General features: G+C 43.3%; 2 protein-coding genes across 3 annotated transcripts; both read right to left on the bottom strand.

The window, feature by feature from the left end:
- Positions 1–3211: 3211 nt before the first annotated feature.
- On the bottom strand, positions 3212–23414 carry CD74 (CD74 molecule). 2 transcript variants are annotated; one of them, XM_053300295.1, is made up of 9 exons: positions 23152–23414; positions 17195–17370; positions 15011–15093; positions 13624–13680; positions 11189–11284; positions 10054–10123; positions 6918–7106; positions 5228–5299; positions 3212–4328 (listed from the first exon to the last, which is right to left on the bottom strand). In XM_053300295.1, exons 1-8 carry the CDS (start codon positions 23223–23225, stop codon positions 5229–5231), a joined length of 816 nt encoding a protein of 271 aa, XP_053156270.1. In that variant the 5' UTR covers positions 23226–23414; the 3' UTR covers positions 3212–4328; position 5228. The 2 variants fall into 2 exon arrangements, with proteins under 2 accessions (XP_053156270.1, XP_053156271.1); XM_053300296.1 differs by lacking the exon at positions 6918–7106 and having other exon boundaries at positions 23152–23412.
- Positions 23415–30471: 7057 nt separating this feature from the next.
- RPS14 (ribosomal protein S14) lies at positions 30472–39043 on the bottom strand. Its single transcript, XM_053302797.1, has 5 exons — positions 38887–39043; positions 35531–35681; positions 33381–33542; positions 31226–31302; positions 30472–30584 (listed from the first exon to the last, which is right to left on the bottom strand). The coding sequence occupies exons 2-5, from the start codon at positions 35677–35679 to the stop codon at positions 30517–30519; spliced, it is 456 nt and encodes a 151-aa protein (XP_053158772.1). The 5' UTR covers positions 35680–35681; positions 38887–39043; the 3' UTR covers positions 30472–30516.
- Between the last annotated feature and the right edge of the window lie 22760 nt (positions 39044–61803).

Genomic DNA, 61803 nt, shown 5'->3' with positions numbered 1-61803 from the left:
GTCAAGTCTGGCGGTTGCCAGTATATGTACCACTGTTCTGAAGACATTTATCTCAAAAGACACAGCTGGCGTACCAACAAAGTTGACAGAAAGCACCTCCAGCCCACCGTCTCAGCCTGGGACACCAGGGAGAAGTTTGGATCTGGAAGCACCCCCAAACTGAGTACCTGTTTCTTCTGGGGAAGTGTGACTGCATCCAGATCCGGCAGATCAAAATCATCTCCTGAGTTCCAACTCTGCACAATAAGTAGCTCTGTCTTATCTGGATTCAGTCTGTTTGTTATCCCTCATCCAGCCCATCACTGTCGCCAGGCATAGAAATGTGGCATATATACTGCCCTTGTAAGACAATGTCATTTAGTTTTGAGGGCAGCAAAACATGGTCAGTTGAACATAAGAAGCTGCTTTCTACAGAGTCAGACTTCGTCCATCGAGCACAGTTTTGTCTGCACTGACTCCCCAAAAGAGTGGTTTTCCCAGACCTACTTGGAGATACCAGGGGTTGAACCTGGGACCTGCTGCATCAAAGCATGTGCTCTGCCACTGAGCTATGATCCATCCTATTTGGATGTGTTGCCCCCTCCTCTTGTTAAAGCTCTGAACTGTGGTGAGTCTTGATGATCTTTGCAATTGAATGAGACCTGTACCTGTTATTTAAGAAGAAATGGACCCTTCCTTCTCCTAATTTTAAAACTGATACTTTGCCATGGTATCAATCACAGTACAGATCATTGTGTTTTCCTTCATGCACTACAGTTTATTGGTATTTCAAAACTCCCATAACTAGGAACCTGACCATTGCTTGCACCACTGCCATATGGCTAGGAAAAGTCAACATGATTGTATTGTGGGGAAATCCTAATAGCATTTTGAGGATGGGAACCAAATTATTATTCTTATTGTTATTGCATTTTATATCCCACTCTTACTCCAAAGAGCCCAGAGTGGTGTACTACATACTTAAGTTTCTCCTCACAACAACCCTGTGAAGTAGGTTAGGCTGAGAGAGAAGTGACTGGCCCAGAGTCCCCCAGCAAGTATCATGGCTGAATGGGGATTTGAACTCTAGTCTCCCCAGTCCTAGTCCAGCACTCTAACCACTATACCACACTGGCTCCCTAAATTAGACTTTAGCAAAGAACTGAATTTGCTTAGGACTTGTCCTATAGCATAGCTGGCATAACCCAGCCACCAAGGTTGCTTGGATGGTCAATGAACCACATGTAGTGGTTAGGGGAATAATCTAGAGCAAGCAAGATGATCTCTTACAGATTGCTGTATCCTAAAGACTGGAACACCTTCTATTCCATTCTATGCAATGTGGTGTTCATTGAAAAGATCTCATCTCTGCTGAAGGAAGTCATACAAATGTCATCTTAAAGCTCTTATTCACAACAGTGAACAAACTGCATCTGGATATTTTTTAATTACAGGCTTTGAGCAATAACTGTGAAAAGCACACAGCTCCAGATACTGTTAGTGTGTTCTCTGAGGTCCCAAAGAGTGTACATTGAGACAGCAGAAGATAACTCCTCTTAAGATCAACCCTTTTGAGATTCCCAGGAGATGCTGGATTTTAACTTGATTTAAATGGCTCTTTTGCAAGGCCTCTTACAAAATGCAGGTCACCATGCTGTTGCTCCCACAGATGGGGGATGCTGAGTTTGATTTATCACACTCATCCCAATGGTTGTGTAAGGCAGGAATTTGAAAGGAGACTTGTCAGATCATACCATCCACTGGACTTCATTGGCAACAACCAATGGAAGAAGGATGTTGTTGCAAATCAATGGAGATGATAGCTCATACAAAGGGGAGAAAGATCTCTTGGGAACTGGGACTTCTATTTCAAGAGTTTAATCAAGCAAGCCATCTTGAGCTGTGATCTCCTTTCCTTGTACTCATATTAGAAATATTTAAATCCAGAGAGAAAGAGAGCATCTGAATTGCATGTTTTCTATGCCTTGAGAAACCTATTGTGGACTCTCAAGGGATGTTTGATTGTAATTGTGCACCTAGATTGGTGATGTAAGCCATTCATATTTATGTGGAATTACACTCGGGGTGGGGTGGGGTCATAGGCTTGCTCACAATGTTGCAGATAGGTAAAACAAGCAACTTACTGTAATGATTGTTGAGAATACAAAAAAATATTTCTCTGCTGGCTGTGCTATATTGTGATAAACATGCATGGAAGTTGTCATGTTTTGAGCCCTAGAAGTCTTATATAGCATTGAGGCACCTTTTAAAAATAGTGATTCTCTTTCATTTAGCAGCAGGAGAGTAACTGGCCCTATTCAATCCCAGCACAGCATCCCTCCAGTGGCTGTTGCTGATATCTACATTGTGTTTTTTTAGACTGAAAGTCCTTTTGGGGCTGGCAGCCAACTTCTCCATATTACCTTTTTTCTACTTAAACAGCATTAAGAACTTTTTTTATTGGAAGCAATATATAAAAATAGTAGCAGTAGATTTTGTTCCTTGCACTAGCGAAGGAATCGGCAATCTGCTTCAATCGTAATATCAGCTCAAAAATACAAGTCAAGCTCGTTAATCTTTTAATATTTCAAAAACTATTTAGCAGTGGGCATAGCCAGACAAAAAAAATGCTGGAAAACTACACAAATTTCAGTATGCTGGGGCTCATGAGATACCCAAATACTATGTGGAGGTGTACTTGAAAAACTAAACAGAAGTGCCTGTCTAATTCTCTAGTATGCATTGTAGCATCACTATTACATACATTTTAAAAATTAATGGAGAACTTGACTTTTCCCAGTTACTCTGAAAATAAAGGATATGCAGAGTAAACTGTGTCACTGCTTGGAATATATTCTAGTCTTTCAGAAAGACACTTAAAACGAGAGAAAGAGGAAGAAACCTCCTGCAGCCTTAATACTCAAACTCACCATTAATAGCCATATTATTAAGACATCACATTTAACTCACTTATCACAAGAAGCAAAGTAAGAGCAAATGAATGCAATCCTAACACTTGGTCCGTTCAGTTCCTGATTTCATAGCTGAGCATCACCACTGGAGCCTGTGGAGCACAAACCTACCATATTTATTAGAAACAACCATATGCCCAATAACTGAATGAATGAATTTGTGGTAATGTTTCCTTTAAACAACCGGTAATTTTGCAAAGGATATTCTGGTGTATTGCTGGAGTCAAAGGATCAATCATCCACTTGAATGGACAAAAACGTTTCATTAGTGAATTATTTTTATTTTTCAAAAGTTTAATTAAAGTCATCTTTGTGAGTTTTGTTAATGCACTGGTCATACATTTCAAATACATAATTAGCATGGTATAAACTTAGGTATATGGACATCCAAAGAGTCTATTCTTTCTTTTTGGCAGTAGCGAGAAACAGCACTCTGCTTGTTTGCTTTTTGCTTGTGTGATTAAATACAGATTTCTCTATCATACCTGCTCTGGCTGAAAGAGAACAAGCTTGTTCCTTACCACGGCTAACATCTATAATCCCACTATTCCTGTGTCAGATGCTCCACTGAAGCAGGTCCTAAACTAAAGGGTGTGCACTACCAGCTCCACAAAAGAAAATATACAAGGCATGGCTCTTCTGGACTTACAGCCTTTAGTACCATATATAAACTTTACATGAGATCATACTCTTTCCTTCCATAAGGCATCTTAAATCCATTCATATAAAGATCAATTAATGAAAGGTTCCATAGAAATCTGGGAGCTGTCATGTTTCTCTAATACCCATGTAAGAGCAAGAATAGTCCAATGAGAAAAGGGTGAGACAACTCCAACCTAGAGACACTAAAACTTTTAGAGAAAGTCTTTAGAAACCAATTTTTACATCCTGTATTTTCTATAGTGTATTTCGGGGGGAACAGAACTTACAATACAGAATCAGCTGTATGGTGTCAATCCTATTCAGATTCTTGCAATTAATGTTCTCTTATTCATGAAGCCTGCTCAGCCACAAAAAATATTATGGGCTTTATTCTACAAAAATAATCCCCTCTGCATGAGCTGAATATTAAAGGAAACCTCTACCCTTCCTTACTTAAAGCCTTTCAAACTGGTGCAGTCCAAGTTGGGCAGGGTTACTCTCTGAAAGTATATAACTTGGGCCTGAGCTCAGCAGGCAATGATATTTAATTAACCCACTTTCTCCTCTCCCATGAAGAAGAATGCCTAAGCCTTGGAATTTAGAAGTGGTTGCTGCTAACATAATTCAAGAAATCAATACAGAAGCATGGCATAAAAAAGAGCAAACTGGAGAAGATAAGCTAGGCTTCTTGCACTTATGTGGCTGGTGCTGCCTTCTTCATTTACTTGGCATTTTCTAGAAAGAAAAAAGAAAGAGTGAGTGATACATGCCTAACTGCAGAAGTGTCTCTAGCTAGTGGAAGGACAGGAGTTACCCTGCTATGTTAACTCTGGTGGTGTCCCTTTTAAAGGCTTGCCGCCTTGAATTGTGATTCACCTGCTCTAGCAATGCACCACAGATTACTCCTGTCAAATGTGTCTATTCATATATTGAAACCTCCCTTCACTTGCCCAAATGTCCTCCCTGCCACCCCAGGGCTGTTTCTAAGCAAGCAAACTACACAAACTAGAGTATTCAAAGTTCAGAATAAAGAATGAAATTTAAGCAAGTTTAGTAAAATAAGTCATGTTTCCTTAAATACTATTGAACACATGGGAATGTATCCCGTTAGGTTTTTGCAGCCATAGCCTGACCAATCCTTTCCCCTACACATTCAGTTTTTGATAGTCAGGGAACATCTACATGCCAGCTCTGAAAGATGTGTGGGGCACCTCCAGCCCCTGCTGTCCACATACACCAAGAGCTTCACCCCATGTCAGTCCCCAACCAGTGCCTGCCTATCAAGCATCAGAATCTGCAATGGATCATGTTCTTGTGCTATGAAAAAGGCACCTGCATTTCACAAAATGGCTCATTTGGCCACCTTTCTGCACATTTTGCTAAAAATACATGTGCTGAACTAATAAGCACAGAAAGATTCCATCAAGATGTACACCTAAGTCCTCCTGACCTAATCGGGCTTCTTAGCATATCCCAGGGCAAGGGCTGAGGGATGCCTAATATAGCCACCTTTTTGAGCTAAGCAGGCCCAGGTCTGGTCAGTCAGCGCCTGATGGGTGACTGCCTGGAATCTCCATGAAAGCCACCTTCGGTTCTGTGACAGAAGAAAGCCAGGATATAAAGTAATACATTACCTTAAAGGTTCACTGATGTAAGCTCCACCCCTGAATGTGTCACATGCTCAAAATCAGAATTGTCCACCTTTCCTTCAGAGAGAGAGAGAGAAAACATTTCAGGACTTCCCCTATTTCCACATTGCCTTTTTGAAGGTCCTCCTCATTAGCTTATGCTACTCCATGTTCTGCAGCAATGTTTGTGTGTGTGTGTGTGGGGGGGCTATATCTGCTTTTAATCAAAGCAATAACACTCCCTAGTAATATGTCAGTCTATTATTTTTGGCAGTTGGTTGTTGGGAGAGCAATTTGCAATCTGCCACAAGAACCTATTAAGTTGCATCTTTGGCCCATTCAGCAAAGAGTTGTGTGTTTTGTGGCAGGTAGAAATGTTGATGGGATATAAGGTTTTCTCTTTTGCATAGGTTGTAGCTAAATTGCACCAAAATGTTTTAGATGACAATAGGGTGGATTGGCACAATGATAATGGCAACTAAAGATGCTGGGTTTAAATAATTTTCTAAACTCTAAGGAATCACATAGAATGAATATTATTGATTGTCATGACTGGACACAACAATAACATTTTGACTGAATAATATATAAGCAATTTATTTTAAGCCACCTTGTCTTCTATCTTGCTGTTAATGTCTGGAGAGGTTTTTCCAATGGCAGCACTCCAAAAATTCAAAATATTGAGACAAGGGGCTTCCTTAACTTGTTCACAGTTAAGCTTAGTCATTAAGGAAGCATAACTAGGAAGCATAACTCCAACCACCAAAGCTATTGTTTCACAGCATAATGCCCGAAAGTGCATTGATCCATCCATCCCAGAATATGGAGCCACACTAACATAAGGCATACTGTATATGTACAGAAAACAAAATGAAGTTGTCATCCAATAATTCTGGACATGAATTCTGTACCAAAAAAGTGTCACTTCCACAACCGGGAAACTCAAATTCTGCCACCAAGATATTTTATACAAATTTAGGAAATGAAGCAAAATTGTTCAATTTGCATATGCACAACCACAGAAGAACTTATTATGAATGTTGGGGTCCAATTGGGCAAAGAAAGCTGTAGATATCTTGAGATGCCCTGTGGAGCATGGTTCCTAACCTCAGGGCCAAGAAGTGGTTCTTGGGCATTCCAGCGTTTTCTGCCACTTCCCTCAACTTATCCTTCCTGTAGTTGTACCTTGTGCAACTATAGAGCTGTGGGTATACACAATTGCTAAGAGGGTAGAATAAGCAATGCTTTTTAAGTATCATACCCAGCTTTGGGAGCTATGCGTGCTTCTGATTTTTTTTAATCATCTGTTAGTCATCCTATCCCATTCCTGTATAACTCTCCCTCCTCCTACCTAGTTGTTTGCTAACAGACAATTGAAAATCAGGAGTGTGCACAGTACCTGAAGCTGGATAGGATGCATATCCTACCCTCCTAGCGACTGTGTAAACAGCCCTTATAGCTATGCTGTATAAAAAGAAGAGAACTGCAACAAGTGCATCAGTGGCTGTTACGATGCAGGGCCTTGGGCTGTCTTTAGGCCTCAACAGTGGCATGAGGGGTATGCTCCTGAACAGGCCATTGAGACATTGCTTGCCAACTGCTGATAAACCAGTTCATGCAAGAACGGAAAGGACATCTGTTTGCCTGTTAGCTCAGTTAGTTCCCCTTCGACATGTAGCACACACAAGCTCTTTACCAGTGCAGTTCAGTGGTCCACGGGTTTCGGTGCCCTCAATCATTGTGCCATTTTTGTAGACACACCAGCAATACCCAGTGCTGTGATGGCATTGCTTAGGCAGATAGTCGCCCTTTTCATCACACTGGGGATGGAATCTTCCTAGATAGGCACTCTTAACACTTGCTTCCTTTTGGCACTTGGTTAGCACTTAAAAAAAAAAAATCAAGGAAATTTAGTGTGTATGGTATATTTCTAACCACTACCAGTGGCCTTAATGTAATTGTAAGTAAGCACAAATATAACAGCTTTCTTGCCCAGGCACCATGTAGGAAGCTACATGCAGCATGTAATGAAAGAGTTGATGAGTTCACTATTTATTTAATTATTTAATTTGAATTTATTAGATTAAGCAGAATCCAGTGATGAAGCTGTTCCTGCACTGCAGCACTTTAGGTTGCAAGATAAAACTAGCATGTCAGGGTGAAGGCTATAAGCTAGCTTTGATCATGACATGCTGTGTTCCTGTGTGCAGAGACATAGGACACACACTCCTTCACTAGCAGTGTGGAATGGTGGTACAGCCCAGGAAAAGGTTTTTCCTTTTGGCTTGGTTATATGTATAAACTGGCCCTTAGAAAGAAAGTGGGTTGTTCCATTGTGGCTACAACATGGGAGAGGCAAGGGGTAAAGAGAGAATGCTTTTTGTAACAATATGCCAGTTTAATTAGGACAGCTACTTTATTGGGATGGCTCCCAAGGAACCCATTTAGCCTAATGAGAGCAAATGCTAATGCATACTGCTTAATGGAGGCAGTATTAATATAAATTCCACTAATGGGGATGTGTCCGACCACTGCTGAGTGGCTAATTGGTATGAAATTCTCAGCTTCAGGCTTTTATTTCAGAAGCTGCTGAAATTACAAAAAGAGAGAATCTTCCTTTTTTAAAGCTTATGTTTGTACCCAAATTTGGTACAGAAAAGTTGCTGGCCGTGCTGATGTCCAAGTACAGAATCGCATGTCATTCTAAGTCATTGCTGAGGTTGGAGTGGAAACCTGTTCAGATTCCTAAGATGTTTCAATGTGCATTTATTTTTAGTTTTTTGTTTGCTTTGAAGTGTGCTTTAATTGAAACAACAGGTCTTCCTCATGGGTGCATCACTTGGCTGAGATAATTGCTGTTTTAAATGAATTACTCTTTGCTGATCACTTTGTGTGCATTGCTCAGGGTTTGTGGCCATGTTTGTCTTCCATTGTGCTGTGATGAGTGAAGAGAGGCTGGAAGGCCCGTGTGCAGTCATGGCTCTGCCGAAGGGACCGCAAGTGGATTTGGTTCAAGTTTCTCCCACTTCAAGCACATTTCATTAGCTAAAGTGGTCTATCTTGCCACACACAAAGCAGGCCATTCAGCCTCTTTGCCAAGAAAGACATTTAACTGTTCCTCAATTGCCATTCTATCCAAAAAAACAACCAAGGCAATGTACATTAAAAAAAAACAAAAACCCCTAAAATACACTGTGCACCTGAACTCCATAAATGAGATGGACTCGGGCTGCTCTGAGCAGTGAATTCAATGCCACCACCCAGAAAGCCATGGCCTGGGCAGCTCCACAAATTCTTTTTGTGGTTCAAGCACAAGCCCAAAGCAAGGTCTCCTCAGCAAAGCTCATCAAGGTCGATACAGGAGATGGACAGGAGGAGGTGGACCAACACCACTGGGAGTTAAAAGTGCTTATCTTTGGCTTCATCTTTGGTACCACTCTATGACAACTGTCTTAAGCTTCTGCTTCCTGAAGAAACTAGCAGGGGCCAAACCCCAGGTGGAACAGTTCTTGCAAGCAGGCAGAGAAGGGTCAAGAAGTCATGCAAGAGCTACAGCTAGAGAAGAGAATACAGGCTTGGGCTGGGTGGTCTTAATGCTGAGAGCGACCAGTGTTTTCTCCCAAATATAAGGCTTGTTTGGTGAGTGGAGCAACAGTTCTTGAGGCTTACTGATTTACCAGATTTGCAGGTATAAATGAACTCCAGGGAGGAGAGCTGGGAGACCATTGCCCTTGACTTGCTTGAGGGAAAGACTACACAGTAAGATCATGCACATGACCAGTACAGGGTGGGGGCGGGGGCAGGGGCAGGGTTGAACCTACCTTTGATGAAGGTTTTGTCCAAGCCACGCAGCTTGTAAGCCCACACGATGGGCGCTGCCACGAGCCACACAGCATTCTGGAGACCGGGAAAATGCGTCCCAGCCTCCAGATATCCCACAGTGCACCATACGATGAGGAATTCCCCCTTCAAGACAGGCGCTCTAGGCACCTCTGCTTGTACAGCCTGAGCATACACACGACCTTGGAACTAGAGAAACTCTCAGGCTACAGGGGAGACCGTGCCAGGATCAGCTTCAATCCCGGTGCTTCACACAAGCAGCCCTACCCTGGGTAGGGTGTTTGTGTGAGCAGCCTCATTGTGTTGGATCCAATAAACTGTAAGGAGAGCTCTACTCATGATGCAGGACTTTCCCACCCCTCCTCTACACTGCAGCTCCCACTGGCCCCCAAACAGACTCCTGAGGGTTGGGGAGCCCTTGGGAATGATAAAAGGAACTGCAGCAGGAGGGGAGAGTTGTATGTTGCAAAACCATTTTTGCACAAGCAAAAGTGCCTTCCATTTTCATTAGAGTCCCTTTGGATCCAACCCATCATATTCATGGGCCTGCTACCATAAATAGCAGCACTGTGAGTTATTTCCCATAATATCTAGTTTTCCTTACTCTATATCATAACATCACTACTTTATGCATTTCTTTCCTCTATTCCACATCACTGACTGCTATTGGTGGAGACGTGGAAACATAAAAGATATTACATCACAGGGTGAGTGATACTACACGTAACAAAGAAGAAGAGGAAACTTGACACATGGCTGTCATTTTCAGAGGCAGCTCTGTGTCCTGCATAATATCTAGTTCTTCCCCAATTCATCTATGTGTACCTCGGTCATTAGTGCCCCCTGCAAAGACTTTCAGTCTTTGTTCTCATGCTCTGTTACTCTCCATTTTCTTTTCTGCATTTTCTCATAAGGAAAGAGCCAGTCTTAGTTCAAAGAACTTGCCCAGGTAGCCCTCGGAACTTCCATTCACTCTTACAGTTGTCACGTACCTTTTTCTTCAGGGGCCTCATCTTGGGCCATTTGGAAGAGCAGCCATTTGTGCATCCAGATCTCAAAGGCCTGCAAGTGGTCATATAATGTTAGTAAAAGACATTCTTTTCTCTCTCTCTCTTTTTGTTTTTTGAAAGTAAAGATCCAATAATGATACTGTTTAACACAGGCTTTCAACTATCTAACCATTAAACCACCAGTATGAAGCCTACCATACGTTATGCTGGCAATGTGGACGCCCCTCTGCATGGTAAGTCAATATGAAACGTGGCTCCCATATGGTTCATCTAGTTATTTAACTAAGCCAATGAAAGTGAGGGTTTGCTGCTGGAATTATTAAAATCAAATATTCAGAGTTGTGGTCCTTTCATGGGATATTTCCTTGCTACAAGTTCCTAAATGTCCAGGTATTTAGCAAGTAAAACAGAGATCTATTCAAATCCTACACAAAGCTGTATGGACAACACAACAGCATTCTAAAATTGCATACTGCATTGCATACTGCAACAGATTTGTTTGTTGTGCTCCTTATACCTGCTTGACAATCTATTTCATGGTTCCTACTAGGAGATAAAATAGTCACTGCTCACTTGTTACTGCTCTGAAATGTACTGAAATCTAATAGGGCATCTCCTCTCACTAATCCTAAAAAAATACCTGAGTAACAAGCTTGAAAGAATTGATTATTTTAAAATGCTCTAAGCTTTAGATTTGCTTCATAGCTACTGGGCCCTTAGGACTATAGTTCTCCTTATGCTTGGGATGGAACACTTCCCACTTTACATCATTTCCCTCCTTGACTACGTATTACCTCAATGTCCTCCTAATGGCTTCCCTAAGAGAATGGCATCTCTTTAGCACAAAAGGAAAAGGGATGAGGTGCCTTTCAAAGGGGATTCTAGAGGCTACCAGAGCACATGTGATAGAATAGACATGACAACTGAAAGCAGAATTTACTACAAGGTATGTGTTTGCTGTGAAACAGAGAGAGCTTCCACTACACAAGATATCTCCATTGCATTGCCCATCCATTATGATGAACTGGATGTCCGTGGCTGTTTTCTTTAAGACAGGAGGCAAAACATGAAGCTTCAAAATAGCTAGCCAAATTCTAGGAATGGTGACAGCACTTACCTTCCAGTCCTCATAACCCAGCTGTCTCCTCAATTGATTCATATTTTCCATGAAGCTACCCTTCAGTTCAGGAAACTTTCTGGTAGGGTTTTCCAGCTGCAGGGAGGAACATACCAGTTTTAACAGGGATGCATGAGCCCCTGGTGGCGCAGTGGTAAAACTGCCGCCCTGTAACCAGAAGGTTACAAGTTCGATCCTGACCAGGGCCTCAAGGTTGACTCAGCCTTCCATCCTTCCGAAGTCGGTAAACTGAGTACCCAGAAATGTTGGGGGCAATATGCTAAATCATTGTAAACCGCTTAGAGAGCTCCGGCTATAGAGCGGTATATAAATGTAAGTGCTATTGCTATTGCTATGAGGAGAGTAAGACTGCAGGAAGCCCAGAAAGAGAGCACCTAGCATTGACCAATATTGGTCAAGCAAGACTGCGACTATTCTCAGGGAAAGGACAACTCTGGACTCAACCACATGAGAGAAACAATTTGATATCAGCAATTCAGCCAAATGGAGTGACACAGTGGAGTTATTCACACGATGGCGTGGGCAGGCAGGGGGGAAAGGCAGGGTTCAACCTACCTTCCCCCAGATGATTGTTCCTGATCCTCTTGGCACGCAAGCCATGCACTCACACAATCTGTCCTGCTGGGAGCAGCGCAGAGCAACAGAGACCAGGACTCACTTTCCTGGCCTCCACATACACCACAAGGCACCATACAAGAAGTGCAGTGTCTTGGGGGATTCCCCCATGGAGCCGAGAACACACACGAGCCCAGCAACCAGGTTAAAGGAGCACTTCCTCCCTTAACCTTGGCTGAGAGCCGGGCTGAGGAACAGCGTTAGGATGGGCTGGAGCACCAGGATCCACGTGGATCCTGGAGCTCCATACAAGCAACCTAGCCCAGGCTAGGCTGCTCATGAGAACAGCCTTGGTGAGGGTTTAACTAAATGTGAATATAGGACATTTGTCCATTAGAACTGGGTGGTTCTTACAAAGCAGGGGAGCAATTTAAAGCACAAATGGTGTAGAGGGAAGGGACTGACACACCTGTCTGACACCCATGCTTCTCCCTCTGAATCTATCTTCCCCAGCTGTTTGTCCCACCCCCACGGAGTTTCAAGGCGGGAAGTAACCTGGGCCTGAGGGTGGGGAAATGACAGCTGAGACAAAGTGATATTGAGGTGAAAGCACAGGCAGGGAAAGAGTTCATCTTCCCTTCCCATCTATCCCATCTCTGCTTTAAACTGACCCCTGCCCACCTGCTGTTTTATGGGGATTTGGCACAGTCTGCAATCATTTCAAACACATGGGTTATGCCATTGTAATGTGGTGTTAGAGCCTGACAAAAAAGCAAAACTGCTGCTGCTCAATTGCCTTCTTGCCGTTCCTAATAGTTCAAAATAATTATTCACAGCATGACTACAGTTCTCATTGCCTGAGCTTTCATTATCTAGAATTCCTTATTATCTTGATCCATCTTTGCCATCACAACTCCAAATAAAGGGCACCCCAATTTACCGAAAATTTTGATTGTTGAAGTGTTTAACATGCTCCCCTCCAAGCTCCTTTGGAAGAAATAATTAGTACAATATTGCCTTTCTTGGATGGAGGAGGATTTCCAAAATGTATGTACAAACTGTATACACTTTTTACAGTTAAAAGAAATCTGGACTATGGTCCATGGCTAGGATCCATAGTCCTTGTATGAATATACAGGGGAGAAATAAGAGATGAAGCTAGAACTGTGCTTTGTGGGAGGAGAGCTGATCTTGCGGTAGCAAGCATGTATTGTCCCTTTTGTTAAGCAGGGTCCACCCTGGTTTGCATTTGAATGGGAGACTATGTGTGAGCTCTGTTAGATATTTCCCTTAGGGGATGGGGTTGCTCCAGGAAGAGCAAGTGCCTGCTTGCATGCAGAAGGTTCCAAATCTCCTCCCTGGCATCTCAAAGATAGGGCTGAGAGAGACTCCTGCCTGTAACCTTGGAAGAGCTGCTGCCAGTCTGTGTAGACAATACTGAGCTAGATGGACCAATGGTCTGACTCAGTATAAGGCAGCTTCCTATGTTTCTCTATTTGTTGCTTTTAGTGCAGCAGGCTCCTACCTGCTGAAGAAACAAGCAATAAAAAACAAAGCAAAAGCCATTTACCTCCCTCATCCTTCACATTCCTTCTTTGGACCCCTGCATATATAATGTTTACCCAACCAAAGGTTGCTGGTGGTTATCATCCCTGACAAATAAAAATCCACCAATCAATTATTATGATTCAAAAGCAGCAGAAATTTAACAAGCCTTACGAAGCTTGCCTAGGCAGTGGCAGACAGCAGTCCAATGCTCTCCTTCCACCGGTTTGAATATGGCTTCAAACAGAATACTATCAGCCTAAAGGAGCCTACAATACATTGTTGTAAAACAAGCAAAAGGGGGAAGCTATTACCAGGAGCAGGCGCTTGACCTGGTCTTCAGTGCTATTAGTCAGGCTGGTTTCAGTCTCCTGCAAAAGGGACAACATTGCAGAAATTAAAATCTGAAGAGAGTGTCTGAGAGCTAAAACTGGAATAAAATGGCTAGCAGTTTGTACACTTCAGGACAAGAGCTCCTGCAGGAGAGTTTAGACCCAGTGAGTTTTCAAACACATCCTAATTAGCCCTGAAACAATCCGCAGTCTAATGCACCAATCAAGTGGGAGGTTTGTGGCGACAGCCCCATGGAAAGCTCCTACTCAGTCTTCTACTACCCACATTGAATTTCCACATCTTAAACCTTTTCAGGGTCAGCTCCTAGGGTGGGGTGGTGAGTTTGGGCACTGTCTGGTGCCTTGAGATTGGCAGAGGGCCCATTATTCCCACTTTGATGGAGCATCCATAAGGCCTGGAAACTGTGTGAGAGAATTCTCAGTTTGCACACCCCTCCACTTCCAGGGGATCCACTGAGGTGGCCTTGAATAAAGGTCCCCAAAATCCTAGGGCTGGCACACTGAATCTCTTCTCCATTTGCCCCCTTGCCCATTCCCATACAGTCTTGACAAAGGCTCTCCCCTCTCCTCCATACATTATAGCAGACTAATGGAATGGAACTTCATCCCAAAGGCTCGCCAAATGTCCCTGTACCAGCCAGTGTCTTTTGGCACCACCCTTTGGTTGCTGCCTCTGAGCAACATGAGCAAGGAAGCTTGATCCCATGGCAAAGTGTTCTTGTACACTGCAAGTGACAGAATAGGTGCTGAGAGCAGGGTTAGCCTAATGGGCGGTCTGCTTCATTCATGTCAGGCTGACCTAGATGGAACAACTCACTCTTTGTGCTCTGAAACAGTTGTTTCATGAAGCATCTGTTCACAGGGCTTAATCTGATGCAGGGTTTCTCAAACCCAGAGCCTAAAGTTGCTTTCAAAAGCTGGTTTTGAGGTCTAAGATCTGGGCAATCGTGTCTTAGTGAGAGCTGTTCCAAGAGGCTGACTGAAAAGAAGGAACTTGGAGCATGTTGAGAATGTCCTCTCCTCATCCATAGCTCTCTCCTGCATCCTTGGGGTTACAGAGGGCAAGTTCTGATGAATCAAAAAGTGATGTTTCAAGGCAGATTTTAGCCCTGGCACCTTCCTCTGTACAGATTAAGTAATGGTCATCTTTAAATTGGTGCAATGCTTCATAGTGTTGTGTAATTCATTTAAAAAGTATTGCCTTGGCCAAGGCCAGTTAACAGTCATGAGAAGGAATTTGAACCCCTGTCTCCACAAATCAAAATTGGACAGTCACTGAATCACTTATGCTTGTTGATAAAGGCATGTACAGTACCAAACTGGGTTTCTGGCTTTCTGTCATGTTTACCTCTGGGTTACTGGGCAGTTCCCTCATAAGCATAGGCATAGCATTTGCCATTGTCATCTTCATCTTGCCATTTGACCCGGAATCTGTAGTAGCAAAGAGATATGAAACATGTAGGCAGGTTTCAAAGATGCACCCCTCACACTTGTCACACACAGAAATATGACAACATCTTGTACTTAATGTGGCTGCAATTTAGAAAGCCAGTTGAGGTGCCCCCAAAGATGGTTGTATACCCAATGGAATGTTTGACTGGTTTTCTATTACCATAACTCCCAACAATTGCCCCCAAATACTTCCCCAAAGCTCAGGTGGCTTTTTAAAAACAGGATTATGCAAATTCACTGGAGGAAAGGTCTATTGTGACCACTAGCTGTGATGGTTGCATAGAATCCACATACAGAAGAGGTATGACTGAATGCCAGGTGCTGCTGGGAAAGGTCATTCCCTTCATGCCCTGCTCATGAGTACCTTAAGACATCTGGCTGAACATGACAACAAATAGGACACTGGACTTCTGGCACAGCATGGCAGTTCTTAGATCCTGCTTCTGAAATTTCAGAAGGCCTCTGAAACAAATGTTCTCCTAGATGTGAAAACTTTCACTTCTCTGGGCTCCCAGGATGGTTGCAGAACAAGGATATGTGATTGAAGTCTCCAAAGGTTCCTTTGGAGGGGAGGCACGGTTATGAAAGACTCTGTTGATCTATACCAGGGTTGCCAGCTTATCAATTTGGAACCTTCATTAAAGTGTTCAAAACTCCCAGATTTTGCTCATAACCCTTGTACAAGAAAAACCACATCCCTGCTACTGTCATCCCCTGCTCTTTGTCTCATAGAAGCACTATAAGCCAGGAAGAGAAGAGCTGGTCTTGTGGTAGCAAACATGGCTTATCCCCTTAGCTAAGCAGGGTCCACCCTGGTTGCAAATGAATGGGAGACAATTTGTGAGCACTGTAAGATATTCCCCTTAGGGGATGGAGTTGCTCTGGGAGGAGCATCTAGGTCTAAGTTCCCTCCCTGACAGCTTCTCCAAGATAAGGCTGAGAGAGATTCCTGCCTGCAACCTTGGAGAAGCTGCTGCCAGTCTGTGTAGACCATAGTGAGCGAGATGGACCTATGGTCTGACTCAGTAAATGGCAGCTTCCTATGTTCCTATTTCATCTAAAAAAAAGTGCCTTGAAGAAACATAGCTGACATCAGGGGCGTAACTACTATTAGGCAAGGGGAGGCGGCTGCCTGGGGGGCCCCATGCCTCGAGGGGCCCCCCAGAGGCAAGTCACATGAGGCAAATCACATGACTATATATTGTGAAGAGAGTGTGTGTGTATCAGCGAGGGGCTCATTTTAAAATTTTGTCTCTGGGCCCACTCCACCCTTGTTACGCCCCCGGCTGACATAGTTACTAAAGTCAGTTTGTAAAGGTTGCAAAGTTGTAAAGGTTGTTACAATTGTTAGTAACTCTAATAATTTGAGACTGACAAAAGGAAGTGCTTTTTCACACATGATTAACCTATGTAATTCTCTGCCATGGGACGTGGTGATGATGCTTGAATGGCTTTAAAAGGGACTTAGACAAATTCATGGAGGACAAGCCGATCAATGGCTACTAGTCTTATGTCTATATGCTACCTCCAGGTTCAGAGGCAGGATATCTCTGAATACCAGTTGTAGAGGGGCAGCAGCAGGAGAAAGGGCAAGCCATTATCTCCTGGGAGTGTGTCTTCCCAAGGCATTTGGTGAGCCACTGTGGGAAACAGGGTGCTGCTGGACTACACAGGCAGGCCTTAGGCCTGAACCAGCAAGGCTGTTCTTATTTTCCTTAGCAATTTGCATTAGGCTCCCCAAATTAAAAAACAGAACAGAGCATGCAGAAAACTAGCAGATCAATGTGAGGCCTTTAATCTATGACATGTCTCCATGATGTGCTAGTTTCTAAGTGCAGGAATGTCTGGGGTTTTTTAAAGTTAAAACAAAAACAAAAACCTCCTACAGCCTGAAGTGGTAGAGTCCCAGCTGTCACTGTACCACATTATTATTTATTTATTATAAACATTAAAATAAATTATAAAACATTAGTCTTTTGAATGTGTAGATCATTTCTTAGACTTAGTAATTATGAGTTGGCTTGATTCTCCAAGTCAGGGGGAGATACAAGCAAGTGAAAGAGATGGGGGAGCTACTAACCTTGAGCAAGTTTATTGGTCAGTGATTCCATTCGCAGTTCCTGGGTTTTCTTGGTCAGCTTGGAAATCTGGCTGTTGTGCTGATACACAAAGTAAGTTGTCACTGCTTGGCCAGCAAGAAGCACTGCTGCCAAGATGGAAAAGGCAGTGACAGTAGCTCCGCAGCTGTAAGAACGCCTGCAAGATATAAGCAAAGCATGTTAGTGCCATCCATACAAACTCACTCCCCTTGGCTTCCTCACTTCCTTGGTGTGAGAATGAATTGTCTGCTAGAACAGGTCTGAAAGAATCTGTAGAAGTTTAGTAAATAACTCAGGTATCGTATACCTCCTGCTTGTAAGACAAATTGGATGCTTTGGCCTTTTCTCTTAGACTGTATACCAGAAAACTCAATAGTTCCTCAGATGTTTAGCAGAGGCTCCTCAGTGAGAACATTAATGCTGTAGACAAGCTTCCCTGAAGGCAGGTTGCTCACCACAACTGAGTGTCCCCTTCAAATGCAGAGCTGAGGGAGTGTTGAGTGTGCCCTAGGGTGGATTTGCAGTTTCTCAGGAGGAGTGATGGGGCCCAAAAGCCTGGTCAGCACCCAGCCCCTGCTTACTTGGCAAAGAGGCACCTTTTAACATGGTGGTTCTCTTTATTTAGCAGAGGGAGAGTAACTGGCTCTCTCCACCCCCAGCACAATACCTGCAGTGACTGTTGCTGGTGTCTGTCTTATGTTTCTTTTTAGAATGTGAGCCATGTGTGGGGAGAGGGAGCCATCTTATTTATTTATTATTTCCCTGAGCCATTTTTGGAAGGGCGGTATAGAAATCGAATGAATAAAATAATAAAGAAAGAAAGAACACTCCCCAAATTTCTCTGCAACCTTCAGGGATCCATGAGAGATGTTCAGACATATAATTACACTGTACAATATCACGCAGACATTGGTTCATACATGGGATGTATTTTTCTGCCTAAGTATATAGGTCCCTATTTTGCAATGTAGTATTGGTTCCTCTACAGTTTTTTGTTCTTTTTGGACTCATGCACAGAAAGAAAAGAGATCTCCATCCTGCTTCTGCACTATCAATATGAAAACCACATTCCTAGGGCTCTTGAAGGAAAAGAAAACCATACATTTTGCCATGTTTCTTTTAAGTAATCACAGCATAATTTTTTTACTGTAGTTCAGAGGGTCCCCCCCCCAACTTTCCAGTTTCAAAAAATCATAAGAACATAAGAACAGCCCTGCTGGATCAGGCCCAAGGCCCATCTAGTCCAGCATCCTGTTTCGCACAGTGGCCCACCAGATGCCGCTGGAAGCCACAACTCCTGCATGTTGCAAAGGATTCTGAGTCTCTTACAAGGTGCTCACCACAACTGTTGGATTTTGCCATGCAGAAGATTGCCAGTTTGAATCCTGCTGGTACTATATCGGGCAGCAGCGATATAGGAAGATGCTGAAAGGCATCATCTCATACTGCGTGGGAGGAGGCAATGGTAAACCCCTCTTGTATTCTACCAAAGAAAACCACAGGGCTCTGTGGGTGCCAGGAGTCGAAAATGACTTGACGGCCCACTTTACCTTTTACCGCATGAAGTTAGAATGCATCCTGGAGTGCACCCCAAAGACTCCTCTGTAGCCATGCATAGCACAGGAAGATCAGCAGTGATAAGCAATCTGTTAACTTGTTTATCTAAATCCAATACTAGTTTCCCCCCAAGTGCTTTGATGTTGAGATTTTTTTTGTTTTGGCGGGGGGAGAGTGTCATCTTAAATTCAGAATCCTCTTCCTTGGGGGTAAAAACAGGTATAAGTAGTATTTCACCTCTATATTTTAAGGGGGGTCATCTTAAATTCAGAGTCATCTTCTATTTGGGTAAACAGGGTATCTAGGAAAGCTTGTCTGCCCTTACTGGTCTTCTCACTAAGAACTGCTCCCATTGCTGATCTTCTCTGCTATTACTGATCTAACTTTAAAGGGTATTTAAGTAGATCAATGGCTTTCAAGCTGTATTCTGGGGAACCATGGGGTGCCTCCTCACCTCAGGTTATAGGACCTCTACCACTTTCTTACTGCAGTTTCTATTTCTAAAATAACATCATACTTAATAGCTCCTCTCACTCAAAGGAAAGTACCTTGGGAAACTTCGAAGTTGTAGCCAACCACTGTCTATTTAACTTGTGACATCATGAGTTACTAGGAAAACAAAACTTGAGGCTGGAACGGCAAAGATGTTGGCTTGAAGAAAGGCTTTAGTTTAAACTGATATGAGTAGAAGCAAGCTGGCCTCTTTGTCTCAGAACACTGAACAGAACCAACAATTAAAGCTTTAGGGTTGCAGAAATAACCTCTGAACAGCATTTTCATAGTATACATAAACAGATGGCATCAGAATGCTCATCAAGACAGCATATTATCTGTGATGATATAATAATTGATTAGTAATTGTAAAATGTGCTTTATGATGCTGCATTTCCCCTCCACCTTTTGCCCTATTAGGTCTAATACCTTCTCTCCCGGTGACCAAAAATAAAATAAAAATCTCACAGGGTACTCCAACCCAGTTCTGATCTCTCGTTTTCTCATTTCCTACCCTGACAAATCCTGGTACTTTTACCTCTGGCCAAGGATGGCTCCAGAGGGTGGGTAAAGGTGGACAGGTGCCCCCTCAGAAAAAATAGTTGTCCATCCTCACATTAGCCACAGTAGTTACCCCCATTTCTATTTCTGAAGTCTAACATGTGAGTCACAGCTTGCCCACCCAGAAATGCACTTTGCCCCTTCTGTGCCCCCTTCCATATTTTTTCCTTCTGGTGCCACCACTGCCTATGGCTCCTAGATGTTCCTTTTACCCACACCTGAGATACTTGTTCGGAGCAGCACCTCTTCTACTGTTGTGGATGGGGTCACAACTCATGCCATGGGGCTGAGCCTTGACCATTTAGAGCAGTAGCACTTGCAACGTTTGTTTCTGTTTTCTTCCCCTGCTAGTGCCTCATATTCTCCAGTTTGATGCTCTCAATTATCTAAGTAATTCTCCTGTGTATTTATCAGGGCTGTTACCCAATTAAATTAACGATTAATGAATTTTATAGCAATCAGGTAATTGATTCAGTGTGCATAAATCTGCACATGATAATTCAGAAGAAGAAGGGGGGAAAAACACACACACACAGAGAGAGTATTGAAAGGCTGCCTGCTTGTGTTGAGCAGGCAGGCACCATCTTAGAAGAGGTCATCCTGCTGTGTAAGATGGAGGAATGACTCTTCTAAAATAGTGGCTGTGACCGGCAGTTTTTGTAAATATTGTACTTTTTTTTAAGGGTTGTTTAAAAAAAAAATTCAGTTCATAGGGACACCTTTTAAATCAATGATTATTTATCTAATTAATCTGCTAAGGCTTCAATCCTATGCACACTTTTTAGGGAATAAACCCCACTGAACACAGGGGGACTTGCTGTATTGCCAAATAAAAATGCATATGTGACAGTCCTACTATGTTTCCGCCCCCCAAACCCGGCCTAGGATAGTTCAAGACTGGAAGCTATATTTCTTCATGTTCTGATCCATTAGCAAAACGTAGTGGTTGTTGCTTTTAAAAACCCATGTGGACGGACCACAGTTTCGCTCCAAGAGAACAACAAAGACTCAGAAAATGTTCAAGTATGGATGTGAAGTTTTTGAACACCCTTCTACCTAGCAATGTCTGATGTCATCAAGCATCTATTATTTGATTGGCTTTGGTTGTTTGGTTTGTCATGCGTCCTCCATTGCCAGCATCTCAGCTGCCTGCGTGATTCCCCGAAATGGCCACTAAGTAACGATAATACTTTGTTAGACACGGTCCAGAAACAAGACGCTAAAGGAACCTGAAGACATTCTATGCAGTGATGATGACATAAGATAAAAAACGGAGGCATACTAAGAAGAACGAGTCTGGAGAGAGTTCTGCTTGGAGGGGGAAGAAGCTGGCTGGGTTCTAATCCCTGGTCAACTAAAGAGCTCCCCGGATATCCTTAAGCATGTTGATTTTAGCCTGATCTACCTCACACAGCAGGGGTGTAGCAAGGTTGGAGTGAACCCTGGGGGGGGGGGGGAGTGAAGATGGACCCTCTGCCCCCTCCCACCTTCTTCTTCAGAGAGGAGTGAGGGGGTCTCTTGCAAAGAGCAAGCTGCTCACCTCTCCGTCACCGCCCTGTGAGCCCTGTTCAATTATTATTATTATTTATTCGATTTCTATACCGTCCTTCCAAAAATGGCTCAGGACGGTTTACACAGAGAAATAATAAATAAATAAGATGGATCCCTGTCCCCAAAGGGCTCACAATCTAAAAAGAAACATAAGACAGACCCCAGCAACAGTCACTGGAGGTACTGTGCTGGGGGTGGATAGGGCCAGTTACTCTCCCCCTGCTAAATAAAGAGAATCACCACGTTAAAAAGGTGCCTCTTTGCCAAGTTAGCAGGGGTCAATTATAGCTATGCCACTGCCTCACAGGTTTGTTGTGAGATTAAATGCTATCCTGAACTCCTTGGAGTAAAGGGGATACAAATGTAATACGTTGTGTGTCTGTGTGGTTAAGGAGAAAGCAACGATGTTCCATTTTCTCCTCTCAAGACAAATGTAATTTCAGAGCAGGATATAAAACTAACAAAGAAATAAGCAATACATCCCACAAAGCGTTCATGGTAGCTAATCAGGCATGTTATTTTAAAAACAAAACATGGAAGATGATTTTGGACTGCCTATTTAATTCTAGCATTCTGCAACAATGATACTATACAGATATTTTCACTCCCTAGATTTCTCCCCAAATCAGAGAAATATGGCTGGAGGTGATAAAGAAGTAGCATTAAGTCACACTTCTAAAGTTGTTTTAAATTAAAGGGCTAGAATAGGCTGAGAAGCACAGTACAGAAATCAAGAATTACCCCCATGGAGTGGGAAAAATACATACAATTAGATACTGTTTAAAACAATATCTAATTGTATGTATGTTTATTTGTCCTCCGGTGACAGAAAACAGCCCAAATATTTAACTACATTAACAATATGTGGCTATCAATTTTGGAGGAAGCATATGAAGTTGCAAGGGTGTAGTTCTAATTGAGCGGATGGGTTCAAAGAATCCGGGAGGGGGCAGCTCCTGAGGGGAGCCCGGGTTCCTCCCCTCCCTATTTTCTTCACTATCTCCCTCACTCCAAGGGGCCACCAGAGAGAGGGGGAAACACAGGCCCCCTCTCCCCAAGCTACGCCCCTGCGAAGTTGGAACTTCAGGATGAGGCAGAATAGAAAGACCCCAAATGGCATGGCGTCATTTCCCAGCTAGACTGAGAGACACTACAGAATTGTCATATAAGTGAAGCCAAGTGAGTGAATGAAATGGTGGTATTGGAACCTTAAAAGGATTAGGAGGCAAGGAACACATACATGCACATATGCTTATTTTTCAGCAGACAGGACAACACAGAAAAAAATAGAAGAAAAGTTGTGCACCACAATGCTACGCATGTCGACTTGGAAGTAAGTCCCATTTGTTCGGTGGTGGAGCTTACTCCCAGGTTAGCATGGATGCATTGCACTGAAGCCTTAATTAAAGTATTCTTTTGTTCTCTAACAGGTCACTAACGCTTTTGCCATGCTACCCAATCCCCTCTAATATCAGATGCCCAAGCAAGCCTGCATTTGTACCAAGGAGCCAACCGCCACACCCAGAAATGCTTTCTGCCCACCTAACATTTCAATCCCTGCCTTCTCTCTCACTCTGTACTGGCATTGCCTGTAGCCACAGTATTTTCACTGTCAGGCTGGGAAGTTGTGCAGAGTCAGACACAATATCGCACAGCCTATCCCAACTTCTTCCTCTTTTCTGTGGGACAGACAACTCATACTGGAAAACCCTGATGCAGATCGACCCCATGCAAACAACTGAAAATGCATGACTAGCAGGAAAAAAATAATAAATACCGCTGTGGCTGTACTAAAGAACCATATACAGCTGTCTCTTCATTGGGGAGAAGGTCGTTCCTGTCATCTGCCATGGTGCTGCTTTTCTCAGGAGCTGGATTCTGCTGCTCTGGCTGCTGGCTGGAAGTGACAATGTTCTACCTGGCACCAGCACTGACTCTATAATGTCTGTTCTGTTCCTCGGAAGTTTCTAGAAGCAGAAAACTGGGAAGTGAAAGTTGCACGACTTCGATAAATGGAAATACCCTTCCATGCCACCCCTCCGCGCCCCCGCCCCTATACAGGTCTTAGCGTGGGCTACATTACTTCAGGTCTGTTTTTTTAAAAACTCTCATTGGACGCTCAAGTGACATCACTGGTTGGCAGGCAGGCTTTTGCATGTAATCCGTTCACCACATAGATGTGCTGAGACACTCGCTGACCTCTCAGGTTTACTGCTGCACTAGGGTTTCTTTAACAAAATTATCCCATCCACCCCTCCGCAGCCCTGTTCATCGGGGTGGTATTTAACATCAGATTAAAAGGAATTCAGAGGAGCTATATTCCTTTCTTCCTTGAGGAGATATATGTTAATTTCTTTTAACGTGTTCAGCAAATTGTTATTATTCAGCACTCAGTAACAGAGACCTGGAACTCAGGAGCACTTGCATCGTACATGCAGATTTCTAATCAGCTTTCCTCTAGTCCAGCCATTTTGTTTCTGCCATTACTAAACGATGTTTGCCTCCCTGACTGTTATTTTGCAGCAATTCCACACGTGTGTGTGTTTCTGGGGGCCGGGGCAGGGAGTTAGTTAAACCTCATGTGGTCAACCTTGTATGAACTATTTCTGGATGATCTTCTGAGCAGAACCAGCAGTAACCTCATGTCCATTCCTAATTCCTCCATAAGAATAATTCTTACAGGGGGAAATCATGATGGGGAAACCAGCCCAAGCGAAAGGGTAGGGACTGAAATAGAAGAATTTTTGACTCGAGTATCATGTCTTCAGCTGGTAGTTATCACTAATAATCTTAGCAGAGCTAAGACAGACAATGATCTGGTTATCGATTTATATCAGGAGCATAGCTATAATTGAACAAGTAGGGATCAAATATTTCTGGGCCCCTGAGGGCGGGGGGCACTAGCTGGGCACTAGCTAACACCTTGCTTTTTGTCCCCCCCCCCACCTGCTGCTTCTCCCAAGAAGATGGAAGGGCAGGGACCCATATTCACTTTTTGTCCCAGAACCCACTCCAACCTTGCTGTACTTCTGGTTTATACATTTTCAACCTGCTATTCTTGGAGAGGAAATAAAGGAGCCATTCTGTGACCAAAGGAGGATGGATTTGGTAATGCTGTTTATAAGGACTTGCTATCCTTCAGTTATACACACTATAATATATGACTCTGTGTGTGTGTGTACACACACACACACACACACACACACACACACACACCAATAGTTTGAAGATGGGGAAGTGAGTGTTTTTGCAAAGTGAGTCCAGAAGACCCAGCAATGCAAGAGATTGTTGTGCCCTGCCACTATGCAGTCAAATGCAAATAAGGTACAATGAAAATACAGTATTCCTCTTGCTTTATGAATTCATTCCTAGTTAGAAGGAATCACACATCCACTTGAATTAAATGTTTTGACTTTTTCACTGGACTATTTGCAGTGCATTTAGCTGCACAAAATGGGACATACACCTCCCTCTTGCATTGTTGATACAGATTTCCATAGTCTGTGTAACCATGTTGGCCGAGCTGCATAACACTCACAGAATTCACTGGGAGTTCCTAACTAATTTTTATGGTGGCAAACACAAGACTGAGAGTGTGCCTGGTAAAGTGTTGGTGCTGGGTGGGCTCTGCAGAAGATTTCCAGGGAACCAAGGCTCTTGTTAGCTTGCATAGCTCCTTGAATAGCCAAAGACGAATGATGCAAACTAAGAACTCAGACACAACATTTGCTGGTTTATAGGAATCAGACAATCTCACTCTTTATTTTCTTGATACAGATTAGAGAATTAAAAAATAAAACACACACCTTAATATTCTTTTTTAAAGCATCTTAGAATCTTATACCCCCCCCCGCCCCACACCAAAAAAATATCACACAGACCTGTTCAATTCCATAGAGCAAAACACAGGGCAAGGGAGGAATAATCATTTCTGAACCAACTAAAATTCCATTATGGTAGCTCAGCTGCAGAGAGTGGCTCATTTAAAAAAAAAAACTATTAAAAGTTTCTAGCATAATTTCTCATAGACAGTATAACGAAGATAATGCTCTGCATTCTGGAGCACTTTTCAAAGGACTGCATGTTTTTAATGCCTTCAGCACTAGGCTGTTGTGACTATTTCAGTGCAGTCTGAACTGAGTTTTCATTCCATGGAAGAAAAAACAAATCAACCATTTTCACTGTGGAAGTTTACAGTATTAGTTGCCCTGCTTTGCCCCATCTCCTCTAGTGTGACAAGAGACAACATCATCCACCTTACTTTTTTTCATGTGCTACAATGGAAGTTTTTATTTCCCATAGAGGCAATATTAGTTACAAGCACTCCTGACATATTTGCCCAGCATGGTATTACAGGTACTGCTGAGTTGTAAATGGGCTGAGTTGGAAGCAGCAAGAGGGAAAGCACGAGTCAACCTTCCACTTTGCAATAGTTCTGCTATTCATCTTCCCCTCACCACAAAAACTGGATATGTCAACATGGCGATATGAATGCATGGCACAGTAAAAGATGTATATCTGTGCTCTTAAGCAGAGCTGAACTGCCCAGAGACTTGTTTTAGGCAGTATATAGATGTGCTAAATAAATAAAGTTACTAGAATGGTGGTGGTGTGGGAATTTGCCATTCACAATGCTGCAGGTAAACACTGCCACACCAAATTAGATGCATTCCTGTACTTCATCTTATAAAGCTGCCTTATACCAAGTCAAACTGTTGATACACCTTGATCACTATGGCCTGCTCTGACAGATATCTTTTCAAGTTTTCAGGCAAAAACCTTCCCCAATTCAGCCTTTCTACTGAATTTATTTTTACTGGTAATGTCAGGGATTGAGCCGACAATCCTATGCATGCAGCAAAGCATGTACCCCATTGTTGAATTATGGATTCTCTCCTGTAAACTTGTTTGTAACCAAGTGTTGCACATAAAGATACCTGCAATTAGAAAAGAGGTGAATAGTGAAATAGAAAATTCCCAAATGGTAAGTTTAACCTCCTATTTGCAATTTAAGTTCTAGCATCAAACAAAAGTGGTCCGTTTCCAGTTACCGGTACATATGGTGGCCAATTGGAACCGGGCCTTTTCTGTAGCTGCTCCTGGTCTATGGAATGCACTCCCGGCAGATATCCGCAGTTTAGGCTCACTGTTGGCCTTTAAGATTGCCCTAAAAACCTATTTATTTGGCCTGGCCTTCCAAGGCTTGTAAAGTGTTGTTTTTAAATGTATTTTAATTGATTTTAAATAGTTTTAATCATTTTTGAATTGTTTTTATATTGTTTTTAGCATTGTTTTAATTGTGGGTTTTATGTCTTTTTAAAAGTTGTTGTACACCGCCCAGAGCCTCTGGATGGGGCGGTTTATAAATGTAAATATATAAATAAATAAAATAAAAAGGTTGCTGAAAAAACAAAGTGGTGGGACCTTCTCCTATGGAGATGTTAAAAGAATACCTTCTAAAAAGGACCCACAATAAATGTTGGAATTTTACTGTACATATATCTGCTACACTCTCACAATGCTGGTAGAACTATGATTTGGTCTCTGCAAAATAATTTTCTCCTTAGTAACTCCTAACGTCAGGAAGTGGCTAGTTTTTCCATTGACTGACTGATGCTGAGCACCATTTTCTCACTACATACATTTTGGCTCATTACCAGATATGCAATTCAGGGACTAGCTTAGAGGGCTGCCACCTAAAAACACAATACAAAATGAGGAAGAAACTTTTTTTAAAATGTCTTTTTCACAGAATGATTCATAAGAGGGAATTAAGATGCATTGTGGAAAAGGAACTCCAAGGATGAGTGAACCCTAGATCCAGAGTTCAGAAGAATGTATTTGGAAGCAGACTTTTTTCCTTGTACATTCTTGTCCAACAAAAAGACCTAAGGTGTAAGCTCCTCTGAAATTTTACCTAAAGTTCAGGGATACCCATTCATAAGAGCTGCAATGTATGAATACGACAAGTATTTATATACCGCTTTCCAACCAAAATTCCCCAAGTGGTTTACATACAGAAATAAATAAAATAATTAATTAAATGGCTCCCTGTCCCCAAATGGCTCACAATCAAAAAAAGAAACATAAGGCAGACACCAGCAACAGCCACTGGAGGGATGCTGTATTGGGGCTGGATAGGGCCAGTCTCTCTCCCCCTGCTAAATAAAGAAAATCACCACTTTTAAAATGTGCCTCTTTGCTCAGTTAGCAAAATGTAGCCAGAGATGTCCTTATTACCAAATCTATATTGCAGAACTGAGTGTTTGGAATGAACATTTCTACTAATTCAGACGAGACCAAAATAGAAATGAACAAAAAAATCCACTCCAAACTGTCACACAGTCCAAAATGTCAATGGTCCCTTTAACTCCCTTTGTAGTTAACCTGGCTTTGGTCAACCAGAAATGGTGCTCTAACTCAGCAACAGAGCATATGCTTTGAATTCTGAAGGTCCCACTGGCACTGTCAGAGGGGACCCCTTTTCTGAAGCCCTAGAGACCTTGCTGCCAATCAGCAGAGACAATACTGAACTAGATGGATTAATTGTCTAGAACAATAAAGCAGGCTCCTATGTTCAAGTACTGATCAGACTCTTGACACAGTATATGTGTCACAGTATACAGGTGAAACTCGGAAAATTAGAATATCGTGCAAAAGTCCATTAATTTCAGTAATGCAAATTAAAAGGTGAAACTGATATAAGAGACAGACGCATTACATGCAAAGCAAGATAAGTCAAGCCTTAATTTGTTATAATTGTGATGAACATGGCGTACAGCTCATGAAAACCCCAAATCCACAATCCCAGAAAATTAGAATATTACATGGAACCAAGAAGACAAGGATTGTAGAATAGAACAATATCGGACCTCTGAAAAGTATACAGTGTACTGTGCTTGATTGGCCAGCAAACTCGCCTGATCTGACCCCATAGAGAATCTATGGGGCATTGCCAAGAGAAGGATGAGAGACATGAGACCAAACAATGCAGAAGAGCTGAAGGCTGCTAATGAAGCATCCTGGTCTTCCATAACACCTCATCAGTGTCACAGGCTGATAGCATCCATGCCACGCCGCATTGAGGCAGTAATTGCTGCAAAAGGGGCCCAAACCAAGTACTGAATACATATGCATGCTTATACTTTTCAGAGGTCCGATATTGTTCTATTCTACAATCCTTGTCTTCTTGGTTCCATGTAATATTCTAATTTTCTGGGACTGTGGATTTGGGGTTTTCATGAGCTGTACGCCATGATCATCACAATTATAACAAATTAAGGCTTGACTTATCTTGCTTTGCATGTAATGCGTCTGTCTCATATATCAGTTTCACCTTTTAATTTGCATTACTGAAATTAATGGACTTTTGCACGATATTCTAATTTTCCGAGTTTCACCTGTATGTTAGGAGAGGAGAGCTGGTCTTGTGGTAGCAAGCGTGACTTGTCCCCATAGCTAAGCAGGATCTGCCCTGGTTGCATATGAATGGGAGATTTGATGTGTGAGCACTGCAAGATATTCCCCTCACGGTATGAAGCTGCTCTGGGAAGAGCAGAAGGTTTCAAGTTCCCTCCCTGGCTTCTCCAAGATAGGGCTGAGAGAGATTCCTGCCTCCAACCTTGGAGAAGCTGCTGCCAGTCTGTGAAGACAATACTGAGCTAGATAGACCAATGGTCTGACTCAGTATATGGCAGCTTCCCATGTTCATCTCTCTCTCTCTCTCTGGGCTGCAGAACTTCATCCTCCTCAGGTGTTGGACTACAATTTCCATAATCCCTTGTATTGGCCACTGTAGCTGGGAATTATATTCCAGAAGCAGCTAGAGGGATGAAGTTGGGCAGCCCTGAATGGGGTCCAGTATTCATTTGGTATATTCTAGTGAAATAAAGTTTATTCTAAATTCAAATAAGAGCCAACATTGCATTTAAAAGTGCTTACGGTATGGCAGGCAAACTGAATGAAGCTTACTCTAGATAGGATATACTAGCCCAATTTAGACATTACACTCTACATGTATACAGGTGCCTTGTCTGAATGACTGTACATATGCTCATTTTAAAAGGTATACCTCCCTTCAAATGAAGGGTCCAGATAGTAAGTATACTGCTGTACATGTATTGAATGTATGAACTTTATGTATAAGCTGTACAGAGATTGTACATGCACTGAACTTCATATTAATAAAGATATTACTGGTGCCCAGGTAGAATCTGCAGCACTAATCAGCCGAGGCTGATACACCAGTTACAATCCCTCTTGGACAGAGATAGCTTGATCAGTTATCCATGTTTATCCAGCAAAATTTAAGATTACTGCAATGCACTCTATGTGGGGCTGCCTTTGAAGATATCTTGGAAACGTCATCTGGAGCAGCTCACAGCACCTCCTACCACAGTTCTAACCAAAGACACAATGAAATGCAGCTAATCAAATATATTTCCTTCCAAATCCCAAGTTGTTCTTCAAGCTTTCCCTCAAATCCATATTATTTGGAATTAAATATCCTAAAAGGTATTGTCCATCCACAAGAGGAGCAAATAGCGGCCAGTAGAAAATAAACTGATAGTAAATAGTAAGGCATGTCTAGAAGCACATTGCAAGAGGGGTGGGGAGATCAGACTACCACTTTACAGTGGAATCTTTCAGTGACAGGATGTAAAGCTTTACTAACTAGATAGCTTTGAAAGGTTTGTGTGGCTAACAATGTGACTCCAGGACAGCACCCTAGGAAAACAGTGTGAGATTTATGTACTTGCCTATCACATTCTGAAGTAAAACTCCTCTTTGGAAAACCTAGCCACCCATGAACAGAATAATCCATTCTAGGGATGTCGGTGTTTTCCATCTCTGCTTTTATTTAACACCACCTTCCACATGGCATTATAAAAGATGCAGTCATGTTTGTAACAAGATGTTTTTATCTGGTTCTAAATACTATGGAGTAGCTTAATAGAAGCTATTGGGAGCTATTAGCACATAGCAAAGCTATTAGAACACTTTTCATGTCAGTAATCATTTGGAAAAAAGGCTCAATGGCAACTTCATAGAACACCCATAACACTAAACTTATATAAAAGAACAACAAATCAGAAGAGAGGTTTATTGGAAAGTTTTAATGATGAAAGATAACAGCTATTGTTTACAGACGACGACCACGGCGACCGCCCTTTCTGCGGGTGCTGTCGGAGGGGATGGGGGTGACATCCTCTGTGGAGAAAGAAATAAGTATTTCACATTCAGGAACAGGTTTCCCATTTCTTGCACACTCAAGACCAAGAAGAAACCACAGGACTTTAGAAGCCACTGTTTTTTCTTTCACTATATGAAAAATAATACTTTCATACAGAAGTCCAGCATTTAGAATTTAACATTAACAAACCAATTTAATGCAGACAGACATTAGTTTGCTGTGATATACTTCCCAATTTGTGGCTGCTATAAATTCAGGATGTGAAAGACCAAACTAATTCTGACGCTGCTTTAGGGACTTTCACACCATGTAATCAGAATAAAAGACACAGTTACTAGAAAAAAGCCTAAATAATAGTTATTACAATTAGATTCTTAAACCAGAGGCTCATCGCTAGCATTATCAAAAAAGAGCTTAACACAGGCCACAAGGGTCTCTTTGACCCAACTATCTGATGTTGGATCATTTCCTTATCAAAATTTAAACACTCCTATAGTTCATGACAAACTTGGCTGATAACCCTTACACATATCCAGCAGGACTTACAATAAAGCGAGAGGGTTTGACCAAGTATAAGTCGTGCAGCTTTGAAGGCCAGTCATGTATTTGAGGAAATGCTTCCAACCAATACATTCGAAAGACACAACAGATAACTCACCAATGCGCCCAATCTTCATGCCAGATCGAGCCAGAGCTCTAAGGGCTGACTGGGCTCCAGGTCCTGGAGTCTTTGTTCTGAAAAGAAAGAAAAAAAACACACAATCTTAACAAACATTTATTTATCAGATTTGCACACCACCCCAAACCTTCGTCTCTGGGCAGTTTACAACATAAAACAAGTTAAAACACAAGACACATTCCAGAGTCTTGGGGCACTAACAGTGAAGGCCCATCTCTGTGTGGACACCAGATGGGCTAGTGGCAACCGCAGACAAAGCTCTCTGGGTGATCTCAACAGGCAATGGGGCTCATGGTGAAGACGTGGTTATAGGCTTTATAGGTTATAACCAGCACCTTGTAGCTTGCCTGGAAACTTATCAGCAGCCAGTGTAGCCCTTTTAGTATAAGCGTAATATGGTCTCTTCGAGATGACCCAGAGACAAACCTGGCTGCCAATCTGTAGCAACTGCAGATTCCAGACTACGTACAAAGGAAGCCCCACATAAAGTGCACTGCAGTAATTAAGTCTGGAGGTCAGCAGCATATGTACCACTTGAGGCCGTTCATCTCAAGAAACTGACGCAGCTGGCATATCAGCTGAAACTGACAGAGAGCAACTCTGGCCACTGCTTCAACCTGAGATACCAGAGAGAGGTGTGAATTCAGAACCACTCCCAGACTATGTACCTGTTCCTTCTGGGGAAGTGTGACCCTCATCCAGGATAGGCAGATCAAAATAGTCTCCGAAGTTCCAATCCCGCACAATAAGTACCTCCGTCTTATCTGGATTCAGTCTCGGTTTGTTATCCCTCATCTAGCCCCTTACCACCTCCAGGCAGGTATATAGGAGAGTTATGCCGTCTCCTGATGATGTGGACATGGAGGAATAGGTTTGGGTGTCATCAGCACACTGATAACACCCTGCACCAAATCTCCTGATGATCTCTCCCAGCAGTTTCATGTAGATGTTAAGTGCCAGTATGCATATAAAAGTTCACATTTTGAAGAGCAGCAGTCTTCAAGGGACACCATCTGGAATCTGCCCAAGAGGTAACAACTGCAAAGCAGTGCTTCCCACACCCAACCCCGTCAGACTTTCCAGGATACTATGGTTGATAGTAATGATAGATAGAAAGCAGCCAAGAGATCCAAAAGAACCAACAGTCACAATTCCTCTGTCAGTTCCAAATTGAAGATCATCCATCAGGCCGACCAAGGCAGTCTCCACCCCATAGACCTCCCGAAGGTCAGTTTGAAATGGATCTAGATAATCAGTTTCCCCCAAGATTGCCTGGAGCTGCGAGGCCACCTCCCTCTCAATTACCCTGCCCAGCCATGGGAGGTTGGAGACAGGCCTATAGTTGCTTAACTCTGAGGGATCCAATGCAGGCCTCTTCAGAAGAGGTCTTATGACTGCCTCCTTAAGACAGTGAGGCATCCTGCCCTCCTCAGAGGAGGTGGATATTAAATATACTCTGACTATCTGACAATTTGTTTGCTGTGATTCATGAAGCTATGCTACTTCCCTTGTCAAAACTATGGGCAAGAGGGAACATTTTTGGAGGAGCACCTACTAACCCTCAGAGTACACTAGTCACTTTCCTTAAGTCCTCTGAAGAAGGGCCATGCCACTTTTGTGTTCTGTTGGTATGTGCTCCTGTTGCTAAACCAGCATTCCTACTATACTACTGATATTTTCAGCTATATTATTAGTAGTTGAACCACTGGCTTCTACTTTAACACCATTGTTATGCAGTATACCGTATTGCTCCAAAGTCCAAACTACATCCTGGTAGTCTGTGGAGTACAATTCCTTCAAGCAAGAGACAAACCAAACCAAATATCCTCAAAAGAAACTAACAACATGACAACTGGATTCCAGTGCATTCATTGCTATGAGTATACTCTCCATTCTGCCTCTATATATGCATCCCCAGACTTTGTGTTACATAACAATAATGTAGAATAGTCAAGATTTCTAACTGCACAGCATGGCATACCTGCACAATGCAAACAGTTAAAAAGGCAGCAGACAACTGCTTTGAATATAACTTTGTTCCATACTCCAAAAAGTCTCAAACCTTGCCCATCAGTAAATAGTAGTCATAGCCTTTTGAGAGAGAGAAAGAAATGAACCACATCACCACATGTACCTGTTTCCTCCTGTAGCCCGCAACTTGATGTGAAGGGCAGTGATTCCCAGCTCCTTGCATCTCTGGGCCACATCCTGGGCAGCCAGCATAGCAGCATAAGGAGAAGATTCATCCCTGTCAGCCTTCACTTTCATGCCACCAGTTACTCGGCAGATTGTTTCCCTGAGAATATAATAGCAACCACTGCATAAGCGAGGAACCCAGGTCTGGTCGTGCTATCATATGAGATACAAAGCACAAAGTTTCTGAATGAACTGAGAACTAAGCATGTGCACGAAACATGATTCGATCAGCAAATCGCAGCACATCCCCCATACCTTTAACAGGGAGGAGAGCGGGTCCATTCCTGCTCCACCACCACCACTGGAAGGTAACGACATTTGGGAGTCGTTCCTTATGGATTTTAGACGCGGTTTAGCGTGGAAGGCAAATACAGTTCTCAGTAGGGATGTGAACAAATCATAATTCAAACAGTGAATCACAGCACATCTCCCCTGCCTTTAACAGTCCATACCTGCTCCCCCACCGCTCACTGCCACAGGAAGTTCAGCGGCACTCCCCTCCAGCTATTACAGCACACTGGCAGGGTGTCTCCCAGTTGTGACACCGGCATGCACATGGCCTCCGTGCACGAGTGCCGGCCATGTGTGTGCTGGCCTGGCATCACGCAAAGGCAACTAGGAGACTCCCTGTCAGCATGCCATGATGGGGTGGGGGGAAGCACCACCGAACTTCCTGTGGCGGTGAGCAGCAGAGGAGCAGGTATGAACCTGCTCTCCTCCATTAACGGTATGGGGGATGTGCTGCGATTCGCTGCTCGAATTGTGATTTGTGCACATCCCTACTGAGAACTGTATTTGCCTTCCACACTTAACCACTTCTAAAATCTAAAAGGAACGACTCCCAAATGTTATCATCTGTTCACACTGAGCAGCTCCTATGACACTCAACTCCTAATGATATCGCCATCCAGATCTGTTATCTGCATGGCAGTCCATACTTTATATGAGGCCAGGTGGGCTGACCCATAGCTCCCCGCCACTCCAGAGTGCCTCAACAACTTACAGGAAGCTGAACAAGAAAGGGGCAGAGCAGATATTTGTGTAGCAGGACTGCATCACTGTAGCAGACTCTAGCTCCTGCACTTGATTCAAGGTCTCTCTATATTACCAATCCAATACCATGGACTGAGGCAATTGCAATGCTAAGCGCATAAACATCCAAGTAGATGCACTTAGGAGGATCAAGGTATAAACCTTTTCCAAGCTTTATGGAACAGGTGGCCCACCAAGTTGAAGACAGATCACCAGCCACACATTGTGACTTGCCAGGCACTTGACTCCAGTTTTTGCAAGTCCAAACAAGCAGCAATAACACATGGTCCCAGGTATGGTCTGAAGGCACATGAGGTGGTCACATGGCTGAAGTTAAGCAAGTCTGGGTCTGACCAGTGCCTAGATGGGAGACTATCTGGTCACCTAGAGTTTCACCATGGAAGAATGGTGGGATATAAATGAAAATAATAAATATGGAGCCTCTGGTAAGGAGCCACACATTGCTGGCAACCTACATTAATCTTAGTGGGGCACAAGCTGTATTGGTGTACTCCCAAGAGATATCAGCAAACCCTGCTGCCTGACATCTCCATGCATCATCTGTCTCAATATTACCCAATTTACAAAGGAATTTATTTGTATTAGCCTGGAAAGGCCGACTTGAAAAAAGCTGTTGGATAATCAGAAAAATAGATGTTGACAACTAGATATACTTTCAGGAGTGGGGGTCAAAGGGAAACCTATGCTGAGTATTACCAACATTTTTTGCACATTTTTTTCCATTCTACAAACCAGCTAAAGAAGGTGAAACCATGATCATGTGGTACTCACTTGCCAGGCACCTAATGGTGCAATGGGGAAATGACTTGCCTAGTGAGCAAGAGGTTGCTGGTTCAAATCCCCGCTGGTATGTTTCCCAGACTATGGGAAACACCTATATTGGGCAGCAGCAATATAGCAAGGTGCTGAAAGGCATAATCTCACATTGTGCGGGAGGAGGCAATGGTAAACCTCTCCTGTATTCTACCAAAGAAAACCACATGGCTCTGTAGTCACCAGGAGTTAACACCGACTCGAGGGCACAACTTTACTCACTTGCCAGACAGGTCAGTTACATGGACAAAAGTGTCATTGAAGGAAGCAAAGATGTGGCAAACTCCAAACACATTCTCTCCTTCAGCAACTTGTGGTCCCAAGCTGATGACCTGTTCTTCCTTCTTTTCCTTACCCTTACGAGGTGCCATTTCTGTGCAAGGAAAACAAAAACAAATTAGGGTGGAGAGAGAGACTATGTTATTTTAGGGCAATTATTTAAAATCTTAACAGCAGCAAGTTTAAAGCTCTAATCTGAATAAGAAATGTACTTTACTAATCAACTGTGGGGACTGAATTTACCCCCAAATTAACACAAATAAGTAACTTAGAGGTCTGCCTTGAGCATGATACCAGCTACAAATGAACCTTTATCAACTATAAAAGTTGTTCACACAACTGCTGTGGCTGGGGAGGATGGCAGGATCCTACCTTCTACCACACAACCCTTGTTACTGCCAGGAACCGCTGCTTGCACAGCCACACAACTGACGCTGCAGTAAGCAGTACATCCATCTGCATGCGGGGTGGTGATGGGGTGTGGTCGCTCAGCCACCAGGAATGCCACAATGTACTGCACAAGCAGCGTGGTGCATTGGGGGGCCTTCCTGCTGCCAGGATGTTCCTTCCCCCAGACTCTATGGTACGTGTGGCTGCTGGCAGCCTGCTTGCCCACACGACCCAGGCTGTCCTACCTTACGTTTAGCCCAGGTACAGGAGCAGGGCTACTCAGCGGAGGAGCACTGGGATCGGGAGCAATCCCAGAGGTTCTCACAACTGATCGTGAGAACAACCTCAGAACTGTAGAAGACTGAAATAAAATTTGTATCAATTACTTCCTTCATTGGGTCAATCTGAGCCCACTGTCCAGTGAAGCAGCCTCATGGGGCTGGGTCTCAGCCACTTAATTAGGCACCGTGCACAGAGAATCCTCTCTGCACTCATGCTGACTTCCTGTTCTGACAGCCAGTAGAAGTGCCTTGGCTACAGAGCCCCTCTGAGCCTGTGCCTTGCCCAGTACTCTCAGCAAACCGTCCCATCACCAGCAACCATTCTCCCTGAAGCAACCCAGGTTTTTCTTGACGGGGAATACATGTAAATCACTGCAGGGGATTGTGTTATGTTCCTTTCTTTTTTTTTATTGCTGCTCTTGCCCACATATGGAAGGGGCAGAGCAGTGAACAGAGGCTGCTGCAAGAGATAAACACAGCCTGACCTTCTTGCTCTCCCTGGCAACAAAAAGGTGGGGCTGCTTTCCGGGTGAATGGCCAATGGTGGGGCAGCTAGCACCACCTAGGGCAAGGCACACTGCATCTGTACATCTTGTCAGAGATGCCAGAAAGGCTTCCTTCAATATATTTTGAGACTTCTCTTCATGGGGTATAGGATGCCGAATCTAAATATGTTAACATGCTGGTCTTCACATTTTTCCCTACTTCGACAATTAAGTAAATGTATCACTTGTGTAATACCCCAGTACTGTAGTTAAGTGTGATGCACCTATACTCACTATGCCAACCAGCAAGCTTGAAAAATTAAAGATATCTTATTTATAAAGATAGGTGGGTGTCACATATTTGGAGAGATAGAAATGAATACTAACCAAACACCACATTAGTTAACACAATTAAATTTTTGCAGGAAAAATCCTTTCCTCCTCAATGAAGTGACTGGAGCACATGGCCCATTTGCCATAAGTTTGCTACAAAAAGCACATACTTATGGTAAGCCCTCCACTTTAACATCTAGAAGTACTTTCTATGTTGGGCACTGAGTTTCCGCAAACTAGCCAGTGGCTACCAAAAAAGTGGAGCAGAGGTATGGCATGATGGCAGCACACCAAATAAGCACTTTTAGTAATGATGGCAGCACTTTTATAAGCACATAGCAGGTGTACCAACCAACATACTAAAAAAAAAAGTGTTGCTCAGAAACTGCTGAGGGTTGCACCAACATGGAAGTGTTTAAGAAATACTAAAAGAGCTCTTAAAGGCAAGAGAATAGACTAAAGACACCCAATGTTCTTCTGTCTCAGAAGCTAAGCAAATCTGGGTCTGGTCAGTATTTGGATAGCAGACCAATTGGGAACCTTATGTGTGCCACCATGAGCTGCATGAAATACTTTATTGAATAAAGAACAATACAGAGATTTTTTTTACCAACCATCTTCTTTGTATGAGTGAAGTATGAGTGAACTCCATCCCTTGAAGTTTCAGTTTAGAACTCCAAGAAGAAGACAATGTTACACACAGAATGTATGGAAGCTTGAATGGCAGTGACTATACTGCAAACTTGGAATATTGCATTGGATCTGGAATGCAGGTAATTGAATATTATATGTTTTTGGTTGCCTTTTTTTTAAAAAAGCAATTTCCTAGCTCATATATTCAAGGGCAAAATGGTCCTATTTTCTACTAAATACACAGTTTTGGATGAGAATTCCAGCAACAAGAGTGTAGGATGGCCTATCTATGCCTGCCTGTCAGCCATCATGGGCCCATCTCCTATTTCTACTTTTTCTATTATTCCCAACTCTTCTTTTCCAGTCCTACCCTAAAAAACAAAGTGAAACAAGACCCATGAATACAAAATTCCATTCCACAATTAATATTTATATTGTCAATTGTGAGAGGTAGGCAAATTGCAAAATTATGCATAACTTGCTCTACAGCACAATGCCTTTGCATGAGCAAAATTCCAAAAAATTGGAGATGCAAATAGAAATGATAAAGCTGCAATATTATACACATCACAGCCACTTAAATCACACTGACTTCAATACAAATTATGCAGCTATCTAGGCACCAAAAACAAGTCACCTTAGTCAAGACAAGGTGGTGCTGGTTTACAAAAACCCTTCTATACCAAAACCATTGTAATTTCTCAGACCGCTTCTCCTCCTCAAAGAAGGGAGCCAGCTAGTTATCTGGACAGCAAGCTTTAACCGAGGTGGCCTCGCATTTTAGCCTCACTCTCTTCATATCTAGGGAGACTCCATCACTGAAAAAGGCACAAACTAATGCTTGGCCTAGGATAAACGAGGCCCACTTTAGAAGACATAAATCAGCAGGCAAGGAAACACCCCAAAAACCTACACCGAAAAGAAAGCTGTGGGCCCGATCCCTGGCAATCCACTATCACCCTCCCTAGCCTAGCAGAACCTTATTTCCATGACCCACGGGGAATACACTCCATCATCACCACCACCGCCCGCCCGCCCGGCGCAGGGCCAGGGGCGCTCGCATCTTCACTCCCTCCAAGCATTTGGGGGCAAGAAAGCCCATCGAAAGATGAGGACGAAGTGAGGAGGCCCCGATCCCGAGGATGGGGACGGATAGAGAACCCCGCCAGCCACTTACTCGAGCGTCTCGGCAGGCAGCAACCAGCACCGGAAAGAAAGAGGCCAGAGTCACGGGGTCAGAGGCCACCTCGTATCCCCCGGAAGTGATGCTTCTGAGAAGGGAAGTTCACTTCCTCCAAAAGGAAAACGCGCTTTACTTGTATTGCTCCCCTGTTTAAAATACTTTGCAGTTTGATCCGCGATCGATGAGCAGAGGCACAGGGGGAAAGCAATGAAAAAGGAGCGGGGGAAGAGAGGAGAAGGGCAATGAATAAGGAATGACTCACCCAACAATGGTGAAAGAAGTTATGGATGCCCTTACTAAAGATGGCGGTGTTTGCCAAAGAAAGACCCGTATTCTCGTATCATCACAAAGAATTCTTCACCAAGATGTCGGACGCCTCCTCTGACGTCACTGCCCCGCCCCGCCAGTCGGCTGTCCCCAAGCCTTGCAGAGGGAGGATACAAATACAAAGAGGGATGATACCATACCACTTTACTAGCTTAGGGCGTTTCGATGGATCTTGGGCGCTACTTCAAACTGTCTAGATGGCAGAATATTCTTCAAATCTCAATGGTGCTCAGTTACATTTTTTAAAAAAAACTTAAGCATTCATACATTTGAAAACCATATGCTTCAGTTTGGCGAATTATATTATTAATTGATAACTGATTGATGTTTCCTCTGCAATATAGATAATGGGACTGCTGGGGCACTGCCAGGGAACCACCTCAGTTCTTATATATCCTCATATGGAGAACAAGGCAGTAACTGCCTTCCTTGTTTCAAACGAAATATGTTTTGCTTTTCAAATTTTGATTTAGCAATTCTCATTTCCAAGTCCTGAGCTTCTCATTCATTGGAGAGGCATATATGACAGGAGGCTTCTTGTGCATGATAATTATATATTTAATTAAAATTTTGTTGTACTGATCACAGTGGAAATAACTAGGATCAGTGCCTATGAGCATGCATTTCTGCAATAACTAGGGTGTAGTTTTTTGGGAAGCTGCACGTATATCTAGTGACGACCCAACCACTCATTTCGTTCAGCATGACTTCCCTGTGCATCATGGTCACTGGAAACGTGCAACTTAATTATCTGTAAAAGCACCTAAAATATAGTAAAGGTAAAGTGTGCCGTCGAGTTGGTGTCGACTGCTGGCAACCACAGAGCCCTGTGGTTTTCTTTGGTAGACTACAAGAGGGGAGGGGCCTCCTCCCGTGCAGTATGAGATGATGCCTTTCAGCACCTTGCTATATTGCTGCTGCCCGATATAGGTGTTTCCCATAGTCTGGGAAACATACCAGCAGGGATTTGAACCGGCAACATCTGGCTTGCTAGTCATGTCATTTCCTCACTGCGCCATTAGGTGGTACTCAAAATATACTAGGCACTGTAAATAAAACTAAACAGGTCTTAAATTTTCCTTCTCTAAGTTTTGTTCCCCCCCCCCATATATATATATATATGGGGGGGGGGGAACAAAACTTAGAGAAGGAAAATTTTGTACTTGCTGAGCAAGGTTAAAAGTAATCTGAAAAAGAGGATGTTCACATGAACAGACGTACCCAGGCTTGGGCCGCCCTACCTGGGTAGTGCTGCTCATGTGGACCATCGGCATTGAGACCAATGTCAGCACTGCCCCCACCCCCGGGTAGCCCGGGGATATAATGCGACTTTTAACCTGGGTTAGAGGGCACGAGCGCGCTCTTTTAACCTGGGGTGGTAATATACACAGAGTCTGGCACCTAGCATGCCCAACTCACGAGGGAGTCTCTCAATGCACTGTGCTCATCATACAGTGCATTGTGGGATATCTGGAGGCCAGGAAGCATTTTCCAGTCCTCCAGAATGTCGTGCGGCTCATGGTTGCTCTGGTTGTGTGGGTGCACAGCTGGAGCCGAACACCTAGTATCACTGCTGTATCAACGGGGAGGGGGGAGGTAGGTGCTCTCCTGCATCTCCCCTGCCCACCCTCCCCAGCCTAGCAGAAGGTTGTATGAACAACCTTAAAGAGTTACATGTCTTATATCTATTATATTTTTGTTTTGTTTGTTTGTTTTTGTTTGTGGATTTGTTTAGGCAAAATAAAATCATACTTCCCGATTACCTACAGATACCAAGTTTTACGTAAATAATTCTGCCACTTAAATTAGCTGAATACACTATTTTATGCACCTCAATATCCTGGATGAAAGCTTTAAATAATAATATTTTGATGATGATGATGATCATCATCATCATCATCATCAAAATAATATAATAATATTATAATAATAATATATTATTATTATTATTATTATAAATTCTGAATATAATACTCATATTTTAACTATTATTGTTCTCAATAGTTTTTAATTCTCAATAACCAAATAAATAATTCAAAAATGATAACATTCCCAAGGGAAGCAGAAGATATTTCTCAGATTCAAATTTGCTGTGATTCAAATTTACTGTGTATGATAATTATTCGATAAAACAAATAATGTGTGAAGTTGAAATCCTATAAATTTCAAACTGTTCTTTTACTTTCTTTTTGCAAGCACATTAGTAAAAAAAAATATTACATATATTTAATTTCTTGAACTTTCCTATAAGTGTAATTTCTGCAAAATTATTTTGCCTGGTCAACGACAGACCTCACTTGCTGTATGTGTGTTTCTGTATGTGCACGTGTGTATTAATAAAGCAGGCTTGCAGTTTGCACTCATTTGTAGCTGATGAGCAGAAGAGTTTATGTGTTTATATTGTTTTTGGTGTGATTCTAACATGGATTGAAATGTAGTGAACTAAAAAAATATAGCTTGTTCGTTGCTTCATAATTCACTGAAAGTCAAGAAGTACCTGTGAAAACTGCCAAGGTTTTTTGGAAGGTAGCATTTCCCATGCTTTTCCAAAGGGAGAGTTTTCTGTCAAATTACTAAATTTATCTGGGATTTTCAGTTTTTCTGGTAGTCTGGGCAAGATCTAGAAACTACCTGTAGAACACTATGTTTCCATCTTTCATGGTTTGGTCTGTTAGTTTTATGTCAGTGAGTGAGTGAGGCCCAAACAGTTTATATAGATATAAATATAGATATAGTTGCCTAAAATAAGATAATTAAAGTAAAACATAATCAAGAGGTAAACACAAGAGAAAAGAAGTAGACTTCTTTCAACAGTGACAAACAAGTAACTTATTTTCTCATAACTCTCCCATATGAAAGAGGTGCAAATGGGAAATGTACAGTACCTAAGTGTACACAGCTGTGTGTGTACGCATGCGCATGAGCATGCACTTTTTACTCTTCTGAGGTACCATTGTTCGTGTATCTCTTACTTTGGGGGATATGTTCACTTCAGCATCTTTGTCCATGGTGTTTGTCCCATTGTTGCACAGTCTCTAAGGCTCACATCACTTTGTGGTTTAGAGCTAGCTGGGGAATCTCGACCAGAGACTGGTGTTGCAATTGCATTGTTGCTGCTATCTTCGGGACTTTCCAGACAGCAGTAAGCTGTGACACATTCAGAGCATTCACACCAGTTCCAAGCGCAATCTTACGCTGTGTACATATGCTGTAGCAAGCTTCCTAGAGCAATCGTACCCTCTGTAAACACACCAAATAGGGTCTCAGCACAACCAGCTCTTGCTTTCCAAGAAGAGCCCACCCTTTTAAACCACTGCTTTGTGGTGACTGGGGGGAAAGGTTGGTTCTTCTTGGAATGCAAGTGCAGGCCAGCAGATGGTGCTGATAATTGAAATGAATACTGTGCCATCTCCTCGCTTGGCATGTGTACAGAACATAAAATGAGCAAGCGTCAGCACCAGGAGATAGTGCTGATGCTTGCTGCAGCATGTGTACAGAGAGTAAGATTGCACTTGGAATTGGCATGAAAGCTTTGAATATCCTGTAGTTTATTGCTATCTGGAAAGGGCCTTCGGCAGACCTGCCTTAGCAGCTTGTGACCTCAAGAAGGAACTTTTGTTCTTCTTGGATCTACTGGATCTTGAGGGCATCACCTAATTTGGTTCTTGTGATGGGTATTAAAAATATATTCTTTAAGAAATGTGCTTCAGGAAAGCATGTATGATGTTGCATTTTGTGTTCCCATCCTGGAGCATTCATTGAACTGTGTGTTGTGTTCACTCCACTTACTACCAGGCATCACCTATGAGCAGCCCAAGTAAATCTTAAAGGCCCAAAGTATAGGGCTGAAATCATGGCTCCTCTAAAGTAAATGGAAATGTATTAAGTACTGCTTCAACAGCGTCATGATGTCATGGAATCCAATTTCCCCCATTATGTACACATAGATTAGGCTGCTCATATAATTAGAAGGTGTTTTAAATTTCTCTCTAAGTGCAAGGAACAGAACAGCCAGGATTCTCAGCCAAGAAGTAAAAAGGAAACTGGCATCACAGAAAACTGCCATCAGTTCCAGTCTCTTTATTACCCTTTTCCATTTACAGGAACTCCAGCAACATCTTTCATCCCATTTATCTTTCAAGGCAGTTTGGTGGATGATTTCACAGCAGGGTGGCTGTGCCACCTTTCATTCATCTGGAACCAATCTTCATTTGTTTGCATTAATGCTAAGAGAGAGTTTTGCCAAATATTTCAAAGAGACCATCAAAATCTCTCTGCAGTGTGTGACATTTCCTTCATTCAGGTTGTCACAGCTTGACAGTCCTGGATGGATTTACACATAGGTGTGGGAAGCATGTTGCTATAAGAAATCATTGATTGATGGGCATGAATGGGCACTTTTCCATACCCTCTTTATCTGATGATGAAGGAGCCATCCTTTAACACCCTGTCATTTCATATTGGGCTTGGGGGAATAAAATCCAGAGTAGCAAAATCTGTTGGGACAAAAAAAAAAGTCAATCACAGCAGTGTTACAGGGCTCAATCCTCTTGTAAGCTATGAGCAACTACAGATTTGTCCATGGTACAGATGACAAGAACCAGGTTGAAAGAAATTAATTTTTCCTACTGAAGAAAACAATATAAAAGCAAAGTAAAGCTTCCCTCTTTGTAGAGTCCCAAATCCTGCCACCACTACAATCCTGCTAATCCTCTTCAAAGTAAAACTTGGATTTGGTGGCAGTGGCAGTAGCAGGAGCGTGTATGTTCAGCAGAAGCAGGCAGCTGCTCCATACTCACTTGCTGCTGTTATGTGGGAAGCAATTCACAGTAGTATTCTCGGGGACTTATGTCCAGATAAGTATACACAGGATTGCATGGGAAGCGCCCAGTCCTGAACATGGAGGTAAGCCCCACTGACTTGAATGGCACTTATGCCCATTTCAGTGTGGATGTGATTGCATCCTCATTTGCTTTCTCGCACAACCAAGGGTTAAGACACAGGCCAACCAACACTGTTGTTCTGCTGAAAATGGATCCACACAGAGTCTGGGACATGATGCAGTGGTCATAGAACTGCTTTTGCACTGGCAGCTCCATTGCGATGGAGCAGCAAATGTGGATTGACATGTGAGTGGAGGGTGTGCTGAAGCAATCCCACATTTAAAATAAAACCCAAGCAAGACACACATGGGTCTTCTCAAGAATCTTCTAAGCAGCAGTCTCTGCTACTAACCTTTCCCAGTGGTGCATGTCTCTTTGTGTTAAAGAGTGTTCTATTAAAACAAAATAGGAATATAATGAAATTAATATCAAATGAAGTCCTTGCGGGACCACGCCATAAAACAGCTATAGTCTTCTTGTGAAAATGTATCTGTATTGGAGGATAAGGGGGCCTTCAAGAATAATGAAAATGTATGTGGAGATTTTAATATCTGTAATAATTCTATGAAACATTTCCTGTTAAGGATCCAATTGGTGGCGATTTTAATCCACATCACTCTCTGTGGAGACATAAGGTGCTTGTGGTGAATGGCATAGACTTTGTGGAGTGAATGACAGGACTGGGACTACCACTTACTTCTTCCTTAAGTAGTCACCACTGGGAAATTTCTTTGCTTCTAATGCAATAGAGCTTACATTTATCAAGTTTTATACTAAGGCAACTTAAGGACTATTTCCTGTCCTGACAGGCCTTTGATTAAAAGGAAAGATGGATATAGTCAGATTCCATGGTTTGAAAAGGCTTTGGAGCTGAATGAATGGTGTGGCCGATTCTGAGAGTTGATGGAAGGCTGATCAAGGAAGGAAGATTGGCTTTAGTGGAAGTGGAGGGGGCTCAGAATTGTCCTGAGTGAGTGTCTTGGCAATGAAATACAAAGCTTCCCCACAGACTGTAAACACAACCTTAGTCACAGTCCACATCCTGCGTTTTGTTCACACATTTAATTTAATTGACTTCAGTAGGGCTTAAGATAGTGAATAAGATAAGTGAATAAGAATAAGATAAGTGAATAAGTCTCTTTCATTTGTGACTCGCCATTGCAAACCCAAGATTTGAAAGCAGTAGGTGGTTGATGCTTTTCCTATTACTCCCACTAGAGGGTGCCTGAGATATTGCTGGATGAAAGCAAGACAACAATACAGTAAGTGATGGAGGGGCAGTTGCAATGAGAAGCATAGAACTGGTATTTGCTCACAAATTTGACCCTGTATGCTATGTGACTAGATGAACAGTTGTGGGTGGCTAGCTCTCCAGCTACCAACACTAATTCATGGAGGACAAGTCTATGTTCCTGGGGCAGCAGGATCCAGATTGTTAGTCATGACAAAGCACCATTGAAATAAACGAGACAAGTGATAATTTGATTGATTGATTGATTGATTGATTGATTGATCGAATGATGTCAAATTGGTGTCAACTCTTAGCAAGCACATAGACAGATTCTCTCCAGGATGATCTGTCTTCAACTTGGCCTTTTAGGTCTCTCAGTGGTGCATTCATTGCTGTCATAATCGAGTCCATCCACCTTGCTGCTGGTTGTCCTCTTCTTCTTTTTCCTTCAACATTCCCCAGCATTATGGACTTCTCAAGGGAGCTGGGTCTTCACCTAATGTGTCCAAAGTATGACAGTTTGAGCCTGGTCATTTGTACTTCATTTGAGCCTGGTCATTTGACTTCTCAAGGGAGCTGGGTCTTGGCATAATGTGTCCAAAATATGATAGTTTGAGCCTGGTCATTTGTGCCTTGAGTGATAACTTAAGCCCCGTTAATTTTAATGGGACAACCCTGGCTAACATAGCCTGGATCCTGCCCATCGAGGAGAAGTCTGTCAGTGACTACTAGTCTTGAAGATTATAGGCTCCCTGCATGTTCAGAGACACATGCTTCCAAAAGCCAGTTGCAGGAGAGCAATGGTGAGAGAGTGAGTATAGCTTCATCTCTTGCTTGTGGGCTTCCCAGAGGCATCTGGTTGGCTGCTGTGTGGAAATCATGCACTAAGTAAGCCTTGAGGGTTCTTTATACGCTTCTATGTAACTGTATTCTATTTTGGTATTATATGTCAGTGGTTTAGTTTCCATACTTTGCATTGTATATCTCACATCTCAGCTATCAGAATGTACTTCCCACTTGGCTAGCTTGGTTTATCCTCTGCTGTACTTCTTTTCTTTTTAGTAAACATTAATAAGATGAATGAAAGAAAAAGGATGAAGCCCAGCCATATTTGCCCATAGAATACTTTAAAGTTCCAATTGAAGAAGCTGGGGAAGTTCCATTTAAAAAAAGAGGGGGAAATCTGTCTACTCTGACAGGCAGCAACTCCCTAAAATCTCAGACAAGGAAGTTTCTTAGACCTGCTATCTGAGAGGTCTTCCAGACAACAATGAAATGCAAAGCTTCCCCGCAGACTGCAAACACAACCTTAGTCACAGTCCACACGTGTGTAGGCTTCCACGCTCCTTCTCAGTGCAGTTTTATTCTTTGACAGCATGCCAGGCAGGGACCTCATGTAGTTTTCACCTGCTGGCCAGCTATTGCTGTCTAAGAAGAGCCCGCTCACTACTTTTGTGGTGACTGGGGAAAGGGACAGATCTGTCGCTGCTCAGCGTGTGGACAAAGGAGAAGACTGTTCTGGGAAGGAGCATGGAAGCCTACACGAGCATGTGGACTTAGAGGACGAGGACATTGGGAGCTTGCAGAGAAGCTTTGCAGGTCCCACTAGAACCACCCTGTTTCTTTCTACTGGAATTCTAAGAACTGAATGTAAGACCCTATACATGCAAAGCATCTATTCTGTCATGAAAGCAAAACAGCTCGATCCCTCCAGCTGCTGTTGGCCTACAACTCCCATTATCCCTGACTACTGGCCACTGTGGCTGGAGATGGTGGGAGTTACGATCCAACAAAAGCAGGAGGGCCGAGGTTGAGCAGCGCTGCCAAACCATCTCCCTCAAGGGGCTGTTGTTGCTTATTTTTAAAACACTGAAATGAAACGGAAATATGTGGCTCTCCTATTTGCCCTCAGCTTTTTCATTCAGCATATCTGAGGAGGAGCACACAGACATTCACACTGATGGCACAAGACACAGAAAAAAACTAAGCAGGAGAAGTGGCAAGGAAAGAATGTGGCTCATAACCTGAGGTCCCCACAGACAATAAAAGGTAAAGCAAGGCTGTTTGGCCTGGCAGATAAAGTGTTGGCCTGAAGCCTGGCCTGGGATACATGGTTTCTTCAAACCCCAGACCAACATTATGAACTTGTGGGATGAACTTGAGCAAGTCCTGCACTTCACTGCTCCACTAGCAGCATGGGAATGATAGTAACCCCCAGGATGATTGTGAAGATGAAGGAAATAAGGGTCGTAAAGCAATTTGTTCACTAAATGGTGCCATAGGAATGAGGGATAAAAATAAAAGCTTACCATTTCAGGATTGCCACAGTATGCTTCATGAAGCCAGGAACATTGTTATTGCTGAAACTTGATTAATTGTGTGACAGTCTCTCTTGGGGTGGTTTGGGGCGGTGGTGTGTGTATGAATTTGCACATGCTAATTCATTCAAATATATGCAGATTTTAAATAATCCATTGCCTGACATCAAACACACACAAAGAAAACAAGCAAGGTGGCAAAAACAGAATATACAGTCAGATTGCTTTAGAAACAGTTTAGCAACTTTAAGCTCACGTCCATACTCAGATGTAATAGCAGGTCGCCAAGCAGTCAGCAGGAGTTCGTTTAACAACTGAATCCATGATTAGATTTCTAGAGTTCAAGGGAATATTAAAACAATGGGAACCCACCCTTTATCATTTGAGACCCTAAATTCATGAGTAGACTTGAGGATTTGGGACTCAGATTCTGGAAATCTGAGCTGGTGGTTGTCGCTGCTCCAACACTTTCTGCTACTTGGGGTCCCACTGCCACATCTTTAGTTGGTGAGTGACAGGGACGTGGCTATGATAGAATGGGGTGAGAGGGACAAATGTCCCTGGGCCCCTGAGGAAGGAGGGCCCACTGGCTGGATGACAGCTAGCTCTTTGTTCTTCCCTTTGTGCCTCTCTGAAGAAGGTGGTGGGGGGCAGGTTCCCATCTTCACTTTTTGTCCCATGGCCCTCTCCAACCTTGCTACACACCTGGTGGGCAAGTAGCACTGTGAAAATGTTCATCCACAAGTATTTTCAGGGTGAAATGGGGATTAAACTAAAGGTACTGTCAAGTCGATTTCAACTCCTGGCAATCACAGAGCCCTGTGGTTGTCGCTGGTAGAATACAGGGGTGGGGGGGCTACCATTGCCTCCTCCCACGCAGTATGAGATGATGCCTTTCAGCATTTTCCTATATCGCTGCCGCCCAATATAGTACCAGTGGGGATTCAAACTGGCAACCTTAAAAAACCATTTGTGCTTCTGTTCCACATCCTTCCCCCCCCTTTCTTCTACCACCCCCCCTTTAACAATAGTTTCAGATTTGGTGGGGGGGAGTGTATTTTTTTATGTAAAGTGTCCTAGCATCTTCTGGAGAGGGGATGTAATGCAACAACATGAACAACTAATTATAGACACCAAGTTGTTTACAGATATGAGCCCTTGATTTGTGTGAAAACCTATACCAACCTCCTATAAACCTGAGTGACTTTGATGCTGTTCTGCAATGGAAGAGTCGTAGCTCTGTGGCCATGGAGTACCTGCTTGGCATGCAGCAGGTCCCAGGTTCAGTCCCTGGCACCTCCAGGTAGGGCTGTGGTAGAACCTTCTCTGAAACCCTAGAGAGCTGCTTCCAGTTAGAGTAGACAATCCTGATCTTCATAGACCAGTGTTCTGACTTGGGATAAGACAGCTTCGTATGTTCACAGAGTCTAGCTCTCTATGGGAGCATTTGGTGGTATGCACTGAGTATTTCATTGTTCAGTTTCAAGAAGAAATATGTTTCTTACCCTGCAGAATAAAAGCTTGAAAACTTATGATCATAACATCTCAGAAATAATATAGAGTAAGACTGGTAAGATTGCCATCTAATGGCACAGCGAGGAAATGACTTGACTAGCAAGCCAGAGGTTGCCAGTTTGAATCCCTATTGGTATGTTTCCCAGATGATGGGAAACACCCATCTCGGGCATCAGCGATATAGGAAGATGCTGAAAGGCATCATCTCATACTGTGCGGGAGATGGCAATGGTAAACCCCTCCTGCATTCTGCCAAAGAAAAACCACAGGGCTCTGTGGAGGCCAGGAGCTGACACTGACTTAGTGGCACACTTTACGTTTAAGACTGGTAAGGGTGTGAAATGTCTAAAAAGGGGATGAGGCCTGGAAGCAACAAAGATACAGGTGGATCAGAGAAAGGTCAAGTAAGTGTTCTGAGCAGGATGCTTGGCATCTGAGGGGTAGAAAGAGAGCATGAAGCTTTATTTGTGGAATTCGGAGAAGGTAGGTTGACAGAGCTGCAGCTTGCAGCCAAGAGCAGGGAACACTGGTGAGGGGGAAGGACAGGCAACTAAAGGAGCAATCTATGAAATAAATGGCTATCTTTAGTGCATGCAGGGCTGTGTTTTTGGAGTGAATCTATAAAACTTCTTATTGTATTTACAAGGCTCTGGTTACAACAAAAATCACATTAACCATTGAGGGTTAGGGTCTGCAGCTCCTTAAGCAGGAATGATTGGTTCAGTGTCTTTTACACAGGAGAGCATTGAGTTCAAGAGCTGCAGGGTATTGTTATCAGCATCCTTATCAGTGCTGTGGTTGATAACAGTATTTTGCTATACAAAACTTGAAGAGATGAATGTGACAGGCTTTGTGATTCCTTATCTTCCTCAGGAAGTCACTCACAAAACAGTTTTATTGGACTTGGTGCTATCCTACTGACTTCCATTAACACTAACCATTAACACCAACAGAAGTGATCTATAAATCACCTTCTCTGTGTGTGTTTCCCTCCTACATGATTATATCAGCTCATTCAGGATATTCTAGCTGCAAGCAGAGTTTCTGCAGCAATATGCATCACAGGAGGGTTGGTTGAGTTCAGATGTCACCCCATTTATGAGACTTCCCATGGTTAAAGCTAGATCACAATGTGGGTGGCCCCATCTCAGCCAGACTACACAGGAAAGGTGAATAAAGTGGGATATGAATTCATCCCCAAAGTGCTACATGAAAAAAGAAACCATATGTGCATGGTAGGCTGGGCTGGGTGGATTACACATAGAATTAGCATTCAAGAGGATATGGCCAATCTAAAAGAGTATTTGGAAACAGATGTGAGAGAGGCAAGGAGGCCGCACAGTTTTATTTCACAGTATCAAACTCAAATAGTCTAGGCTGCCAGAAGAATTGCTTCTAGAAAGCACAAATCTGATAATTAGGATCATTTCCTGGATTTGGGGGGTCCTCACGTAAGGCAACCTGCACTTATCCTGGTTGACAGTGGCTGCTCCTCCTTCAACTTGCTGCTGGAGAGATAAGAGACATAGTACAGTGAAGAAGGAGAAAGAGGAAGTGAAGGGACAGGTCCTCCCTCCCTGCCCACTTGCTCTCTCACTCCATCTGTTTTTGTTTTCATAGCTTTCATGGAAACAAAAACCCAGAGGAAGAGGGCAGATTCAGATTCAGTTTATTACGATCATAGATCAGTACACAGTTCAGAATCAGATACAAAAATGAACATCGATACCAATGCATGCGTGTATGTATGTGTGCGTATAGTGTGTATATATATATATATATATACATACACACACACACACACATATATATACATACACACACACAAAATATATATAATTAAGAACTATTACATAAAATATAAAATGAACTAAGATAACAAAACAAAACAAAACAAAATGAATTAAGAGCCTGTATTAACCATTTCTGACACACCACGGGCGGGTCTTAATTGCAGCAGTACAGAATATGGCCACCAGATGCGAGACATTGGTATACGTATCAGAAAGAAGCAAGTTTATATAAAACTCATCAGAATTATTTGGATATCAAAGAAGAGGAAGAGGGTGAGTGAGCAAGCAGAAAATCAGAGGCCCAGACTTCTCCTCCTCCTCCAGCCTTCCCTCTCACAAGAGCTGCTTTCCCAGGTATTGATCTGCCATTTTATTACCTGATAGCTTCATTGTCCTGCTTACGTTTTGTAAACAGCCCTGCCTGTATGCCTTTCTGGGCAGGAGACGGGGAGGAATTAGCATCCGCGTAGCCAAAGTTAGTATGAGGGGCTGGCCAACTGCTTGGGGCACTGGCCAAGAACTCAGGGCCATCGAAGGACCCACAGCTGACCCCTGAAGCCCTGGTGAGGAGTGATGGCCACAGTGTGGTTGCTGAGAAGCACTCTGGGCCACTGCTGTTATTACCAGCATCACCAAGGTAAGCTTCTCCCAAACCCTTGTGGGAACTTTCCTTAGTGCAGGGATTCTCAACGTGTGGGTCCCCAGATGTAATTGGACTTCAACTCCCATAATTCCCAACCAAAGGCCACTGGGGCTGGGGATTATGGGAGTTGAAGTCCAAGAACATCTGGGGACCCACACGTTGAGAAACCCTGCCTTAGTGGCATTGCTCTCCCAGAGCACTCTGAGTCTTTGGCAGCTGTGCTGCTGGTGGCCACCGTCTTTGTTTACCCATAATACAATTTGCTCAACCTAGTCATTGCATCACTGGATGCAGTGATCTGGACCAGCATATTGCACTATTGATAAACGAAGATGGTGGCTGCCAACACAACTGAAACTACTAAATATCAACAGGAGAAGGAGACATTTTTTCTGCTGTTGATATTTTGCAGTTTCAGTTGATTCTGTAGGTAACCTACCCAGGGGCATAGCTAGGGGAAAGGGGACCGTGTCTCTCTGGCGGCCTCCCAGAGTGAGGAAGATAATGAAGAAAATAGGGAGGGATGGAGCTGGAGGGCCCTTAGGAGCTGGGGGCCTATGTTCTTTGAACACTTTTGCTCAATTATAGCTACACCCCTGACCCTACCCTACCCTACCCTACCCACTATTTCTGATCGTGCAGAAGGGGATGAAAGATATTATTCTTCATACACAGAGAAAACTATCTTCAAACACAGCATCTAGAAGGGATTCTGATGTCTTCCTGCAGCATTGGAAGTTTCAGGCTATTGTCAGCAGGTCAGCATAGCTGGCTCCTGCTGGGGCCCACCGCTGACAGGATGGAGCCCCCAAATTGCTGTAGTGGGGGCAGTGAGGAGAAGCTGCCACTAATTAGCTAGCTTCTCTTTCCTTCTGTAGCTGGGCCTATAGTTTACCCTAACAGCCAGAAATGATGCAATAGCAATGTGGTCAAGTACCGTGGGGTGGCTCAAGCTGGCAGTTACTTCATGAGCAATAGCAATAGTCTAACTTCTTAGACTTTTTCTAAGGAGCTTCTTAATAGAATTAAGCAGTGGTGGAGCACTTCATATTTGGCATTTCATATAGGATTTCCACTTCATTCTTTGGTAATATAATTGCAACCTTTGCAGCCCACAGATTGGTAATGGCCTTCTAATGCATGACTCCAGTCAGTTTCTTCACTCTGGAGGAACACTACTGAGATCCATAGGATAATTCCAGAATATCTGGTCAAAGTACTTCAGCCATCTTGAGTTCTTCTTTGCCATGTTCTGGCCATAAATCTGCTTTAATGTGCTGGATGGCTTTAAAAAAAAAATCTAATCAAGACTTTCTTTGGTTCTTTCTTGATCCATTATTCTTGTGTGGTCTACCAGTTCCCAGTGAGAGACATTCCTGAAGTTGCATAATTTGTTTGGAGATCTGATCTCTTTATCTCTTTGCCTAACCCAACAGAATCCTGTCCAGCTTGCCATTTTCAGCTAATTGAAAGATGCAAATTGACAAATGTGAGCCCCTTTAAGGGTTACATTGTTATTGTGTGGGTGGAAGGGTGTTTATAAATGCCAAGCTGAATGCTTAGCAAATTCTTTTCCCCACAGGAATAATTAATCAGTGGGAAAAAATTTGCCACTGGACATTGTGAACTTTAGCTCTGAGACTAGTTCTTATTCATTTGTTCCCCCACCCCCCGCTTTTTTTGGACATAATTTCTTTCTTTGTGAATTCCCCTTTGAAAACTCTGAGAAGGGTTCAGTCTATTAAAATACACTTAGTTTTTCTTGGAACAATTGTAGCTGAGCTTGCGAGCAATCTTAGTTCTCAGCAGAATCATTTTTTTTCCTGAACTGACAACAGTTTGGAGTTGAAAACTGACCTGTTTTATTCTAGCTGATGATGATATTTGTAGTTGTAAGGGAGGGAAGTAAGCAGAACTCTTTAGAAAGAAAGCAGGGAGAAAACACATACAGATACAAAACTGTTTTTAGAATAAGAAGAATGTGGCTTCTGAACTTGTGCCTTACAGACTGCTATAAAAATATGTAGTTAACTGTGTATTTATGTTTTATCCCCCCCTCCATCTTCTTTTATGTAAGGGGAGGCAGCTGGTTGTTTTTATTTAAATTGTCTCTTTGCCCTCTCGTTAATGGGAAATTATTCCAGAGAACTGTGCCAGAGGCCAAATTCCAGAGATCAGACAGTCTGCTTCATCCCTATCAAATGTGGTACACCAAATATCACAGCATCTCCGTTTCTCTCTAGTATTGGTTACTGTATTCCCACTTGAGAGTACATGATAACTGCAAATGTTGGCTAATGAAACACAGATCTGGAAGCGGTGGGGAGGAGAGATATGGAGGCAGACTTTAAAAGCTGCAGTTATGTTGGATGCATAGCCTGACAGTGTTTCTCAATGGGACTGCTTTGGCTTCCTGCAGTCCCCAGAGCCTTTTTGTGTGTTTCAGGCACAGCCATAATGTGAACGCACTGGGAATTCTTCTACCCCCACAGGCTCCAAATGAATGCTGAAAAGCTAGAGTCATCAACTATCAATAAGGAAAATGGAAACTCCATAGATACAGTGTCTAAATAAACAACATCTATTATGTTCCATGAAGCTGATCCAAAAAGTTTAATTATCACATTTTGTTGGCTCTTTCCTGTGTCTTTAATGGCAGCCTGAGACACAGAAATTAAGTAAATGAAGATTTCTTCATCATCTGCTGCATTTCTGTGCATGGCTTCACTTGCCACCTTTGCTAATAGAGACACAGGAGTAGGAGCAGGAAAGGGTAAAAACAATACTCCCCCTACGAACTGGGCAAAGAGGCACCTTTAAAAGTGGTGATTCTCTTTATTTACAAGAGGAAGAGCAAGTGGCCCTATCCATCCACAGCACAGTACACCTCCAGAGATTGTTGGTGTCTATCCTGAATCAATTTCAGTTCGTGACTCCTGGGGATGTGGACAAGTTGCTTGGAATTGTGCAGCCTACCACTTGTCCTCTTGATCCTTGCCTGACATGGCTTATACTATCTAGCTGTTATAGAAGGCTGTTATAGAGGGCCTGGTAGAGATTATAAATGCTTCTCTGAGGGAGGGCAGGATGCCTCTTTGTCTCAAGGAGACAACCATTAGACCGCTTCTGAAGAAGCCTGCCTTGGATCCCTCAACATTAAGCAAAGGAAGAGAGCTGGTCTTGTGGTAGCAAGCATGACTTGTCCCCTTAAGCTAAGCAGGATCCGCCTTGGTTGCATATGAAAGGGAGACTAGAAGTATGAGCGCTGTAAGATATTCCCCTTAGGGGATGGAGCCGCTCTGGGAAGAGCATCTAGGCTCCAAGTTCCTTCCCTGGCTTCTCCAAGATAGGGCTGAGAGAGATTCCTGCCTGCAACCTTGGAGAAGCCGCTGCCAGTCTGTGTAGACAATACTGAGTGAGATGGACCTATGGTCTGACACAGTATATGGCAGCTTCCTATGTTCCTATCCAATTACAGGCCTGTCTCTAACCTTCCATGTCTGGGAAAGGTGACTGAGGGGGTGGTGGCCTGCAGCTCCAGGCAGTCTTGGAGGAAACTGATTATTTAGACCCATTTCAGACCGGCTTTTAGGCAGGCTATGGGTGGAGACTGCCTTGGTTGGCCTGATGGATGATCTTCATTTGGGAATTGACAGAGGAAGTGTGACTCTGTTGGTCCTTTTGCATCTCTTGGTGGCTTTCGATACTATTGGCCATAATATCCTTCTGGAATGTCTGAGGGGATTGGGGAGGTACTGCTTTGCAGTGGTTCCACTCCTACCTCATGGGCAGATTCCAGATGGTGTCCCTTGGAGACTGTTGTTCTTCAAAATCTGAACTAGGGCTCTGTATTGTCTCCGATGTTGTTTAACATCTACATGAAACTGTTGGGAGAGAGCATCAGGAGATTTGGTGCAGGGTGTTATCAATATGCTGATACCCAAATCTATTTCTCTATGCCAACATCATTAGGAGAAGGCATAACCTCCCTTAATACCTGCCTGGAGACAGTAATGTGCTGGATGAGGGATAACAAACAGAGGCTGAATCCAGATAAGACAGAGGTACTTACTGTGCGGGGTCAGAACTTGGGAGATGATTTTGATCTGCATGTTCTGGATGGTGTCACGCTCCCCCGAAGGAACAAGTATGCAGTCTGGGGGTGCTTCTGGATCTGAACCTCTTCCTGGTGTCCCAGGTTGAAGCAGTGGCCAGAGGTGCTTTTTATCAGTCTCGGCTGATACATCAGCTGCGTCCGTTTCTTGAGATGAATGCCCTCAAAACGGTGGTACATATGCTGGTAACCTCTAGGCTGGATTACTGCAATGTGCTCTATGTGGGGCTGCCTTTGTATGTAGTCCGGAAACTGCAATTGGTTCAGAATGCGGCAGCCAGGTTGGTCTCTGGGTCATCTAGGAGAGATCATATTACTCCTGTGCTGAAAGAACTACACTGGCTGCCAATATATTTCCGGGCAAAATACAAGGTTCTGTTTATCCTCTCTAATAAAACGCTTGGTGTCCGTCCGTGGACGGACACCAAGCGTGTGTCCGTGCCTCCCTGGCCTGTTCTGCGCATGCGCGGAGTGCATGCGCAGAACAGGGCTAGGGAGACACGACGGCTGGCACCCAGTGGCCATCTTGGGCGGCCAGAAGCGGCCGCCCCGAAGAAGCCGGGAATGCGGGGAAGAGGGAGACCGGCCAAGGCGGCGGCAAAGCCGCCGCCTCGGCCAGAGGACGCAGCGCGGCCAAGGCAGCGGCGGAGCCGCGCCGCCGAAGCCGGGCGGGGGGAGGAGGCGGCGGGGGAAGCCGGCCGAGGTGGCGGCGGAGCCACCGCCGAGGCCTGGCGCCGCCGCCGCAGCCAGGCGGCTGCGAGTCCTTGGGGCCCTTGGGGCGAGTGCCTTGGGGCGAGTGCCGGGGAGACATGCCGGCGGGGGCGGGGCGGACCGGACCGGCAGCGGCGCCCCCAGAGTCCGCCCGGCTGCCGCCACCGCCCACTCTCCCGCCCTCCCAGCTGCCCAAATACTCCTTCCCCACTCCCCCTCCCAAATGATTAAGGGCCAAAATGGCCCAGAAGAATGCCTCCGCGGCCGCTGCCATGGCCGCCAACCGCCCTCCCAGCTGGCCGAGACTTCCTTACCCGAAGCAGCCCGCGAGAGTCGGGCGATCTAAAATCCATTTTTTGCGAAAAAGAGAGGAGCTCCCGAACAGAGCTCCTCTCTGTGCTAAGCCAATGCCCAAACTGCTGCTATGGATGCAAAGGACGCCTCTGTTCGGGAGCTCCTCTCTTCTTCGCAAAAAATGGATTTTAGATCGCCCGACTCTCGCGGGCTGCTTCGGGTAAGGAAGTCTCAGCCAGCTGGGAGGGCGAGGGGGGGGGGAAGGCCAGAGGAAGTGGGGCGGGGGGCGGAAAACTCTCCCCTACTAGCGCCCGTTATCGCAACGGGCCTGAAAACACTAGTAACCTATAAAGCCCTAAACAGCCTAGGCCCTAGGTATTTAAAAGAATGTCCTTCACCATGAACCCCACCACCTGTTAAGATCATCTGGAGAGGTTCGTCTGAGGTTTCTGCCAACTCGTTTGCTGGCTACTCGGGAACGGGCCTTCTCTGTTGCTGTCCCTGGACTTTGGAATGCACTCCTTGTCAAAATAATAGCCTCCTCATCTCTAGCTACTTTTAAAAAGGCACCGAAGACACATTTATTCACCCAGGCTTTTAATTAGATTTATAGTTTTAATATTTTTAATATTGGTTTTTTAATGTTCTTAATGTTTTACATGATTTTAATTGTCAATCACCCAGAGACACCAGTTTTGGGCGGTATAGTAACATTTTAAATAAAATAAAATAAAATAAATATTGTTTCTTTTTAGATTGTGAGCACTTTGGGGACAGGGTTCCATCTTTATTTATTTCTTTGTTATTTCTCTGTATTATTTCTCTTTGGGAGCTTTTGTTGAAAAAGTGGCATATAAATATTTGTCATTTGTAGTAGTACTGAAATGGGGACATTGTCTTAAAACAAAGGAGATGCATCAAAATAAGAGATAGCTGGCAACCCCAGGAAAGGGTCTGTGGGATTCCAAGGATCTTGACTACTATCAAGGCCATATACTTACAAGCCCATGGTGTTTTTCACACGAGACTTTTAAAGCCCTTTAACTTGCATCTCCTCCAGAATGGAGAGGGCCTGAGGGTGCATTCACGTATTGGTCAGATTTATCCCGAAGTCCCTGCAAGTTATCGGGGAGCAGCTCACACATGATTCAGGTTTTTCACTGTGCGTTAGAGTGTAGCCCAATTTATATCTGGGGTTTAAACAATCCACTTTTGCATCAGTTTTTTGGAACAAATTAGATTTCGCACTAAAGCCTTGCAGTAAACTTGTGGGAAAGCCTGCTGTGTGAAGAATGTCCTGGTTACATCTGGCCAGAGTGGCTGTGGCAACAGTAGAAGTTCAATCTATACTTTTTTTTGTAGCAAGGGGATTTGTTGCATAAGCATTGGTATTTGAGTGATGTAAATCAGAAATGTGTGCTTGTGAAAACATGTGCGGGGATGGGGGGGGGAGCCCTGGTTGCCATGGTTCCCAAGCACACGTCCACTGCATGTTTACAAACACACATTTTCACTTCACGCTTTACAGTATTTGTACTTTGTAGCATGTTTGCAGTTTGCCTCACCAAGTGCTGCATAAAGTGTGAACTGACCCTCATGCTAGTCAAGATGTTAAGCACATCATTATCTAGCTAGAGGTGCATTTTTTGGGGGAAATAGCAGGCCCACGGGAGCCTAATCTGGATCAAGACTGCAGTGTGGAGTAGGGATGGGGATTTTTGTTTTTGTTTTTGCCCCACAGAACCATAGGATATTGGAGTGGGAAGGGATCTTGGAGGGGGCTCCCCGCCCCTACCCTGTTTGGTGTAGGAATCTGCTGCAGCATCTTTGTGTACGAAAACCTCTGGCAGAGGAGAGCCCACCATTGCACAAGGCGAGACTGTCAAACAGTTCTTGCAATTATGAAATCCCTCCTCATATCTAGCCTAAATGTGTGCTTCCTTGTAATTTCAACCCACTGGTTCTAGTCCTGCCCTCAGCAGCATTGGGGAACAAGTTTGCTCCATCTTCCATGTGACAGGCCTACAGATATTTGAAGATGGCTATCATAGATCCCCTTAGTTTTCGCTTCTCCAGGCCAAACGTGCCCATATCTCTGTGTTGGTTTTCTGCTTTAAAAACCTCCTGAAGATGCTATAGGCACCCAAAGGCACCATTTACTACAACTGCATCATTAGTGAGAGATTTTCAGCAGAAAAATGGTGCAGGAGTAAAGGGTTATTATTATTTTACATTTATATCCTGCTCTTCCTCCAAGGAGCCCAGAGCGGTGTACTACATACTTAGGTTTCTCCTCACAACAACCCTGTGAAGTAGGTTAGGCTGAGAGAGAAGTGACTGGCCCAGAGTCACCCAGCTAGTTTCATGGCTGAATGGGGATTTGAACTCGGGTCTCCCTGGTCCTAGTCCAGCACTCTAACCACTACACCACGCTGGCTCTCCTGGTTAATGCTCCCTGCCTCCATGCCATTGTCCCAATCTGGCTGAGCCTCCCACTCAGTTGCTATTTTACACTAAAAACAAACCTCAACTAGATGATGACACATTTATCATAACATCTAGTTTGGTCCTTAGGTCAGGCTGTGCTGGGGACATGTCTATACTATACAGACTTAAACCTGGTTTTAATTCTATACCATACAGACTTAAACCTGGTTTAATAACAACATCATCATCAACAACAACAATAGTAGTAATAATAATAATTATCCCCAGGGAACTAGTTCTATGAGGAGTCCCTGAGGATGTTTCATAGGCCATTCTCAGCAGCCAGCATTCTAGAGTTGCCAAGGTTCTTTGGTGAAGTCATGACAGTGAAACTGGGATATGCTTTTGTAGTGCAGATATACTGTACCTTCTGTGATACAAGATCCTTGTTAGATTTCTGCCACTCTGATTCCTGTTTTTTATTTTTTAGCTGTGCATTGTTCTGGTGTCATCTGCTCCTTCCTGTTCTCCTTTATCTAATCGTTCTCCATGCCTGCAAATGAATTAATTGGCTTCAATGCCTGGGCAGTATGTACTTTATTGGTCAACTTCCTGCATTTGCCTCTGTATTGTTATTTTAGTTTATTTATTTTAATAGTTTAGTATTAATTCTTAAGATTGTACAGTTATAGAAGCAACGTATTCACTAAGCTGCTGGTCCAAATGGTTTGGATATATGAAAGCTGTTGGTCTTAAATTGCATTTTCTGTGTTAAAGTACTTTTTACTATGGATTATTGAAAGATGGATCTGTTTTTGTAGTCATCCTGAAATTGCTTACTTGCTCAAAATATGTACATTTCAGACTCCTTAAAAGTACAGATAATACGTACTGTCCTTTTTGGCACCCTTAAATTGCTATCCTCTTTTCCTTGCCTATTGCTGCTGGCTGCTGTTTTGGTATACTTGCACAAAAGCAAAGAAATTCATTAATGGAAAGCAACAAAAGCACAACTAGAGAAATTCTACCAGGAATGTTGCAAGGGGATAGGGGAAGGCACAATGAGACAAGGAAAAAGTGGAGTTGGCGTTTGGGCCGACTCAATCTTACAATGATGTTTGGGGCTTAGATACATGGGGGTGTGGTTGACAGGAAGGGAGTGGAGAGTGCAGTCAAGGAAGCTGTGTGGAGGCTTAGAGACTGTGAGTCAGGGAGCAGAGGAGGCAGGGAGTCAATGGGCAAGATGTATTTTACATATAATGCATACTAACCACTCATTTCCTCACATGCAGTTTAGTGGAAAGTAAACAGAGCTTTCACTAGGTGCATGAGAGTTAATAGATGTATGCTATCACAAGCATATGCAGCCTTGCTTTTAAAGCACACAGTTTTTCACACTGTTGTTTTATACAAGGCTTTGTAATTTACACAAAGTTTTGCTAGCTCATAGCAACGTTTTTTCAACGTTTTTCATTTTGGCACTAGCCTGCAAAAGGGGAGTGGGGGAGTATTCTCTAAAAATTTACAAAGGCTTCCTGGTGGCTCAGAGGAAATTCTTACTTGCCCCAGGCTTCTAGATGAGTATACATATTTACAGTATGCCTGGTGCAAAGTGATCAGATGAGGAGATGGAAATCATGTATGTGTCTTCAGATCAGTGGAACAATTAATGTGTCCAGTTATTGGGTGTGTGTGTGTGGGTTTTTTTTAAGTCTGTCTGAACAAGATTTTGAAGAATAAGTTATTCCATCATCATGTGTATTCTTTGACACTGATTGTACCTTGGATGTCATTTTGCTCTGACTTGTAGGATGCATACATACACATGACTGCTACTGTGCACTGACAATGACTTCAGCTATCATTACTATTGTTCTGAGTTTGCCTGTACATGACTTAACAATCCTAAGGCGCCTCCAGGCAGGAAGAAGGAGGCAGGGAGATCATGGCGAATAAGGCCGAATCTGGGCCTCGCACCCCACCCCTCAGCCACCTTCCTAGCCAAAGAATGAAGGAAATTCTTTGCAGGCTAGAGCAGAGACTGTAGCTAGGCAAAGTCCAACATGCAGCTGGACACTGAAGCTGATCTGCACCTCATTTCCCAACTGGAGCGTGAAAAGTGGAAATGATTTGATGAGCCAGCAGCTTCTTCTCAGTCCTTGGTTAGATGGGGGGAAGCCTCCGATTTAATTGGCTTCAGAAAAAATCTGGCATGCATGAAGACACAAAACTGCACCAATTGCAAAAGAAAGGGATTGTTCTTAGAAGAAGACATCCGCCAGACATACCAATTACTCCAAAAGCATGCCTCTTCATCCAGGGCTTCAGGGCATCCCACCAAGTTCGCCTCTGGAACACTTGTGGGAGAAAGGACATGATGGAAATGTATCACTGAACACAACTTCAAAGACATTCCTTTTCTAGCTAATCATAGTGCTGGGGACTCCTTTTGTTAAGAGGTTATCACATAACTCCAGATATTTTAAAATTGTTAAGACTGTGAACCTCCCAGGGACTTTTTTGTATGGGCTGGTATATAAACGTATTAAAATAATAATAAATAAATAAGCAAACAAACATTTGCTGGCTTTATTTGTCATTTACTCTTGGATTGTATTCTATTTTTATTCTGTAAACTCTCTTGGGAAACATATA

This window comes from Hemicordylus capensis, chromosome 2 (genome assembly GCF_027244095.1).
Source record: "Hemicordylus capensis ecotype Gifberg chromosome 2, rHemCap1.1.pri, whole genome shotgun sequence".
In the NCBI taxonomy this organism is placed as follows: domain Eukaryota; kingdom Metazoa; phylum Chordata; class Lepidosauria; order Squamata; family Cordylidae; genus Hemicordylus; species Hemicordylus capensis.
This window is presented reverse-complemented; position numbering and strand designations above follow the sequence as displayed.

Bases quoted from the DNA above. Each gene is read 5' to 3' on its own strand.
- CD74 (XM_053300295.1), bottom strand. From the start codon at position 23,225: ATGGCAGATGACAGGAACGACCTTCTCCCCAATGAAGAGACAGCTGTA. The intron at 11,285-13,623 runs GTAATAGCTTCC...TCCTCCCTGCAG, and splicing joins AGGTCAAGCGCCTGCTCCTG to CTGGAAAACCCTACCAGAAA. The intron at 7,107-10,053 runs GTACGTGACAAC...TTTTTTTTTAAG, and splicing joins TGAGGCCCCTGAAGAAAAAG to TGCTAACCAAGTGCCAAAAG.
- RPS14 (XM_053302797.1), bottom strand. From the start codon at position 35,679: ATGGCACCTCGTAAGGGTAAGGAAAAGAAGGAAGAACAGGTCATCAGC. The intron at 33,543-35,530 runs GTGAGTAAAGTT...TTATATTCTCAG, and splicing joins GTAACTGACCTGTCTGGCAA to GGAAACAATCTGCCGAGTAA. The intron at 31,303-33,380 runs GTACATGTGGTG...CTTTCTTTTCAG, and splicing joins CGGGCTACAGGAGGAAACAG to AACAAAGACTCCAGGACCTG.